Genomic DNA, 58,505 nt, shown 5'->3' on the forward strand with positions numbered 1-58,505 from the left:
CATGCAAAATCCTGGCATTTCCCCTTTCCTACAGATCCTCAGTTTAGGTACTGGCGCCCCCTGTGGACATGTTTGCTTGTCATGAAATTGATCTAACCCATCCCGGGCTCTCATTTTGCTTTTGGAGAATCTATTGCGAAGATATTTAAAAGGAATGCAGTTATCGTCTAGATACATAGAGAGGTTAGGATGTGTGCATCATGTACTGAAAGACAATTCTGCATCAGACCATCTGAGGAGACAGAATGGGAATTAGAGGAAATGTTCCTTTTGAAAACAGGAACCACAATTTAAAAATTGTGTAATGCACAAATATAAACAAGTTTTCAAACTGGTTTAACAATCATAGCTTCCCTGAAGATGTAGACCTACAATTCCTAGGGCTCTTTGTGAGGAAGTTGTGACTTCTTAGGGCGGAGTGAGCCTACATTTTAATTCACTAATCAAACCTTTTTATGATAATGACTACGGCTGAGTCATCCCTGACTTATAACTTTGTTATCTGCATGCCTGTAGAATGCAACTTGCAAAGTCAGATTTTCCCCACATTCTAGCTGATAACAATGTTATAATATTTATAATGACAATCACAGTTTTGCTGGGCCTCAGAAATATTTAATTTGCCTGGGAAGAAAGGGATGTCAAAAAAAACTAACCCATAATCTGAAACAGGTAGAAATCACAGAACAGTTTCAGTGTCTATGTGACGCAGGATGGGGAGCTGGGCGAAAACTCTCATCATTGTTGATCACTGAGCAAGCTGGCTGGGGCTCCTGAGAGTTGGAGTCTGACATTTTGGGGGGGGCACAGTCTCCCCTTTCCTGATGTACAAAGGTAAAGGTAAAAAGTAAAGGTGCCCCTGACTGTTAGGTCCAGTCGCGGACGACTCTAGGGTTGCAGCGCTCATCTCGCTTTATTGGCCAAGGGAGCCGGCGTACAGCTCCCGGGTCATGTGGCCAGCATGACTAAGCCACTTCTGGCAAACCAGAGCAGTGCACGGAAACGCCGTTTACCTTCCTGCCAGAGTGGTACCTATTTATCTACTTGCACTTTGACGTGCTTTCGAACTACTAGGTTGGCAGGAGCAGGGACCGAGCAACAGGAGCTCACCCCGTCGCAGGGATTAGAACTGCCGACCTTCTGATCGGCAAGCCCTAGGCTCTGTGGTTTAGACCACAGCACCACCCGCGTCCCTGCTCCTGATGTACACACCCCACCGATATTTCCGGAAGCACTGCAAACAGCTTCCAAAGACAAACAGCGGCACATCAAATCCAGCACAGATCAACTGGCACTAGCTTGGGTCATGAGGATTTGCTCTGAGATATTTTCCCAGAGAATCCAGAGGGAGACAAGAAGCTGGAAGACAATTCAGCAGACACTTGCCTTGCCTCCATTTCCTCCCCACTCAGAATCAGATTAGCTGACTGGCAGCGTTCAGCAGTCATTTTGTAAAGGCTTGGCGTGCCCCCTCTTCATCACATCTCAGGGCAGATAGCTTTGGTTGGAGCAGCACTTCTGACTTCTACTTACCAGCCAGGATGGTCAGCTTCTGGCCTTTTCCAGTGAAGTACATTGCAGAGTTGAGCATATGATAACGGACAGCGCATGTTTTTATGCTGACAATTGCTTAGGAGGTGTTTGTTTGTTTCTTCCTTCCACTTAGGGCTTTACTCAGGCTTCTCTTGTCACTGCAGCCCATATGAGACCCAGCTGACAGCCCTTAATAATAATATTATAATAATATATTATTTATACCCCGCCCATCTGGCTGGGTTTCCTCAGCAACTCTGGGCGGCTCCCAACAGAATATTAAAAACATGACAAAAGATCAAACATTAAAAACTTCCCTAAACAGGGGTGCCACCCTTGTAAAAGTCAGGTTGTTGTTTATTTCCTTGACATCTGATGGAAGGGCGTTCCACCACTACCGAGAAGGCCCTCTGCCTGGTTCCCTGTAACCTCACTTCTTGCAGTGAGGGAAACACCAGAAGGCCCTTGGAGCTGGACCACAGTGTCCAGGCTGAACGATGGGGATGGAGATGCTCCTTCAGGTTTACAGGGCCAAGGCCATTTAGGGCTTTAAAGGTCAGCACCAACGCTTTGAATTGTGCTCAGAAGCTGTCAGCCTCCTCACCTACTCCTTCACCTCATCCTTCAACCCACCATTTTGGTTCAAGGGGACAGACTCCCAAGTGGTACATGAACCTTTTGAGAAACTGAAGCCAAAGCCATTAAGAGGAAACATCTGACTTTTTGTCATCTTTGGGGCACTTACTGTTCTGTACATCTGTGGTGAGAAGTTTCATTAAGAGCCTGGAACCAAGTCTCTGTGACCTGGCAAAGTGTTCTCACTCTGTGTCCGCACATTCACACTAATAAGCTAGCATGGACCTCAAGCGAGCATCTCTCGGTGGGGTTCAGAGGGACTGCAGAAAGGCATGAAGTGGGTCTGTGTAGGGAATCAGGCACTGGCAGCTGAGAAGTCCCATCTATGCAAATAAGAAGCCACTTAAAGCATTTAAAAGAAGGGAAAGGATGCTCTCTAATTCTCTGATGGGTCTGGAGGCAAGGTTGCTGGCCAGAAGAAGGCCTGCAGTGACTGAGAAAGGCCAAAAAGTGGAAGTGTGTGGGGGGGTGAATGGCCACTGGGGACAGACAAAGAAGCAAAGAACATTCAGTGGTCAAGGAGGGGAAGCTCTCGGGCTGCTGAGGAGTCAAGTCCCTGTCGTCCTGATGGGAAGTCATACAGGAAACTGAGGTTGTGGTTGACCATCCCTCCTAGAAAGGCTGGCCTAGTATGGTTAGCTCTTCTTCAGAGCAGAAGAAGTGGCTCAGGAGGAATGGTGGCATTTGCATGAGCAACAGCTCAGGAGCAGGGAGATAGGTCTCTTTTTACAATAACAAAAGACAACAATAAATTGTAATAATAATGGTACCTCTGCTTGTTTCTCACCTTTGGTCCTCTTTCTGTGAGAACTGACTACATGGCAGGCATGGGGAATGTGAGCTCTCAGGGCCTTCTATCTGGCCTGGGGAGAGTCCCCTTCCTCAGCCACACCCCTCAGTGGCCCTGCTTTACACCTTCCTTGCATGTTCTTGCCTGACTGATAATGCCTCTTGCTTGTCTGAATGGATGCCAGAGAGGAGTATGCATGCAGAAACTAGCCTATTGTTCAAATGAACAATTCAAATTATTTATTTATTTATTTATTTATACCTCGCACATCTGGCTGGGTTTCCCCAGCCACTCTGGGTGGCTTCCAACAAAATATTAAAATACAATAGTCTATTAAGCATTAAAAGCTTCCCTAAACAGGGCTGCCTTCAGATGTCTTCTAAAAGCCTGGTAGCTGTTTTTCTCTTTGACATCTGGTGGGAGGGCGTTCCACAGGGTGGGTGCCACTACCGAGAAAGCCCTCTGCTCAGCCCACCACTGGAATCTGGTCCACAGAGGGTTGCCAAAAGATAATGCGGCCCTCAAGCTGAAAAGGGTTCTCCACCCTTGTTGTATAGTTTGTGAAACTGGAGTCACTGTTGGCGTTGTTGGAGCTTGGTAAATATACTGCAACCCTCCAGTAAGACTATCAGAATGGCAAACAAAGCCATTCTAAGTGTAGGTTTTATACCAGGCATAGGCAAACTCGGCCCTCCAGGTGTTTTGGGACTACAACTCCCGTCATCCCTAGCTAACAGGACCAGTGGTCAGGGATGATGGGAGTTGTAGTCCCAAAACATCTGGAGGGCCGAGTTTGCCTATGCCTGTTTTATACCACCCTTTCTCCCCATTTTATTTTATTCTTTGGTAGATTTGCAAAAAGAAAAACGCAAAGAGGCAAGGTTAGACGTGGGCTCAAAAAGCATTTTTTTAAAAATCAAGACTCCTTGTGCTCTGCTCTGCTCCCCCTTTCTTCCTGCCCAGGGTGGTCCTCTGCCTGCCCCTCAGAGCTGGTGCATCACGCAGGGCTGGGCTTTGGTGGCAACAGTCTCCTCCTATTCACCCTTTCTCCAGCAGCTGCTATGAGCTGCCCAAGGGAGGAGGCTGGCAGCAGCGGCCATGGAGAGGAGGCCATGGGATGCTCCCTCACTGCTGCTGCTGCTGCCACCGCTCCTCAGGACAAGTGCCGGCTCACCCTCCTCCCTGAGCTCAGGGGCGGGGAGAAATTGGGACATTCTGAGATCAAATCAGAAACCTGGATGCCTTTCGTAATTCTGAGACTGTCCCTGTAAAATTGGGGCACTTGGAGGGTATGCTTTCTGTCTGTTGCCTCCCCTCGTTGGTTCAGGTAACTTATTACAAGTGTTGCCGCCTTACTCTCAACAGGTGTGCACTTTGTTGTTTAGTCTTAAGCTGAGAGTCGTGTTTCTGTGTTGCATCTGTGACATTCTCAGATAGCTAACCTTTCAGGATATAAGCGGCTAGGCCCCCGCAAGTGAAGTTGCCAGACTGAGAACCTTCTCCAGTGCCAGGGTTGTGGGTGAGAAGCCTTCGCCAAGGAGGGATGAAACCACCACTAGCGGAGAAGAGACATCAGAAGAACTCATCAAGCAAGATCAACACTTTCAAATAATCCCATCCTGGGCAGACAAAAAGACAAGCCACAAAGGGAATTCTGATAAAGGAGCTGTCCTCAAAATGCCACTAGCGCTCGCAGTTGGCATCTCCTGGCCTGTTATTTTTCCTGTGCCAAGTATGCAGGCTGTTAAAAGCAGATTGCTAGAGGGGACATCCTGGGTCCTGACTTGAAGGTAATGAGAGGATCCATTGACAATATCCCAGCCTTTTAACTGAGAGAATCTCCTTCCTGAGCTCATTGACATCGACAGGGCTCTCAATGGGGAGAGCTGTCTGGTACCAGTCTTCTACCTGGCAAATAGATCCCCTGTTCTCAAGACGAGGCACAAACAGAGATTGTGTGGGTGAGCTACTCCTTTCAGCTCTTCTGCTGTAACATGAAATGGGCAAAGAAAGCCGTTTGTTTTGCTGCACTGGTCCAAGACAGGAGGAAATACAAAATATATGATTTGTTGTTGTTGTTGTTTTAGCGGCAGAGTATAAATCCATAAAACATAAATATGAAGTGACGTACTGGACCAACTTCTGTTGTGGTAAGGGTACAGCAAGTTCTGAGTTATATTGGATTGTTCATTGAGGAGAACAGGGGGTTCTGGGTGGTGGTCAACAAAGTTATTGGAATTCATGGCCCTAACTTAGTCATGTTCATTGTGTTCAATGGGTCTACTCTGATTAAAACTTAGTTGAATACCACACTGTGTAGTTCAAAGGCTTGCATATTCTCTATGTCAGTGTTTCTCAAACTTGGGTCTCCAGCTGTTTTAGGAACAAAACTCTCATCATAGGAGCCAACCCCGGGGGCCGAGGTGCCTTCAGTCCCCTCAATAAAACATTTGAGGGGGGCCCCAGTTGATGGGCATTGCCGTTCAAATAGTGTGCATGTGCTGTGTCTTGTGATTGATAATGCTAGGGCTTACCTGGGATCCCCCAATGTTTTATTCAAGTTGGCACACCTGATTCCCATCATCGTTAGCTAGCAGGACCAGTGGTCAGGGATGATGGGAGTTGTAGTCTAACAACAGCTGGTAACCCAAGTTTGAGTAACTCTGCTCTATGCAATGTACATTTCCTTCTCCCTCAAGTGCCATCTCACAGCAGTCGGTCTATCAGGATGCAGTAGAGTGAGAGAAGGGGAACGGGCATTATCACCTGCTCTACTGAGTCCCCCACCCCTAGTCTGCACCCCGATTGACTGCGGCTCTCCAGGGTTTCAGATAGGGGCCTTTGACAGCCCTTCTTGGAGATGCCGAAGGTGGAGCCAGCCATCTTCTGCATGTAAAGCGTGTACATGCACAGAAGCCAATAGATTCACATGAATGAATTTTGTAGGCCCAAAAAAGAAACCGCAAACCTCCCACAGGCTCATAAAGCAATCAGAAGCCAAAGATTAAAAGGGGGGGGGGAGAAAAGTATCTGTTCTCTGCTCACTGAAGATGTCCCACCACCACCCAGACCGGAGACTCCTCTTGGGTTTGACATGGTTCCAAATTCCAGCTTCTTCCCCAGGCTATTGGCAGGGTCCCCCTAGCTGCGGCCGAGGGCACTGCGCTATCTGCCGAGGCCTGGGCTCAGGTATGCCTCCAATTCCCTGGAGTGACAGGAATGCCCTTTGTGGAAGGCAAGATTAGAGGCAGCACACGGCTGCACAGCCTCGGCCCAGGTGACAGGAGAAGCGAGCCCCGCGCTCTGTTGAAAAACAAGACGGAGGCGAGAGAGAGAGAAAAGTGACAGCCTTGGAAGGAGTCCAATGGAAGGGAGGGGGGGTTGAGGAAGAGTCTTCTGCACAAAGGGCCAGCCTGTCTTCACACCTGCTCGGACATCCAGGGAGCACGGAGGCCCAAGGCGTACAGTTGTGGGGGGGGGGGGACACGCACACACACTGACAGATAGAAGCAGGGGGGAAATAATTCTCACTGAAAGAAGCATGTCATTGGGAGATAGCTCCGTGAGACACTTCAAATAAAGGGAAGCAGCCGTGGTGACAGGATACATTCTTTGCCTCAAATGTGCTGCAGGGCTGTGAGTGCCAGAGAGACATCGGGGAGGGGCCGGGGGGCGACGGCATGCGAGGGGATGGAGAGCAGAGAGAGAGAGAGAGAGAAGGCTATTTGAGTCGCATCAAAGGCGACTCCCAGTGACACGCAGTTGAAAGCCCTTGTGCAACGATAGCCGGCCTGAAAGCCGGCTCGGCACGGGACGCTTTGTTCTTTGATTGGCCCAGTCACTTCGCTCTCCGCTTTCCCAACACTGGGCAAAAACAAGTAGGCTGAGAGCTGGGCATGCTTCCTTCTCATGAAGGCAGGCCAGGGCATCTGGAGGCGTGAGGCCAGCGCTACGTTCCCCTTCTTAAGTTCCATCAGTCCAGCCTTTCAAGCACAAGTCCAACAAACCCGCCTTTTGTTTTTCTTCTCACAACGACCCTGTGAAGTAGGCCGAGGGAGATAGCGAGTGACCCAACGTCACCCAGTGGGGTGGGGATTCGAAAATGGGTCCCCCCCGGTCCAGGACTCCAAGCACAACACCACACTCAGCACATGCAGTGCAACTCAGCAGGGCAAGACCTAGTTTTGTGTATGTGTGTGTACTTTTAAAGTGTAGCAGAGTGGATGGGATGGGGAGCTGAATTCTCCATCACCACCCTTTGAAGATAAGTTATTTCTATTCACGGGGTCCTACCAGGGGGACCATGCCTGTAAAGATTAATGTGGGGAAGGAAAGGATTCACTCCCCTCTCCTACAAGGTTAATGGTATATTTAACTTTTCTCCTTCCCTTACCACCCCCACCCCTGCTTTTTAGAGATTCAGCAGTGGCCAAGTCATCATATCAACTGCAGCACAATCCTATACTTGGAAGTGAGTCCTGTTATGTCTGATGAGATTTACATGCAGTAGGTGCGCACACATCAGAAGTGGGAAAGCTTTCTCCATCCAAAATGTCCACATTCCCTCAGGGGGTCACATGCCAGTTGTGGGCTGGGCCAGAACCAAAAGTGGGTGGAGACCACCCTCTCCACCCCCATCCCTTCCCTTTCCCCCACACCTCCCCTCCTTCAGTCTATTCACACATAAGCACATCCCATTCTTCTCTCTCTCTCTCTCTCTCTCTCTCTCTCTCTCTCTCTCTCTCTCACACACACACACACACACACACACACCTTCAAATTGCATTGAGGAAAGGCCTGTACATTGCAGCCCTTGTTTATAAAAATGGAGATTCCCAGTTCAGGCTCCTCTTCATGATGCTTGGATGCATTTGGGAATTTATGTAGCTGAATGTGCCTATCGGCTATTTGGCAAGGAAGGGAGAATGGCAGGGACTAAATCCAGCCAAACCAGCATGGCCAATTGTTGGGAATGATGGGCTTTCTTATTCCACAACAGCTGAAGGACCTTCTAATTGGGGCTACGTATGTGCAGATCCAGCTAATGGAATGGGTTTAGGAATCACATGCCCAAGGACTATTTCCACGAATAATTCCCATTAGAGTTAAGGAAGCCACTTCCATACATGTTTGGATCCTCAGTATATACTTTCCAAAGGAATATTCAGCATTGTGGGCCCACGCCTGTGGAGTCATGGAATCATAAAACTGTAGAGTTGGAAGGGACCCTGAGGATCATGTAGTCCAACCCCCTCCAATGCGGGATTATGTAGCTGTCCCATATGGGGCTCTAACCTGCAACTTTGGCGTTATCAGCACCATGCTCACTCTAACTGAGCTATCCAGGCATAACTCCCACCCAGCTGAGATTAGACAGGCAGCCCCTTTGCTGAGTTTCATACAGATGGCATAGGCTTTCTTATTCCAGCAGGTGTTTTAAGGTGGTTTCAGGTTTCTGTTTGATTTTTGGGTTATTTTTTCTTGTTTTGTCCTTTGTATACCACTTGGAAATGCTAATGATTAAGCAGTATATCATACAGTCAAACCTTGGTTCCCAAATGCCTCCATTTTGGAATGTTTCGGCTCCTGAATGTCGAAAACCCAGAGATAATTGCTATGCGGCTTCTGTTTTGAGTTTCACTATTGCAATGAGACTTCCGCTTTCAGTTTTCGGTTGTTGAACGTTTTGGAAGTCGAACAGTCTTCTGGAACGGATTATGTTTGACAGCCAAGGTTTGACTGTACCATAAATAAATAAGCATGTGAACCCAGTCACCCTTCAAAATTCACACTTCTGCAAATTTTACAGTGCAGTTCTCCAACAAAAATTGTTTCATTGCTGAAGAAATTGCATCAAGCTGTACTGCATATATTAGTGAAAATAATATAAAATGCATTGTCTTAGGGAGAGTTGCTTATAAAATGTTTATATCAGGCAAAAATGCATGTATATTAGGAAAATATTGCACTAAAAGGATGACTAATTTTCATGAGGGCTTTTTTTGTAAAATTGTAAATTGATGTGGAAATGTAGAGAACGCAACTTAAGACTGGGGTGGGGGGGAAGGAACTGAGCGAAACTGAAAATGACAGGGGGCATTTCCAACCCTACCTGGGTATGCCAGGGTTTGACCTTCTTCATGCGATGCTCTACATCTGAGCTGCAGTCCTTCCCCAAAGTAGCCCTCAGTGTAAATGAGTATGAAGGGGGGGGGGAGCGAGTATTTCCCTAACTCACACAATATCACATGTTTCTGTTCAGCATGGTGAACCCACATTAGTGATGGCAAATGTGAAATTAAATGCAAGGGTGCCCTAGAGGCTTTTGCATCCTCACACAGAGACCTCTGGGGGTGTCCTCATTTTTGGCATTGGGAAAGTTCTTCACGCTGGGGTGGGTGGACGGTCGTGGGCCAAAGTACAGAGTGATGATGGAGGGGAGACAGTACTGTTCTTATGCTGGTGAAGCCTGACATCACAAGGGAGCCTAATCCAAAGTGCAAGCAGTGGCGTAGCGTGGGGGGTGCCAGGGGTGCCGGCCGCACCGGGCGCAACATTTGGGGGGGGGCGCGTTTGGCCGGCCCTCCTCGAGGAAGCAGGAACCCCACTGTCCTCGGACCTCCTCCGAAGGCTGGCGGTGGGGCGGAGAGACCTTCTCCCCGCGCCAGCCTTCGGATGGCTGTCCTGAAGACTTGTGGTGGGAGCAGTGGCGTAGCGTGGGGGTGCAGGGGGGCCTGCTGCATCTGGCGCAACATCTGGGGGGCCCCGGAAGAGACTCGAGTGCTAAAATCCACGGGTTAGGGGGTGCAAATTACTTGCCTTGCCCCGGGTGCTGAGAACCCACGCTACGCCACTGAGTGCAAGACTCTGCAAGCTGTCATAAACCACAAGTATCTGTCCTGGATGCTTTCCCAAATTAACCAAAGACTGCACTGGTTGGACAAGGCTTGTCTATGTCTTATGGTAGATTATGCACACTGTGACCACATAGATACCATCATCATACATATACACAATTTTTTGGTTTTTTTAATGGATCTCTCAAGGAACCCAGGCTGAAAATTCTCCATGAAATCTGAACTAACACCTAGCAAAACTTCTTTTCCCAGAGTGTTTTGGTTTTTTTAGGTAGTGGTGGTGGGAACATAAGAACTTTTCTCAGGATTTCCTGTTTGGAAGTGGCGACAAGGGTGAGCTGGGTTCAGTTTGCAGTGCTGTCATTCTGAAGCTTGTCTCTAGATTTCAAACAATTTCTTTTTAAAAACCACTAAAATGCTAGGAGAGTCGCCAGTAATCCATGCTATGGTGCTGTAAAGTGTAATGTTTATTTTTTATTTTTTAAAAAAAGAAAGCTGATGCATTTAAAGCCATTCAACTCCTGGCCCAGACAGGAATATTCCAGACTAATTTGCTGATAATTTCGTTTTCTTTGAAAAAATCTATGTCCCCTTCTCCTCATGGTGTTATAGAATGAAATCAGTACAGACTAGCACCATTCTACCCAATTTCTCTGTACCACCGGCCTTACAACATTCACTGGTGTTCGTAGACCACCGGGTGACACAGCAAAAAGAAAGTGAAGCCACAATGAACACAACATATCTCTTTGTCTTCTGGTGGGGTCTATGGAAGCAAACAAAATAGATGGCTGCCTCACTAACCTCAGCACTGGTGGTCAACACAGAAGAAGGCATATAGAGGGTCCCCTTGAGACTGGTGAGTGTGTGTATTCTGCCACATGTATCAGACAGTACATTAGTGCTGGATTTATACTGGACTATCCACACCTCATTCCAAATTATTAGCTGTTCTGCAATGTTTCCCCAGTGTCGCTGCATTACTGCCATGTGCAGGCAAAAGCTTGCACTACAGTGCAACCAGTGCCAGATTTATGTATAAGCTAAACAAGCTATAGCTTAGGGCCCCACTCTCTTGGGGTCCCCCCAAAAAATTAAATGAAAAAAACAACTGGATGTACATTTCCAAAATATAAGATAAAAAACAAATAAAGCCTACATACAGCAACAGTGTTTTGTTTTGTGTAGGCTCCTATGATGTAAGTAATGGGCCATGCTTGCTAGCCTGCTCCCTAAAATATCACTGGTTTGCTATTATTATTTCATGTTAGAGCAAGTTTCTAGAGACTAGATTATGAGTCTTTGTAAACTGTGTTTCTAAAGGAACTTTTGTTATTGCCAAATGCCAATGTGTTTGCATTATTAAGTTTGTTATGAATAAAAAATCATTTTAAGTTAGAGTTTAATAATTATTTCACTATTAATATATTTCTTAATTGTATTTCACTATTAATATACTTCTTCTTAATTGTATTTCAGTTCAACAATTACTTTGATAAAATACATATTTTGTTATGTGCAAATGGCTTTAGATACCTATTAGCTCCATAAATTACCATATAGCATATATTCAACACAAAAAAGGAACAATTTGTTGTTGACAGAGGACAGCTGGACCTATAAAGGGCCCCATTACCTTCAGTAGCTTAGGGCCTCATCAAACCTAAATCCGGCCCTGAGTGCAACGAAAGCAGAGCAGAAAGTAACACAGAACATTTGTGGCATGAAAAGCTACAGGATTTCAGCAGGAAGTTACAGGACATGCGCTGATTGGCACTGAAACAGTATGTTCGTCCTGAAGCATCTCAAGGCGTGAACCGTTTTGAAAGCAGAATCACACGTAACCACCCCAATATCATAAGCACAAATTCTTGTGAGTCACATAATTCAAAAAAGGGTGTCTGCAGGGTCCCATCATCTCCTGAGTTGCACTAAGTGGGAGATGCAACCGTGTGTGGTGCTCAGTTGGTGCTGAGCCCATCAACACATTCCTAGAATGGCTTAAAAGGAATCTTCATGTTGCACCAGTGCCCTTCATGTTTCCCTGCCACCCTTTGAGGATCACTTTTGTTGTAAGGATGCTAGGAATCTCTTCCAAGCAAAGTCCCAGAAACCACTTTATCTTCATCTAAATACTTTAGAGCTGCTTTGTGGATCATCCCCCAGAGATGCTGTTTATGAGATCACCTAATACACTTATTTTTTCTTGCTCATTAAAACGCCTTTGAAGTGAAGATGATGGAGGGAAGCTGCTTGCGACACTGCCTCCCCTTCAACAGGACAAACATTCAAGAACATCTGTCCATGAGCCTGGTCGGCTAAGAAAGCCAAAATAATTTAGTCAATTGCACCCCCACGTGGTAAATCACAGTGTCTGCACCAGCAAAAGACAGACTGTTCTCAAAAAGTGCATTCCACTTCAACTGTGCAAACCCGTTCTCAGTCAATCTTGTTTACTTACTTCTGGAATCCCAGTTGTTTCCGGATCCTTCTCTGAGACTGCAAACTTATTAAGGAAACAGATAGGTATTTTGGGCTTTCTTGAAAAGATTTCACCTTGCATTTCTCATGACTAGTGCTATAAACATGAATTAAATGCATAAAAACCATAATAAAGGAGGACTCCAGGCTTTAGAAGTTGGCCCTCTGACCCACTACAATAGACTCCTAGCATGCTGTTATGCTGAAAAGTACACGCTATGCACCATGTGAAGCGCTAAGAGCCAGTGAAGCTAGCCTTCCCTCTGCCACATAATAAAAGCTGTTTTATCTAACTTCTAATACCCACATGCTCCCATAGCCATAGCAATGCTTCTTTTTTCAGTGACCTTGAAGACCTGCTTAATGAGAATCTGAGTGGTTTAGCTATGAAACTTTGACACTGTTCTGGGCAGATCTGGCGATCTCTGGCATCTTGGTATCATTGTTGTCGTTGTCATCACCTCTTCATTCTTCACTCTGCTGGATGCCCCTCTACTTTGTGTGGGAGCATTTTTGCACTTCTCAAATTAGGGGGCAAGGGGCAAAAGAGACCCATCCCTCTTACCTTTTGAAATGTCCCCTAGCTGTTATTTTAAGATGCCTATGGTGGGCATGATTTGGCTAACTTGGGAGGAAAGAACAGGACAGGGCTTGCGAGCTTCCCTTAGCTGCCCTGCTTCCCCTATAACATGGCCACTACTTATGGAGCGATAGGAGGAATCTCAAAATCCTATAAAGGGGCGTATTTTCAGAGCACACAGTGGCATTCTCCTCTGGCTTAATGTGTGAAAGGAATGTGTTATCAGACAGACTGAACTGGGAAAATAGGCTTCTGATGCCATCATAATATACAAGGGTGCTATTTCTAGGACACTGAGGTTTACTTGTCTTAATTGTTCCCACCACCCTCAATCTATATACCAAAAGAGTAGTGTATGAAGAGGAAGTTCCTTTTGTTGCCAGGCTTTCTCTCTTGGAAGCATCAAGGGGAGTTGAACGTTGGTTCTGTTCCACCTGCTTCTCTCTCCTTGCTCCTGAATATTGTCTCCACAATGGCCTTGCTATTAGGTCACACAGATCCAGGTCAGACGTGCAATAATGCAATGCCTGCACATGAGAGACGTGTGCTGTCAGGCTCATTGCTTGACTTTGCCAAAATGCATTCTAGATGGATGGCGTCCTTTGGGTGATATTGTTCCCCCAGGGGACAATGGCAACAATGAAGCCTGGTTTAAGTCAATCCCAGAAGAATGCCCTGTTCTCCTGAACATGGAGTCAATTCACCAAGATGATCCAAGACTAACAATGATTCCCCTCCACACCCCAAAGCTTTGTTCCATGCAAACATCAAAAGCCTTGTTGTTCCATTCCTTTGAACTCTGCAAATTTGAGCTCTATCAAACCAAAGGAGAAACAAATTCCAAAATGAAAAGTCTCTCTCCAGTGAGGATGACCTGCCCAGGAATACCGAAAGCTATGGGTGATATCTGGAAGACTCCCTGCTTACTGCAGTTGGAAGAAGGGTCATGCTTACAATTGCCAAGAAGGATCCAGCTTCTTAGCAATACAATGTATGGGTCCTAAACCAACTTTTGGGTGGGGAGCTGACATAGGTTACAGCATCATATACAGTATTACTGTTATAACCAGCCTCAAAGGTTTCCTTCCGAGGGTGGAACTATGTGTTGCTAAGTAATTGTGGGCTTCCCATATCCATGTTTACCTCATAACGCTAATTCTAAACCAGGTTGGAATTTGCAGGGGGAAATCAGTGGGCAAGAAAGGGTTGCTTAACCCTCTTCCTCCCTGATGATTCTCTCCCTCTCTCTTTCCTTATGGCTTTCCGCTATTAGGAGACCAGGTATAAGTCCTCTAGGGTAGCGAGGTTATTGAAATGGCCTGGGAGTGCAGAGTTGCAGGGGAGAACTGGTGATTGATCCTATTGGCTTATTGAGAACACACGTTGGCTCAGTCCATCCAGAAATCAGCATATTGAAACTTTGCCATCTAACACTGACAGCCTTATGGAAGAAAATTGGGAGAAAGAAGGAATCAGGTGAAGCTAACATTGGACCCATGGCCCAGATGGCTTTGTTTGGTGTAAGGATATGGTTTTTCATGTAGCCATACATATTATAAATGTTGTGAACTGAAAAGCGGGATATAAATCTATGTGGTAATAAACAAACACACAGGGGGGAAATGAACAACCCATAACTCCTGAATGTGTGCACTGGGACTGCTTTCCATGTTGAAGCCACTTTCTTCTTTCCAGAGAATCACAGTTATTATGCAGCGACACATCATGAGACCTGAGCCTTACCTATATCATCTTTTGATTTGGGAACGGGCCTCTCTGACCATCTTTCCTGACTCTCGGGCATGGTCCAAGTCTTATCCAAGGGAGCCACCCCACTAAAAATGGGGTGGAAATAAATAAATGCAATTTAACCTCCAGTAGAACTTTCTGCAGATGAGAGATGGGTAGAGACAAAGGTTCCCAGGGGATGAACATGACAACAGAAAGATGAAGGCTCTTAGCTTGGCTCCCAGAGAGATTCTCTGATGAGCTAAGGCGGAGATGATATCAAAGCAAGGGTCTCCCCTCCACAGCTTTGGAGATTAAGTGATTAATGGCTTTTATTGTCATTTGCAAGATCCTAGGAAGAGGAATACTTGGCCGGATTAGGCAGGTGGAGTCTCTCTCCCCTGCCCCTTTCATTGTGCTCTCCTGACAGAGACAGTAGGACCTCAAAGAGGAGAAGCTGCAGCGATGACAGACAGGACGTGTCCCAGAAGAGTAGGCCTCCTTCATCAACCTCTTTGCTTCATCAACTCTTCCTTAAGTTTGCAGGCTCCAAGCTGCGCATGCCTCCATAAGGAAAAAACGCAGTGGGTCCTTAGCTGCACATCTGGGGTCATTGAGGGCACCAAAGTGGTTAAGAGTTCGCTCACTGTGATGGTAGGCTGCTATAACATTGAGAGCAGTTGTGCAAACATGGCCTCTTCTTACTCAACTTGCAAAATCTGCATCTCACTGAAGAAGAGGAAGAATACAGCCTTGCGGTAATGGCAGCAAAGTGGTCTCCATGAAATCTGAGTGCTTTAGTTCTTGCCTGCCAGTAGGATCCTAATAGTGTGATCCTAGGCGTGTTCAATCCTAGCCATTTGTTTGGGGTCGCAGCCCAATCTGTCCAGGACTGGGCAAGCCTCAGGCTTGGGGGGGGGGTCTACTTCATTTTTTGCTAGAACCCTGAGATATGGCAACCAATGCCTGGTGTGAAAGAAATACATTTAGAGTTAAGTAATTATCAGCCCAGGAAATTGGTTTGGGTACCAGAACAAAATGGAGCTCAAGGTCCTTCCTTACAAAACCCCACTACCATAAGCTTCCTTCATTTCAGCAGTGTAATTTAGGAGAACCTTTTGTTGTTACTGCTATTGTAAAGCAGCCGGGAGATAAAAAAATCTTTGCTGATCTACCGCAAATGATGCAGTCGGCCCTGATCTAACTTCTGCCCACCACTGACTTAGTCTATCCACAATGCAGATACTTGGTATAAAAGAAAGGGTAATTCCACCAACTTTATGGTTAATCATACTGTCCATTCTTTTGTGTTATGACTAGAGCATCCCCTGCAAAATGGTGAAATGGCTGTTTGCTCCCTCGGTCATCCAGAGGCACTATTTATATGCCATATGTATGTGATTCTGCCTCGGGAGCACCCAATTTAAAGCCAAAAAGAGTTCTGATTCTGTCTCCTAGCTCAATCTATACACAAGTGAGGTTGTGATGGGCTAAAGCCCAAATAGTGCTATGTGGCTCCTGCACAACAGGATCAGGCTGACTCTAGTCTTGCATGATCCACTTTAAAAACAAAAACTAGACTCCTCATTGCCCACCAATGTATTCTAAATACAAGGGTTCTCTTAACAGTTAAGGCAGAACTAATCTGGGTTATGTGAAGGCCGTAGCTCAGCAGTAGCAGAACATCTGGTTTGCACCCGGAAGTTCCAAGGTTCCAACCCCAGAATCTGAATGACCCTGTTCTGAAGCCCCAGGGAACTGCTGCCAGTCAGTGTAGTCGATACTAAGTTAGATGGGCCAGACTGCTTCCTGTGTTAGGCCTATAAGTATAGGCTGTTGCTTATGGGCATATCAAATGACGCGACGGAGCACAGTGTGGTCCAGCATTTGTTTCAAAAGGAAAGCAAAATACCCAAGCCAATCTGCTGCTGGTGGTCTGGAGTCTGGAGCCGCAGAAGAGATCAGGAAGGACTAAGGCACAACTCCTTTCAGGTGCTTATTTGATTAAATCCACTGCACAAAGAGCATAGCTTGGCAAAGCCAGGTGTTGTCATCAGTGCTTTTTTTCTGGGGGGGACGCAGGGGTACACATACCCCTAAACATTTTGTGAATCTAAGTTTGGCCTCATTGAGAGGAAGTATTTCAATATGAGTAGGAAAATGAGAGTACCCCTAAACATTTTTTTAGGGGGGAAAGCACTGGTTGCCATTTGGCAAGCAGTCCTCTGTGCTTCACTAGCTGTACCAAACACTATACCTGGGAGCACAGGAAGTCTTCAGGATGAGGAACATGTGGTTAGATTCTGGAGATATATATATATATATATATATATATATATATATATATATATATATATATTCCATGTTTATGCAGCACATCCTCAAATCTGAGATGGGAGGGGGTTAGAGATCACAAATGCTAGGTGGCTGAGCAGGAGAGCCGATGCACCCACCTCCATTTTTTGTTCGAAGCCCTCAGGAGTCCTTGGGCTAGGAGAATCAGGAAGACCCTTCCCATGGTGAAATCAGGTTGGTTTGGGTTGGTGCAGAAGGAGGAGGCTGGCTATCTGTGTTTTGTTTCCTTTGGTTGGAAATCCAGTTGGTAGTTAGTGCCTCTGAGAGTCTGTTATGTGCCGGTGCTCAGGGCCCAGCCCTCCCCCCACGACGAGGAGGTACAGTTTGTGAAATACACTGAGCTTGCGGTTGACCAGAGTCTGAGGCCGGAATTCATGCACTGCTCTGTATCCTGATGTGGTAAGAAAGCTCAGGCCCATATGCAGGAGGCTGAGGTGGGGGAATAACCAAGGCTGTGAGAGGCAGCAAAGAGGCTGAGAAAGGCCTCTGCCAAGGAACCCGAGGGGAGGCTTTTGCTCTGAGGGCCTCCGAAGCTCCGGAAGGAGCGACCTGACCCTAACGGAACTGTGATAAAAATGAACGTGAGACTGGAACCAGAAAGATTAATGTCCAAATTGTCAACAAAGGAGAGTGTGGTGGTGGGGTGTGTGGGTGTGTGGAGGGGATGTCACAAAATGAAGGAAACAAAGGAGTGGTGGGACTCAAACAGACACTTGGAGAAGGATGTGAACCGTCCAACGGAGACCACAGATCTAACTCCACAGTATCCCTGGGCTCCGTCAGTTGCCTGAAGGAAGAGAGTGGAACAATCTCGAATCTCCTCAGGGAGATTTGCTTCACCCGCCCTCCTTGCCTGCTAAATATCTGCTTCTGCGCGTTTTTGATCTCCTGGCTACCAGATCAATCTCACTCAAGTCTCTCCACGGGTTTTCTCATCCATAATCCCACCAAACGCTGGTGTTTCAGTGATACATCTCAGCAACTGCCGCCGCCACCCCCCACTGCTCTCGTTCTGAGCTTTGTGATAGCCTCTCTTGCCAATTTTCTGATTGTACCTCTTCCATGATACCGGCTGAGAAGTTTTCCACCCACATAAGACCATGCAGACCTCAGCAGCCTCTCTTCTAATTAAGAAAAGATTGAATAAGAATGCTGCTCCCATGATGTCATGGTCTATTATTTACATGTATTCGTCACCGATTAGCCTAGTCCCATACAGCAGTGATCAAATAATACAATAAATATCAAATCAGATAAAACAGCAGCAGCATAGGCACGCACAAGCAAGCAAGCAAGCAAGCAAACAAAGAAAGGAAAACAATGTAGGTGAGAGAGGCCAAGGACAGTAAGGGCAAAGGAGACGGGGAAACACAAATCGCAGAAGTGGGAGGCCTCCAGGCAAACAAAGGGCACTACGCAGTGTTACAGCAGCATAAAAATAAAGCATGTGTTCAAAGCCTGCAGGAAATTAGGCCAAAAGTGAGGTGCTTTTCAATCTTCACAGAAATGAGTATGAAATAAGAAGAGGAGAGCTGTTTCAACTCGTAAGGCAGGCCTAAAGTCATGGCAACCTTCACTAACTTGGCATAGCTCAGCCTTCACTAACTTGCTACCCTCCAGATGTTTTGAGACTACAACTCCCATCAGCCATGGGGCCTGGAGGGTGTTAGGTTGGCAAAATCTTCAGCAATTGCATTATTCAAGTGTTCACACAACCAGTGGAAGCATCAATTGCCAGTGGGCTTTCACACTGAACAGCGTTTGTGTCTAATACATCGGTTACATATAGCCTTTTTGTTGTTGTTGTTCCATGTTCCAAATCTGCATCCTATATCCACACTTGCTGAGTGATTCTAGAATAAGCAGCAGTCCTTGGATAACAGTTAGGTTTCATCCTCCTCCCTTTTTAAAAAAAGTAGGAGCACTCCTGCACTTTTTCCCATCTGCATGTACTTGCCTGGAAGATTATTTTGTCTCTAAACTCTCCCTCCTCCTAGTTCAGGGCACATAAGTACAGTTCTAGTACCAGCTTAGTCTGATAATCCAGTGGAGCATCAAGGAGAGACCAGATTTACAACTGGCTGCCATGCTAAGTGTCATCAAATTTCCTTGGCCAGCTGTTATCTAGAAACTGCCTTTTCCAGAGCTGAAGTTGGTGTGACATTTACAAACAGGGCTCCGTTATTTCCAATGTCTGATATTCAGAGAAACACTGCTTCTGACCATGGAGGCCCCACTGAATTGTCCAATTCCCTTTCGAAGCCGCCTAAGCCATTGGCCGTCACCACCACGGCAAGGAGTTCTGCAAGTTGAGAATGGGGCAGGTGAACAAACACTTTCCATTCTCAGCCAATCCATTTTAGTGAGCCGCCCACGTTTGTTGCAGTAGTTTGAATTACTTGCACGCTCACACTTTTACTCCAGTGAACCAGACAACTGGTTCTCGTGGAACAGACAACTCTGTGCAGCTCTGCCTTTCCCACCGACTGTCTTAGACGGCCATCTAGTGGCTGCCAGGCCTCACGGCAAAAGCTAGCCTTCTTATGAGAGTGAAATCGCAGAAACAGGACAGTGAGGCAGAATTTACTTAATACAAAGCATCTGCCCATAAGGCATTTTCAGGGGGGCGGGGAGGAAGGAGGAAGCAGGGTATTCATTAGGATCGATTCCATACATTTTTAAAAGGCAGATCAGATGATTCCTCTCCCCAGATTCAGCCCGTACATGTGAGGTGGCCAAGAGAACACCTGTATCCCATTCCCACCTGATATGCTTGTGCCGCTTCCAATGTGTCTCAAAGTCCATGCAAGGGACGTAGCCTTGGAATGCAGCCTACATGCATAAAATCCAACTGAAACAGGACCAAACTGCAGAGCCAATTACTGGATTTAATAGGAAGCTGACATACCAAGCATGGGCATAACCAGTATTTTTTGGGGGGAGCAGGCCTTTTGTTGGGGGGGAGCAGAACCTCAGTTAGCTATGTATTTGTTATTGATTTTTATTGATAGGGGGACAGCTGCCCCATCCTGCCCCCCTTGACTACGCCCATGATACCAAAGCAGACCATTGATCTACCTTCTTCAGTACAGTGGTACCTCGCAAGACGAATGCCTCGCAAGACGGAAAACCCGCAAGACGAAAGGGTTTTCTGTTTTGGAGGCACTTCGCAAGACGAATTTCCCTATGGGCTTGCTTCGCAAGAAGAAAGCCCATAGGGAAATCTCCGGGGACCTCTTTTAAATGCTGGTGGTGGGGAGCAAAGCCTTTCCCCCCCTCCGGCCTTCAGAAGAGGTCCAGGAAGGCCGGCGGGGCCCAAAAGGCTTTGCTCCCCACCGCCAGCATTTTAAAAGCAGTCCGGGATAGCAGGGAAGCGCTTCCCGCTATCGCAGACGGCTTTTGAAGGCAGGCGGGGGGGAGCAAAGACTTTCGCCCCCCGCCCGCCTTCAGAAGAGGTCCTGGACCTCTTCTGAAGGCGGACAGGTGGCGAAAGTCTTTGCTCCCCCCTGCCTGCCTTCCCGGGAGAGCGGAGAAAGGCAGCGCGTTTCTCCGCTGTCCCGGACGGCTTTTGAAGGCAGGCGGTGGGGAGCAAAGACTTTCGCCCCCCGCCCGCCTTCAGAAGAGGTCCAGGACCTCTTCTGAAGGCGGGCGGGGGGCAAAAGTCTTTGTCCCCCCTGCCTGCCTTCCCAGGGGCTTTTACATCGCCCCGGACAGCGGAGAAGTCCTCCGCTGTCCCGGGCGATTTTAAAATGCCGCCCGCCAGCATTTTAAGATTGGCCCGGACAGCGGAGAAGTCCTCCGCTGTCCCGGGGTTTTTTAAAATGCTGGGGGTGGGAAGAAAAGCCCTTGGTCCCCCCCCCCCAGCCTTCAGAAGAGGTTGGGGGACAGACTGTCCCCAGACCTGGTCTGAAGGCGGTTTCCATAGGAACGCATTAATTGATTTTCAATGCATTCCTATGGGAAACCGTGCATCGCAAGACGAAAAACTCGCAAGAAGAAAAAACTTGCGGAACGAATTAATTTCGTCTTGCGAGGCACCACTGTATTGCCTACCCTGACTGGCACCAGCTCTTCCGGGTTTCACGGCAGAATTCTTTCCCAGCCCTAGCTGGACATGGCAGGGGGTTTACTTGGGGGCTTCTGTGTGCAAAGCAGATGCTCTACCATCGAGCTGCAGGCCTTGCGTTGACCCTGCAAGCAATTGCCCTGCACACAACCATCTTTTACGCATATACGCTGTATTGTAATGCCACAGCCCCACATGGGCAGCAAGACACATTGGGAGTAGGGCAGACACACCAACCTGGTGGGAAATGGCAGGCACACTTTGGGGCGAGATATCATCCTTAAAGAATAGAGAATTTATTGTAACATGAGATTTCGTAGGCTGGAGCCTAGTTCGCCGGATGCAACAAACAAAGCATCAGCAACTGTTCTGATAATTATCCAGATGTGAGGATCTGTGTGATACCTAAGTAGACAGTACTGACCAGTGGCAACTTCCTATGTTCCTGAAGCCCTCCATGCCATAACATTTTGTTGCAGCTCCCCCTTGTGAAGTCATTACAAGGGATGGGTGGATCTGTCAGTGTCTCTTTCTCCAGATCAGTTCTCCACAGCTCCATATCAGTTTGTGATTTTTTTTTTAATATAAAAAAGTCTTCCCAAAAATTCAGCAACATCTGAGTGTGAATTCGTAATCCTCTTCACATTTATATACGGTTTTGATTCAAGATGCACTTTTGAAAAGCAATTTTCACTGAATAGTGCATCTGTGTACGTTATCACTCCACTAATATGTGCATCTTTATGCACACTTTGTCCAATCTACGCAATACATGGCCGGAAGGCCACACTGCAACATTCAGAGCAGTGCGAATGTCTAAGGGGTGGTGTTGCCTTTTGGCTCTTGTATTGTTTTGGAAGGTAGGTTCACTTCTCGATGCAATCTGAACCAAATTTCTCTCCATCCCTAGTTATCACTATAGAGGTGGTGAAATGCAGTGACAGTGATGTAGTAAGTGTTCTACAGAACCCTGAAGGGTTTAGAACGTAGGCTGGAAACACAAGTCAGAGCCCCCAAGTCAGAGCCCCGAGTGTGACACAGCAGCTAAAAAAGCCAATGCAATTCTGGGCTGCATCAATAGGAGTATAGCATCTAGATCAAGGGAAGTAATAGTGCCACTGTATTCTGCTCTGGTCAGACCTCACCTGGAGTACTGTGTCCAGTTCTGGGCACCACAATTCAAGAAGGACACTGACAAACTGGAACGTGTCCAGAGGAGGGCAACCAAAATGGTCAAAGGCCTGGAAACGATGCCTTATGAGGAACGGCTAAGGGAGCTGGGCCTGTTTAGCCTGGAGAAGAGGAGGTTAAGGGGTGATATGATAGCCATGTTCAAATATATAAAAGGATGTCACATAGAGGAGGGAGAAAGGTTGTTTTCTGCTGCTCCAGAGAAGCGGACACGGAGCAATGGATCCAAACTACAAGAAAGAAGATTCCACCTAAACATTAGGAAGAACTTCCTGACAGTAAGAGCTGTTCGACAGTGGAATTTGCTGCCAAGGAGTGTGGTGGAGTCTCCTACTTTGGAGGTCTTTAAGCAGAGGCTTGACAACCATATGTCAGGAGTGCTCTGATGGTCTTTCCTGCTTGGCAGGGGGTTGGACTCGATGGCCCTTGTGGTCTCTTCCAACTCTAGGACTCTATGATTCTAAAGGAAAGAGTTCACTGAAGGTGTAATGGCAATGGGGGAGGTGAAGGCTATCTGCAAGAGGCTGGTGGTGCTTTTGAAAGTGTATTTAACACACCCTGGCTAGGATTCTTCTTTCCTTCACAATGAGGCTCTGTAAGAACACACTGTGTAGAAACATTTACTGTATTTGGGAATTGGGGGTGTCGGAGTATGTGTCTTTTAACATGAAACATTGTAAATTTCATTTTGGCTCCATCAGCCAGAAGTCCCAGCAAGACACCCAGGATAATTAATGTCTTCTAGTGCTTTGTTTCTCCTGTTATTGGGTTGGTTTCTTTTCCTTCCATGAAGATAGTTCCTAGAGAATACGTTTTTGTTTGTTTATTTAAATACTGATAAACCGCACTTCCATAAAAATTAGCATGCAGACTAAAAACGCAGATATTTTAAGACATATTTGTAGTTTGTAGTTAGTTTGTTTTTAGTTGTTAGCTTATTAATGTTGTTAATATTTTTTGTGGATTATGAGTGCTTTGTGAATTTTATAACATGACTTTTCTTGTGGTTGTGCTGTTTAAACTCTTTTTAAAGTTTTTTTTAAAAAAAACAGTGTATTTTTAGAAGGTGGTTGTTTTATTAAAGATTTGTCATTGTTTTACTGATGATTTGTTAATTATTTTATGTGATTTATGTTGTAATTGATGATCTACTGTGTTGTTATTTATTTTATGTAAGCTGCTTTGTGACTCACGTGAATGAAAAATGGCATAGAAATACAATAAAGGAAAGGAAAGGAAATCTCTTAGGGGTGGGGGAGAAATTTGAGTCAGTTCACATTTAAAGCCAATTTCACTAAATCCACACTTTCTGAAATGATCCCCACTTCTCCAAAGTTTGTGATGCAGTCCTCCAGTCATGTTATGTGTACAGAAATGCACAGGCTAGGGTAAAAAAATGCTTTAGTGAAAGTAGCATACAAAAATGCATTATAAGTGGAATGTGGCCTTCGATTCTGATAATGCCTCTTGCTTGCCTTGATGCAGGAGATGGAAGGGTGAAAGAGAGAGTGTAGAGATTAGCCTACCGTACAAAAGTAAAATTTACATTCTGTGCTCCCCCACTTTTGCCTCTGGCCCCGCTAACCACTGGCATGTGGTGCCAGCAAGGTTGCCCAAGGAACCTTTGCACTGAAAAAATGTGTCCCAACCTTGGATTAGTAGTATATATCTGGCAGGTCAAGGCTGAAGGTCTTTTTAAAAGGAGGAAAGGCTCAAAGTGGGTTTAGATGAATTAAAAAGATGAGGGTTGGTTGACAAGAAGACAAAAAAGTGGGAGTCCCTTGAGCAAGAGGAGTAGGGGAACAAGGAAATACAGGGCGGGCCATAGCTCAGTGTAGGACGCCTGCTTTGCATGCAGAATGTCCTGGGTTCAATCCTGCCATCTCCAGCTAAAAGGATCTCAGATGGTAGGTGATGCCTGAGACCATGGAAAACCAGACCATTTAGACAATACTGTGGTGGGTGGACAAAATGTTTGACCTGCTATAATGCAGCTTCCCATTAGCTGGGAAGGAAAGAATGTGTGAAATGGAGATTCGTAGAACATTTAGGTTGCTTCTCATTGTAACCATTCCACTTTGGCGTTCTTGTTACAACTGAGGAATATGTGGATAAGAGACAGGTGCCCTCCCTGTACATCCATGACTGAAATAAACCCTCCTGGATCCAGGTTTCACCTTGAAAGTCCCCATGTCCAATGGGGCTTGCTCCCAAGGTACATGTGCATAGAACTGCAGAGTTGGTTCACTGGCTGAGAAAATGCAGAAAGACCCTTCGGCTTCTTTCACCACAGATGCCTGACTGTGGTGACAAGGGACAAGTGGGTGCTTGTAGTTTTAGGGCTCTCTGAAATCAGAGCAGGACTAGGAGCAGGGTTCAGATGCTAAGCTTTGAATTTCTTTACTGTTGTGGACTTCCTAGGCCTGGGGCACACACAAACATATTCATCTCTGATGAAAATTAGGACATCATATGCCTTATTATTAATAATACCCTGCCCAAAAAACATTTTAAAAACAGGGCTGCCTTCAAATGTCTCCTAAAGGTTGTATAGTTACTTATGTCCTTGGCTCAGGCGTTGCATAACTCCATACCCTCCTACATTTCTCCAATGAAAATAGGGATGTCCTAGGAAAAGCGGGAAATTCCAGGATCAAATCAGATACCAGGATGGATTCTGTAAATCCGGGACTGTCCCTGGAGAAGAGGGACACTTGGGGCTGTCTGCTGGGGTTGCCAGTGTGGCACAGAAGCCTTCCCTGGTGCCTTTCAGGAGGGTCTCCTCCTCTGAAATTCGGCTTGAAAGAAGCATTCTATTGTAGTCAACAGAATAGGTTGTGCGGTGTGCTTGGCTGTTGTGATGTGTGTGCTCACAACAGTGTCTCCAGTTTGTGAATGTGCCCACAGGCCGAGAAAGGTTGACAACTGCTGGCCTAGCCTAGTAACTCTTTGTTTACGTGAATGTTACTTATTCTGCTCAAATGGTGATGATTCTGACTTCTGATTGCCTCCTGAATTTTTTACATGATCAGGATACATGACCGATCCCACCATCTCCCTCTCTCTGCATTTAAATGCAGGGCTCTTTAGAAAAGTAATTTGGTTAAAGCATGTTTATTCTATCATTCAAATTCTCAAACTGAGACCATGGCTCTGTATATATTGCCTACAGCCCAGCTAATGTTAGTTGTGGAATAGGTTGCACTGAAATCTAGGAGGCAGCCCCACTATGGTTAATTTAAAGCCAGTTGCTTGCAGTGAAAGTGGGGCTTGCCGAACTTTAACTGTAGAACTACTAGGCTACTTTTCTGTGAAAATTCAGAATGAATTTGCTTTTGTCATATTATGAATATTCACCTTCAACCTAGATGTGGGCATTTCTTTATAATTTTATTGGAATACATTATTTTACCCAGACACTCCAAGCTCTTTCTTCTGGGCAGTTCTGGACCTTTAGTCGTCTTTAAAAAGAAAGCAAAGAATATATGTGCCATTTTGTGTGTGTTGTACTTCTAGTTAACATTCCTAATGCACAGGAAATAAGCAAAATTAGCCATTAAAGAAGTTGTGAATTATGCAACCATTTTCTAAAATGACTTTAAAGAAAGTTATCTTTTAAAATGATATAAAAGAAACAATCCTGAAATGGGGTATGTGTTCTTTTTAGTTGTACACATGTTTTAATGGAAACGTTTTTGACATGATTAGCACCAGTTAAAAGCATCTCTGAAAAAACTGTCTTCCCGTGTTTTCTTAGTGATTTGTATCTATCTACCCTGTCATATAGAGCAGTGATTGACAATATGATACCGTCCAGAAGTTGTTCAGTTACAACTCCCATTATCCCGGATTGTTGGTCATGTATGCTCATGGCACCTGTAGTCCAACAACATCTGGAGGGGACCATATTGGCACCCCCTGACACAGAGCTTCAGGCTTACAGAATAGAGGGCAAATACTTCTGGTGGAAATGGTTGAAAATGCGTACAGATACTTAGGAGATAGGTGATCATTCATACATTTTCCAGTATTAGACTTCACAACATAATATGGTCTGTTTTGCTGCTGCTGCTGCTGCTACAGCAAGCTGGCCATGTGGGTATCCTGGATGACATTCTGAGGAAATGGTTTATTCAAGGTATGTGCCTTAAAGCAACACTACAGCAATATGCCTGCCTTCAGCCTTTTTAAGGAACAGTTCTTCTCAGTGTTTTAGACACTCTCCCCACTCCATAGAAGTGAATACAATGTTCATTGCAGTGCTTTGATCTGAAGGTTGAAATAACTATTGCAATGGCTCCATCCATCACAATGGTGCTCTGCCATCATCATCATCATCATATTTTGGATTCTGCACCACCTTAACATTTTTTTTAAAAAGTGGAAACCATTCAGAGATCCTTTCTTTCTTTCTGTCTATCTATCAATAAATGTTCTTCCTCCACACAGATATGTGGGCAACACAGGGGTATCCCACTGAGCTCTGCTGGCACATATTTGGTGCTCTCGTTCAAGGCTCTGATGCACATTGGAGCTTGGTCTTCAGGAATAAGTGGAGGTGGGTGGGTGAACTCAAGGGAATGCAATCTTGCTTCGATGATCTGTTTCCTAAAAGTTTCACTTGGACAGACTTTTGTAATGGGATGAAGGCCTCCCGGGAAGCTACACATGCATGCAGCTGCTTAGGAGCATATCCTAAGCATGTGGAGAAGAGGCTACATGATGCTCCTGGCTTCTTTGCACATGGCTGTCACTATGCACATAAGGGTAAGGATTATGGGCTGGAATAATGAGGGTAATTCTTACTATTCCACCTACCCAAAGTGCCTTCCTATGGCCCCAATTGTTTGCTGCTTGAGCCACACAAAATGGCCCTCGGGGAATGGTTCTGAGTGGTTTCTGCTGTCCTTGGCAGGGAGGCTGGCGTGTCTGCCTCTCTCTGAACAGACAGTGGCAGGGATCCAGAGAGCCTTCACTTCAGAGCCATTGTAAGGTTTCCTGTCTGACATTCTGACAGAAGCAGTGGGTCCCCAACCGCTGCTAACTCTTCGGCTTCCGGCTGGGGCTCCTGCCTGAACCCCCCCTGTGCTATCAGCTCCACACCAGATGCTTCTCAGGATACTGTGGTAAAACTGTGCAAGGCGAGAGCGGCAATTTGGGGTTTTTTCCTATGTCAGCCTTGAAGACAAATTGGATGGCGGGTTGGGGGGAGAGAGAGGGAAAAAAGATGTCCTGCCTTGTCACTGCCCATTATTCACTCTTGTTTTTCTATTGTATGTGCAGGAAAGAAGCAACGAGTCCCCCAGGCGGCTTTATGTCAAGGGCTGAAATTTGGGAGAAATCTGATCAAGTTGGCTAAGAGGGGGCTAGATGTTTTCCCAACTTGGTATGACCATATTGGAACATTTGTGTGTCCCCCTAGTGGTAAAACTGAAGCCACTACACCTTGTGAATCTCAACATTTTTGAAGAACAAGCTAAAACCTCTGTAATGAGACCCCCCAAAAAGAGAGCAATTTTTAAGCCCCCCAGCATAATGACTGGATTAGATCCTTTTCCTTAAGCAATGAATAAGAAGCTGCAGCTTGGGTCTTCCCTCTCCCCTTCTTGGATCTGTTCTGTGGACTTTTCGTCTAGCCTAGAATCGAACCTTTCTGGGTGAATGTCTTCTTGTCTAAATAAAAAAAAAGGATTGTTTGCTTATAAGTTGGCATATATGTCTTTGGCATATGTTTGCATGAGCACCTCCTATGCCCTTTTGCTTTCCTTAGGTTCTTCTTCCTAACTAGATGATGGACTATTACCGATATGTCCCTGCTTCCTCACTGCCATACCTGTTTGGATTAAGTCAGAGGTGGCTGGCAAGGGGCACTTCCCGATGCCATTGCACTCTGACAACAATCAGCCCCAGCCTGCACAGCCAAGGGTCAGGGCTGACAGGGAGCTGTAGGCTGTGTACAAGTTGCTAGCTTAAAACACAGCCGGGTTGCTCTTCTACTCAATTCGGATCAAAGCTGGTTTGGGGGGGGAAACATATCAATGCACCAAACTTCATAAGAAACAACAGGATAGGTACAGAATAGAAACGGATCACGGTAAATGTGGTGTATACACCCAGAGGTGGGAGCACACTGGATGTGGAATCAATGGGAGTATGTGCACACAGCAGCACCTCTTGCTGCCGTCTCTGCTCATTTCCTTCCTTTCTGAGGCCTGTGTCTTACTGCAATGGGAAGACCAGGTACTTCATCATTTTAATGGTTCCCAGGAAAATGCACACTTTTCCCAACCGCACATGGTTGGGGGAAATGGACACGTGAAATGGTCTTTGGTGTTGGGAGCATGATAAAGAAACTGGCGTTGTCGTGAAAGCCAGACTGTACATGAGAGCTGGATGGAAGAATCAAGCATGATAATCAATCATTATAATTCAATCCATTCCTTTTTGAAACAGGGGAAGGGCCGTGGCTCAGTGATAGAGGACGTGCTTTGTCTGCAGAACGTCCCAGGCTCAATCTCCAGGTAGACCTGGGAATTTCCCTGTCTCAAAACCCTGGACAGCCACTGCCAGAGTGTTTAGACAACACAGAGCTAAGTGGGCCAAATAGTCCATGAGGACCATGTTCCAATTTCTGTACATTAAACAGCTTGTTGAAGATAAACTGGGTGAACAGTGCAGCATTCTGGCCACTAGATGGCACAGAACTACTTCTCTTCACTAGTTTGGCAGCTAGAAAGCGAACCCCCAAAAGTGATGCTGTTTGCATCCATTTCCTTGTAGGTGTCCTGGCTCCCACTGTCAGACACAGTACTTGGACTCTCAGCTTGAGGAAACCCAAAAGCTTTATTCAAGAAGTCAGGACATAGACTGTACATTAGCTCAGAGCACGGATTATGTGATTCACAAGCCTAAAAGTAGGGTTGCCATACATCTGGAATTTCCCAGACATACAGAATACTGCAGTCGGCAGCAGTGCCCGGGCGGAAATTGGAAAATCTGGACATATGGCAGCCCATGCCAGCAGTGCCATTTCCCCATAAAAATAGCTCAAAAATGGTGCTTTTGTCAACGAAAGCTCCACAACTTTGACCCAAAAACTCAACAACTTTTCTGTCCAGATTTTCACTGTATGAAATATGGCAACTGTACAGAGCTCTTAAGGTACACAACTAAGAAGATGCTAAGACTACATCCCAACAGCTGGTATGTTCTTCCTGCTCCGTTTTTAAAGAGTGGGGTGGACCAGTCATTTGCTTAATTCTTTTAGACACCATCAGAGTTTTAAAGCTGTTATCCTATATAACCTCTTACCTGGGGATAAGCTCCATTGAATGGGGATTTCTTCTAAGTAGAGATGTAAAGGATTTCACTAAAACCTAATTAAAATGAGAAACAGTATCCTACTTTTGTTTAGTGTCCTCAGATTCATAGTCGTCCACTTAAGGGGAGGAGATAAGAGACATCAACCAAGAAGAAGGGCCGCTCATTGTTTTGTAACTTCCAAGAGTGGACTATATCACTGATAATTGTATGAGAGGGTATCAGAAAGCAGTACCTTACTTTCTTTGGAGATGGGTTGCTCAGAACCGCTTCCCAGAACCCCTGCACAATGGTGAGGTTTTATTTTTTGTACCCCACACATCTGACTGGGTTTATCCAACAAAGTATAAAGGAACACAACAAAACACCAAACAGTGAAAGCTTCCCAGAACAGGGCTGCCTTCAGATGTCTGCAAAAATTCGTATGATTGTTTATCTCCTTGACATCTGAAAGGTGTTCCACAGAGAGGGTGCCACTACCGAGAAGGCCCTCTGCCTGCTTCCCTGCAGCTTTGCTTCTCACAATGAGGAAACTGCCAGAAGGCCCTAGGAGCTGGACCTCAGTGACGGGGCTGAACGATGAGGGTGGAGACCGAGTGAGGGCCTTTACACTTTAACAAACCACAGCACCCAAAGTTCTTTGGAGAAAAGCCATGACTGTTTAAAGTGGTATCAAAGCGCTCTAAAGATCTGAGGCCTTAGAGATCTGAGGTCCAGGCTGCTCCCAAAGGAGGGAGAGTTGGTCGGTGCAACTGCGGAAAGCTGGGGAGTGATGAAGTGAGCCTGTCAAGTCCGGCATGGGAGGGCTGTGCACATGACGCCTTCTGGCCTTGGAGCGTGAAGAGGCCTGTGAGCACATGCCTTGCTTAATGGGTGGTGGGTGGGTGGCCACGCTGTGCCAAAGGCCAGCAAGCACTGCGAGAGATTACCGCTCCTTTCCCTCAGCTCCCTTGCTAGCATTTGGGCGATTTCCTCGTGCCTTTAATGTCAAGGCAAATTACAGGCCTTTCAAGTCAAAGCCCTCTTGCTGGAGAGCAAAGCTCACTCAAGCCAGACGCTAATCGCTGCCTCCCACAAGGGGCCTAGCTTTAATTGCCCATGACATGCTAATCTGCTGGACAGTCTCAAATGCTCCTTTATCTGTGTGCCGCTCTCCTTTCCCTCCTCCTTTCCCTCGCAGCTCCCCAATCTCCACCTTTTTTCTTCGGCGAGGCAGTTTGCCCCGACCCAGCCTGGGAGTGGCCTTCCCGGCCTAGAGAGGCAACTCGCCTGCGGAGACAGAAGAAGCTCTGTTGCAGTAGCTTCCAGCCTGTGCCTTCTTGCATGTTGCGTGTGCCTTTCCCACCCCCTCGGGAGGCATTAAGGAGAGAAATGAAACTCTTCCCCCGCTTCAGCAAGTGCTTTTGTTGCCTGGGCTTCCTCTTTATGGTTCTGCGAGAGTCAGGAAGCCTGAACTCAGACAGCCCCGAGTGCAGCCAAAGAGATGACAACCCGGCATGCGCAGGGTCCCTGGTGGCCATGCCTCTCCCTTCTCCGGAAGGCGGCTGTGATGGGTTGGGGAGCTGCAGGCTCCACGTCCTGGGGCCTGAGGAGCCGGCAGTACCTGAGGAGGCGCAGGATGTCCCTGCTGGCGAGCAGCAGATGGAGTTCAAGCAGATCCTGAAGCACACTGGAGAGCTCAACAAACAAAGCTCTTCCAGGACCAGGACCCTGATGGACCGACTCAGCTTGGTGGAAGCCAGAGTGGTTTCCATGGCATCGGGCCTACAGAAGTTGCAGGAGGAGAGCCGGCTTAATCTGCACCGCTTAGAGGAGCAGCTCAGCTCCTTGGTGGCCCTGCTGCTGGGGATCCTCTCTGGCTGCAAGCTGCCTTGCAGCGAATCAGTCCTGAAGGCATCCATTCTTGGTGAGTACAGCGGGGGGGTTATCCACTTCCCATTCTGCCTGACTGCAAAGAGAGATATTCTTCTCTCTCTTCACAAACAACGAAGTCCAGGTTGGGGTGAGGTGTGATCTGAAGGCTCATGGTGCAGAAGCCTTGCTGAAGCTAAGCAGATCTGTCTGGCAAGTGCCTGGAGGGGAGATCTCCTGGGAATCCTATGTATGCCCATCGTCCCACCCTGACCCTGAGATCCAGCTCCGAGGCCCTTCTGGTAGTTCCCTCGTTGTGAGAGGTGAGGTTACAGGGAACCAGGCAGAGGGCCTTCTCGGTAGTGGCGCCCTCCCTGTGGAACGCCCTCCCAGCAGATGTCAAACAGCTGTGTGATTTTTAAGACATCAAGGCAGCCCTGTTCAGGGAAGTTTTTAGTGTGTGGTGCTGTATTGCATTTTTACTATTTTTTGTTGGGAGAAAGGCGGGATAGCTCAGTCAGTAGAGCATGAGACTCTTAATCCCAGGGTTGTGGGTTCGAGCCCCACCATTGGAGAAAAGATTCCTGCATTTCAGGGGGTTGGACCAGATGACCCTCGTGGTCCCTTCCAACTCTACAATTCTATGAAGTTCTAAATAAAGCCTTGAAAATAGTTCACAGCAGTCTGCTGGGATACAGCCCCCTACACAGAGCTTGGAGTGCTGAGCAGGGAGGGAAGGAGGCCAGGCCCCGTCAAGGCAGCCCTCTTGCCTTGCTTTGGTCATGCTGCACCTGGAGATGAGGTAGGCAAAAAGAGACAGCATTCCTTGCGCAAATCTTACGATGTTGCTGGACCATGTCGGGTCTTTACTGAGCATTCATTCTGAATGCACATTCTGTTTATGAGGTGGTTATTATGACAATGAACATTTATTATTCATTCATCTTGATTTGCTTCCAGGGTTCAAGTAGGTAGCCATGTTGGTCTGCCATAGTCAAAATAAATTAAAACAATTCTTTAAAAAGAGAGTTAAAAAGGCTCTTCTTAAAAACCATGCACACACACAAAAGCTCATAGCTAAAACTACTCAGTTGGTCTCTAAGGTGCTACATTATAAGTTTTAAATTCTTTTGGAAGGATTCTTTTAAAGACTTTCTTAGATCATATAACTTTTTTGAAGACTTGATTCTTTTAGGTTTAGACTGCTTTGCACCAAAGCAGTCACCTAACCAGCTCCACACTGCTGAATCAAAGCCACCATGAACTCAAGTGGTCTTGTGAATGTGTCTTGTCTCCCACTTCAGTTCAACAAGGACAGGCAAAGCCTTCAAAACCTCAGAGTCCTCATTCCGCCTCTGCCTGGCTTTTTCCTCCACCATTTTTCATTATTTCCTTCCCCCTCCCTTCTTCCGCTTGAGATGTTCCACTCATTTTCACTTTTGATGTCTGACATCTCAACAGTCCGTGTCCCGCCAGGAATTTCCGGACAGATGGATGCTGTATTGATGAGCAATATGTTTGAAGAGTTTGCGGCTGACATTTATGGCTATCAGGCTGACCGATGATGCAATCCTTTCTGTTGGACACAATCCCCCCACTGTTCATCATTTCCTTCAGATAGTGCCCTCTCCCACTCCACATCCTCCCTGATTATACCAGAGCAAGAGAAGAACAAGAGGGACAGCGATGCAAAGACGCTGTTATGGGAGCAGGCGGCACAATGCCTGCCCAAGTTATTCTGCTGCCAGAAGCAGAGTCAAAAAGGCAGAGCTAGCGCGTAGCACCAGATGCTGTGAAATCAGGGCACCTCGTCGCCTGCACACAGGAAACTCTGTGGCTCCTGGATCTATCTAGTGGCAGGGGAGGAGACCTGATGAAATCTTAGGGAAGGCTGCTGATGACAGAAAATATCCACTTCCCAGCCTTAGATGCCTAGGGCTTACATTCGGGTCCTCAGATGTGAAATGCACAAACGTGTTTTCCAATGTTTCCCACTTTAAACTACTGTAGGCCTCCAGGTGTTATTGGACTTGAACTCTCACCATTCCTGGGCATTGGCCAAGGTGGCTGGGACTGATGGAAGTTGAAGTCCAAAAAAGCCACAGGTTCCCCATCCCTGTCTTATATCCAGGTCTTTATTGAGCATGGTTTGTGGGGTAGTTATCTATGACATTTGTGAGCACTGGGCCTGCATTCATCTTGATTTGTTTGTGGGGTGTTTCCTGTTAGGCATTTGTTCGTCCCATATTTTTCAATGCACTTCCCTGCCACTTTTCAAACTGCTAGAAGTCTGGTTCATTTTCTTTCTTTCTTTCTTTCTTTCTTTCTTTCTTTCTTTCTTTCTTTCTTTCTTTCTTTCTTTCTTTCTTGCAGATTTGTTGCCCTAAGGGTGACAGAGCCCTTTAGTTCACCTTAACTGTGCAAACCTCAGGTTCTGGTATGTGCTTGAATCCATCCCACAAAATAATGGGAGTCCCAAGGCACCCTAAGAGAAACAAAAACAAGAATGGCATATGTTGCAGGGGGCCATGCGCCAATGGCACTCACAGAGAAAAATGAATCTGAATGTTCCACTTGGGATGTAGAACCCCCTTGTGTAGAAGCCCCCTTAATGCCTGGGGGGAAGTTATCCAAACACTTAGCAAATCTGTATAATAACACTGCATTGAACTAGCTCAGTCAGAGACTATTGAGAATAGAGTGGGCAGTGGCTTTTCTCAAGAGATTTGCAGTAATCTCACTCACAGACTCCAAATTATCTCCCAGATATAGGGAAAGAGCACAAGATTGAGGAGACACCAGCACTTACAGGTTAGTATAAATCTATTATGTAACTTAGACAACAATCGTATGAAACCTATGAAACCTATGAAACCTATGAAACCTATGAAACCTATGAAACCTATGAAACCTATGAAATCGTATGACTTGGGAGACCAAGTCCCCTCTCTCCATCATGGTCCATAGTCTTGTGACCCTGATGATGTTGGGACTCCATCATCACTAGGGCCACAAAGGGTGTGTGTCAGAGCAGTGTGTGCCCCAAAGGAGTGTGACAGCAAGGCTTATGTCCGAAAGATTTGAATCCTTCCTGGTACCCTAGAAACTGCCAAAACTTTGAATAAATTTACTCCAGCCCAAGAGCTGGTGTAAATTGATCCCATTTATTGAGAGAGAAATACAATTAAAAAAATTAAACTGACCTTTTTAAAGAAAAAAGACAAAGGGATGCCCTCACTTGCACCCTGCTGGGATATGGCAAAATAGCCTTTAGATACAGTGGTGCCCCGCAAGACGAATGCCTCGCAAGACGAAAAACTCGCTAGACGAAAGGGTTTTTCGGTTTTGTGTTGCTTCGCTAGACGAATTTCCCTATGGGCTTGCTTTGCAAGACAAAAACGTCTTACGCTTTTTTTTAAAAGCCGCTTGAAGAGGCGCAGTTGCGACGGACCGTGCTTCGCAAGACGAAAAACATTGCAAGACGAAAAGACTCGCGGAACGAATTATTTTCGTCTTGTGAGGCACCACTGTATTCCTCACTGCCTCCGGTGCCTTTAGTATTTATATAGCCACTAAATAAACATTCCCTGAGAGGCTTACAAACAAATAGAATATATAATAATTAATTTTTAATATTTAACAACAAAGACAGAATATATATATATATATATATATATATATATATATATATTTGCTTTCGTAGATTTTCACGGGTACAGGAATGTAGGTTTTGGTGTCTTCGGGTGTCTTCCCGTGTAAGAGTTGGGGTGTCTAGGCGACGTTTCGACGAGGTCTCACTCGTCATCTTCAGGCTGGTGCTTTCGGCTTCTTGTTACTAGAACAGAGCAGGATCTCAGTGTTTGAGTTCCTATAAATACTGTTGAGGGGGTGTGGTGTATAGCCTCCAACATTCTGGGCAGAGAGGAAGTTCCTAGGTTAATGTGCCTTTTCTTCTTTTGTTCATTAATTACTTGAGGGATATCTTGAGTGATTACTTGAGTGATATTCTGGTTACCACTTAGGAGGGTCATTAGGTGTGGATTAGTTGCTAAAGCTTTCGTGTCTTGACCTCTTGACCTTGTAAAGAGTTTTTCTGAGAAGATGGCTGTACTGCACTTAGTTGTGCTCTGGCTTGGCTTCGTGTATAGGGGCGAGCTGTGGTTTTGTGCCCTGTGCCAGCCAGATCTGTGTAGGGATTGCAGGGGGGTGCAGCATCCGGAGGTGCCACTATGGTTTGGCTACTGGATGGTGTCTGTAATTTATCTGTGGAGAGGGTCTGGGTTTGGGTCTGGTGTGGTTGATTGGAGATGGCGTTCTGTGTGCCTCTGGTTCTGGTGTCGGTTTTTGTGGGGAGGGCTAATTTCCAGATGTCTGGCAGGCGGGACGTGTCGTCACGCTTGTTCATGTTGTGAGGGTGTTTCTCTATCTCGATGGCTTCCATGATTATTCTCTTGTGGTGATGTTCCATGTTAAAGAGCAATTTGGAATCTGCAAAATTAATTTCGTGTCCTGTTTCTTTCATGTGTTGGTAAAGAGAGGAAGTTTTTTCTTCTTTTTTGACGGCATTCTTGTGTTCTGCGATACGTGCATTTATTCGTCTGTTTGTTTGTCCAATGTACGTGGCTGGGCAGACTTTGCAGGGTATTTCATAGACCCCTTGGAAATAGAAGCCAACAACCAACTTCCCTTCCTTGACGTCCTAATCTACAAAAAACCTGATGGCTCCCTAGGACACACTATCTACCGGAAAAAAAACACACACCAACCGCAACTTACATGCACAATCACACCACCACCCTGCACAAATAAACTCCGTAGCCAAGACTCTCATCTCCAGAACCAAACGCCTGGCTGACAAAGACCACTTGACAACTGAGTTACAGAATCTCTCAAATGTGTTAATCGCCAACGGATACCAGCAAAACAGGGTTACGAAGCTAATCCAAAAAGAAACACCCCCCAAAAACCAAGACACAGAAGAAAACAATGGCATGGCCCTCCTTCCTTATATCAAGGGCACTACAGATAAAATTAGCAAAATCCTCCATAAACACAATATCAAAACAGCCTTTTGCACCAACCAAAAAATAGCCAATATCCTCAGAAACCCAAAAGATAAAATCCAGTTAGAAAACCAAGGGGTCTATGAAATACCCTGCAAAGTCTGCCCAGCCACGTACATTGGACAAACAAACAGACGAATAAATGCACGTATCGCAGAACACAAGAATGCCGTCAAAAAAGAAGAAAAAACTTCCTCTCTTTACCAACACATGAAAGAAACAGGACACGAAATTAATTTTGCAGATTCCAAATTGCTCTTTAACATGGAACATCACCACAAGAGAATAATCATGGAAGCCATCGAGATAGAGAAACACCCTCACAACATGAACAAGCGTGACGACACGTCCCGCCTGCCAGACATCTGGAAATTAGCCCTCCCCACAAAAACCGACACCAGAACCAGAGGCACACAGAACGCCATCTCCAATCAACCACACCAGACCCAAACCCAGACCCTCTCCACAGATAAATTACAGACACCATCCAGTAGCCAAACCATAGTGGCACCTCCGGATGCTGCACCCCCCTGCAATCCCTACACAGATCTGGCTGGCACAGGGCACAAAACCACAGCTCGCCCCTATACACGAAGCCAAGCCAGAGCACAACTAAGTGCAGTACAGCCATCTTCTCAGAAAAACTCTTTACAAGGTCAAGAGGTCAAGACACGAAAGCTTTAGCAACTAATCCACACCTAATGACCCTCCTAAGTGGTAACCAGAATATCACTCAAGTAATCACTCAAGATATCCCTCAAGTAATTAATGAACAAAAGAAGAAAAGGCACATTAACCTAGGAACTTCCTCTCTGCCCAGAATGTTGGAGGCTATACACCACACCCCCTCAACAGTATTTATAGGAACTCAAACACTGAGATCCTGCTCTGTTCTAGTAACAAGAAGCCGAAAGCACCAGCCTGAAGATGACGAGTGAGACCTCGTCGAAACGTCGCCTAGACACCCCAACTCTTACACGGGAAGACACCCGAAGACACCAAAACATATATATATATATATATATATATATTCTTTGCAACAGAGGCAGCATAAACATAAACAACTTGCAACCCAAATTAAATTATGCTAGACCACAACAGCTGAAGATTAATTAAATATACAATGTCTCTCATTCCTTAAGATGATGCGTTTTTTATATAACACCATCAATATACATGGTGCTTTAATGCAGAAGGTTACAATTTAAAATGAAGCCAAAACAAGGAGGAGAAAATATGGGCTTTGGGGGAAGCCAGGAAATGGCTTCGCACTTCAAATTGGTCAAGTCACAGGAGGAAAACGATGCCTTACACACATGGATCTCCAGGTGTGCAAATGCAACTCCCCACCTCTGCCTAGAACCCACCTACAGGTATTGTACATTATGTTTGAAGGCAGTCTGAGTGTGTGAAGCCCAATACACATGATTGGGCCGGAACCACATGATAATTTCTTAACTCTTTGGGGAGACCTCCCTTGATTGCTATATCCAATAGCATGTTGAAGCAGGCAGCAGTGCCCCAAGATTGCTCTGGGGGTGCAATCCTGCTCGCCAACCAAACATCTAAGTCTACTCTCATAGATGTATGTCTTGTTCCTGCCTTCATATTGCAGGATACTCTTTGTCCCCTTTTTAGCATATGTGTAACAGTTTCTAGGTGCCATATCACAGAAAGACCCCTGCAAGACAGGTCACATGTCCAGGACCTGTTGTTTCCATTGCCTGGCCCTGTGGTTTATTACAACTTTCTGTGCCTTCCAGATGGACCTATGGTCCAATTCAGTCTAAGGCAGCTTTCTATGTTCCTATGTACTTTCAGTGGAACCCTCTGAAAAATCTGAGCACATTTATCCTCGGGATTGTGCAGAGATCCATAAACAGGGCATCCGAGACAATGGGATATACACCATCCAACCCATTCCCCTCCGTCAACACTTTGAGGTAAGGTAGGTAGGTTTGAGGTATCTTATCTAATGGAGTAAATAAGATATGCATGCAGCCAACTGGATCTCCGTTTGGCCAAAGGTAGCACAATTGCAATAGGCATTCAGCTCCTTGCTCCACTGGTATGTGTTACTGCATGCAAAAGTTGTATCCATACATAAAATTTGCATTGGTTTGCTCCTAAAGTGGGCATTCTCTATTCATCCTCCTCTGCATTGCTATTGCACATGATAATCTGCTGTGCAATCCTGTGTATTCTTACTCAGAAGTAAGTCCCACTCACTCAATGTAGATTGCTTCCCTTATTAAGATCATACAGCTTTTACTTTGCATTAATGAATCTGGAGGAAATATCACCCCTTGCCATCATTGATGCAGATTAGAACCTTCATACACCTGCCCATCAAAATATATTGAAAGGGCGGTACAGTGGTACCTCGGTTCTCAAACTTAATCCATTCCGGAAGACCGTTCACATTCAAAAATGTTCAAGAACTGAAAACTCAATACAGAAGCCTCAATTCCATTGAGAAAATTGAAAAACACACAGCGGAAGCCGTTTGACTTCCGAGGCACGTTTGAAAACAGAAGCATTTACTTCCGGGTTTTCAGCATTTGTCAATGGAGACATTCGAGAACCAATGTACCACTGTAGTAGGTGAGAATTATCCTTGTTAACATTGCACTTATGGCCTCTCTCCCCATGAGCAAAGTGTGTCCCCAAGTTCCTTTTAGACTTGGACTTTGCAAAGTCCCCTATCAAGAAAAAAACCTGGTTAGATATGTTCCCCATGGCAAGAAAGATTAAGTGCAGCCACTGAAAACATAACGCTATGTGTGTGGTTCTTAAAACGGGAACAGCTACTATCCAGTTGAGTAATTAGTAAAATAAATGCATGCCCAGATGGGACACTTCTGCACTAATGCTGCACAGAACAGAGACCACAGAATCAAAAATAATTACCGTATTTTTTGCACCATAACACTCACTTTTTTCCTCCTAGAAAGTAAGGGGAAATGTCTGTGCGTGTTATGGAGGAAATGCCTACGGGTGGCATGCCTACGGATTTTCCTCCTCTAAAAACTATGTGCGTGTTATGGTCGGGTGCATGTTATAGAGCGAAAAATACGGTAAATCTAAACCGCTGAAAATAAAATTTCCAAAATGGTGCATGAACAGGCAGGCGGTGAGTTTCTGCCACTTACCATTAATCATATCTCCATGGTTTTCAAAGGTTATTTAGTGAGAGTAATGAGAATTCACTTCTGGAGCTCCTTAGCCCTGTTCCCCACTGATGAAAATAGTTCCTTAGAGCAGCCAAAGACCATTAAACCTGTTTAAGCACTTGATGTTGCCTGCAGAGTGGAAAATTTCCTAAGAGAGCATGATGTCACAGCCTGATTCCGTGGGCTGGAGCAAGGGCTCTTTTTCAGGCGCTCCAGTGCTTCTGCCGATTAACCTTCGTCTTGTGTATTGCCAGGCTTACTGTGACATGGTCACGGATGGTGGCGGGTGGACCGTGTTCCAGCGCCGGCAGGATGGCTCTGTGGATTTCAACCGCACTTGGCAGGAGTACAGGCAGGGATTTGGGAGCCTGCAAGGGGAGCACTGGCTGGGCAATGAGCACCTCCACAGCTTAACTCGCCTGGGCCAGCATGTCGTGCGCATAGAGTTGGAGGACTGGCATGGCGTCAAGCGCCATGCTGTTTACCGCAAATTCAAAGTGGCCAGCGAGGCCCACAAGTATCGCCTGACAGCCCGGGAGTATCAAGGTAGTGCAGGCAACGCCCTGAGCTACAGCCGCAACTACAACCACGATCACAAGTGCTTCACAACTTGGGACAGCGACAACGACAACTACCCCATGGGCAACTGCGGTGCGTACTATGGGGCCGGCTGGTGGTTCGACTCCTGCCTGGCAGCCAACCTCAATGGGAAGTACCACCACGGACGCTACACAGGGGTGACCAGCGGCATCTACTGGGGAACATGGTACATTCTGGTTGACAAAAGGACCAATCAGAAGTACTCCTTCAAGAAAGCAGAGATGAAAACAAGGCCCGTCGGCTTTTAAGACGATCCTACAACCAGAATGCCTGGTGCATGTGGACTTGCAGCAGGGAGACTTTACAGAGATAAGTTAAAAGAAAATAACCTGCTACTGAGATTTGACTTGGGAAAAACAAGTTCAAAACAGGACAAAGTCCTACTTTGTGGTGGAGAATCTTAATACACTGAAAACAAAGGATAAATAGGAGCAGAGTCACCAAGTTGCCCACAGCTCTTGTAACAATCACAAATGCCAGATTCTACATTCAACTTCAGTCACTGCCCTTCCTTTCCCATCTCATGATCGTGGGCAGTGTTGAGTTATATCTGCCATTCTTCCATACTCCACAGTGAAATTCATGTTTGGGTCAGAACACACCCGCAAGGGAACTTGTTTTGCAAGTGGCTACAAACTTCCTTTTGTAGCTTGGACACACATCAGATTTGCCTCACCCTGTTCCATGGCTTGCTCTTTAGGCTTACGGTGGGCACGTGAGCAAGTTATCTGGAAAGGAATCATATAAAGGGAACAGGCCTTAATAATGTATCCAAAGTATTCTACTTCAGCTCAACCCCTCATTCAGATTTCTACAGAAAGGACTGAAAGCCTTGTTGGACCTTTCCGGTGCTCTATTTCTAAAGAGGTAGCCAGGGCTACTTAGCCAGAAGTTAATGGGGATGCGCTAAATTGCAGGAAATAAGAAGCAGCATTCTGAATTATATAGTGACTTCCAGAAGATTAATATGCTTTTCCTGAGCACTGGCAAGCAGTTAAAAGTTGCTCTTGTATTTTCTGACAAAGGTTGTCAGATCCAGGCCAAGCAAGTACTCAGATAACCTTTGTGCAAAAAGAAACGCCTGTCCTGTAGTTTGGGCTGCAGCAACAGGGAATGCATCCTTACTCCTTTGGGGTGGTATCCTGACCCATATATAGAGCAGGCTAGGGAATGAGTGATGTCCAAGGCCTCCCCATTCTAAAAGAAATGCAGGAGTGTTTGCCTCCAACAGAATGTCTTCAAGACACATTGTGGTTGTTCGGTGTGCTCCAAACCAATTTGGGAATCACTGCTTTAGACATACTTCTAAAGGCCTGAAATAGTGTTAGTGATAGCCCACCAAGTGCCTTTATTAAAAATATTTGCATTTGTAAGTAATCCCGAGCCTAAAATCCAGAGAGGTACAAAGTCAGGGGGGGTGTTAACTAGTAGTAGGAGCAGTTTCCTCGATTACCTGCAAGAGCATGAGAACCAGATTTGCTTCATTCTATTTCCTTGGTTTTTAAGACTCCGGCTTCTAACTCCTCCCACTATTAAATGTCAACAGCTATAGAATTGGCTGGAGTTAAACAAATTAGAGACATCAGGTGGTTCAAATACCATGACTACACCTGTCCCTTTGGGGGCACTTTCATGGTTTAGGATGCCTGAAGCTCACGCTTGATAATTCCTTGGCACAAAACCGGTGTTTCATGAGTAACCAATATGCTGTAATTATAGTCAATCAACAAAGACTTCAGAGCCAGAATGATATAGGGCAGATGGGAGCTGACACTTCAAGACTACCTTGAGTCAAATCAGGCCATCGTATCTTCCTCATTCTGGCAAGAGCATCATACTAATTAGCACTGTGATAATTCAGAACTACAAGAGCACTGTACCTCAGGCACCGAAAGAGTAAAGAAGCTACAAAAACTAAGGTACCCTTATGGCAAAGCAAACGGTAAGGAAGCAGAGATGGACAGCTGTGCACTTAAGAGTTGCCTATCTTGTAATGCAGCCCAGGGTACCCTTTCCTTACCTTAAAAGCTTAATAGTGCCTTGCTTTCAAGCTCCTTATCTCATAAATGTCAGTCGATGGAAGTGGTACATGAATGGAAACTTAAGATCTTAAGATCCTCTATAAACTGGACAAATATTTCAATTTATCCTTACAGTTCAAATGATGGACACATTCACTTACAAGGTCACACAGAGATGGCAAGAAGGGTCTCTCCCTAAACAAGGTTCTTAAGGCAGAAGTCACTTTTAAATGTTAAGCTTTAGGTCAGGGATGAGAAACCTGCAGTCCTACAAATATTGCTGGACTACTACGCCTACAATCCCCAATCATGGAGTTCAACTTTTGGGAGTGCTGCCACAGGATCCTCACCCCTGGTTTAGGTATTTGGCAGTCAGATTGTTTGTGAGCCCTTTCACATTGCCAGCCACAGTTTTAACCCCGAGAGAACTTCACTATGCAGAGTCTTGTAGCTATTATCATGTTAACTCAGTGGCTACTGCTGTAATTCTCATTGTAGGGCAAATGTAGATACTGTGTGAAGAGTCAGTGTACATGAATGAGGCTGACACTTAAAAGTGATTGCTTAATTGCATGGTATGAAGATATGTGGGGAGGGGAATCAACGCTACAAGATAAGCATGTGTTTACCTACATGTATTTTAAAAAATCAGTGGTGGAAGTTACTTTCTCATCTTAAGAAGTTAACATAATATTGACTTCTTGCTTTCCAGTGAGCTTGGCGCCATCTGGTGCGTAAACTAGGTCAAACCAAATCACAAGCTATTTATAGTGTAACAATGGACACTCCCTCAAGGGGGAACTGGCTCTTCACACAAGGCTCATTCCTCTCATAACACACTTTTTGTGAACCAATGCATTACAATGACAAGAAGATCCCCCAGTTTTATCCTGTGTTTTATCTATTTTGTGTGCAGTGGCAAGAGAAATCTTAGGAATTTTTGTCCACCTGCAGCAACTTACATGCTATATTAAAAAATGAAATAAAAACTGAAGCCGTTCAAGGCACAATGAAGGGGGGAAAAACCTCAGAAATAATTTACCTGGGAAATGCACTCTCCTCCCCATCTAAAAAGCGAGAAGGAGCAGGGGAATGTGTGTTAAACTCTCTGGAAAAGGAGTCATATAGTTTGACAAAAATGGTTCTGCCTACAAAACTTCCAAGTGATAGAATTCTACATCAGAAACCGCTAGTTCCCTGCTATTTTGTACTGGTTGATTATTAGGTGATTCAGCATTACATCTTGAAGTATATTCTACAGAGTTTTGACCAGGTCAAACAACACCTAAAAATCACACACATTCATAGGAAGATCCAACTATTGCTACAACCAGCATTAATGCAAGTCAGTTTGTTACTGACCGCAGTAATAATTCTAAAAGCTCTTAACAGCTTAGAGGTTCATAATTCTTACACAAGATGGAGCATGAGATAAAGATAGCCGATCAAACATAATGTGGTGCTCATTACAGGAATCCAAAAGGCACAGGACACTCTAATAATAAGAAGAAAATAGAGGCAGAAGATCCATACATCTTTATTTCAGTTTGATCTTCCCTACATTTTTTTTTTAAAGAAACCAACCGTCTGAGGAAAAGCACAGGCTTCTAAGCAAATGAACCTCACCCACTCCCTTCTCTTTCCCTGGACTCTACCCCAACACTGAATTTCAAAAGAGGCTCAGAAAGTTCAGGGACAAGAATCTCATTTAGTGCGACAAACAGTTAAAAAAAAATCTTTTTGTTCAAGTTACTTATCCGTATCCCCATCTCCAAAATATAAAAGAGTATAAATTCAAAGGTGGAGGACAGAAGGAAAGATTTGCTACCAAACCTTTGAATAAAACAGTTGTATTTATTCTCTGACTGAGACATTCAGTGCCAGTACAGGACCTGTGTGCATGCTTCCCTACTGAAAATTAGGGGGCCTCTCAGCAGACTTTGAAGTCGTGCTACTAACACTTTGAGGACTATGGTTTCAGTTAAGTCCAAGGCATGGTATAAATACACCTCTTCTGTATAGTAGGTGTATCGCAGAGCAAACAGGTCCTAAAAGTGACTAATACCACATTTTGGAGGCGATTTCCAAAAACTTTTTCCTTGCCGCAGTTTTGTAGCCTAGACACACCTCTCCCCCCCCCCCATTCCCCAACTTGGTGTGGCTCAGTATGCTCATTGAACCTTCTTCCACCCCTTTTAGATCTTTCCCAAACTTTTTACTTCTAACTTATAGCGCATCAAGGATGTTGTCGATTTTGGTGATCAGCTCCTGACGCTTGTTAGAATGCATCTTCTCATTCTCTATGTACGTATCCTTCTTAAGCTTGCCAACAACCAGCCGCTCAGCCTCCACAGAAGATTTCAGGACCAGCTCCTTTACTTGGCTGTCAAGTTTCTGAATTTCGCTAACCTTGGAAGAAATTTGGGACAAAACGTTAGGTGACTGGACAACACCATAGCCATACAAAGCAACAGTAACAGGGTGCATTCATTTTATTTTTATGGTCACCCTAGAAGTAGTAGATTTGCAGGGTCTAAGCAAACAATTACAGTCATATTTTTGAAGTCGAACAGAATCCATTCCGGAAGTCCATTCGACTTTCAAAACGTTTGAAAACCAATGCATGGAAGCCGCAGAAACCCCGTTGGACGTTTGGCTTCCAAAAATAGTTTGCAAACAGGAATGGTCACTTCCGGGTTTTTGCAGGGCTCGAGAACTAAGCTGTTCGAAAACCAAGGTACGACTGTATATGACAAACTATACAATGTTATGTTAGAAGCTACACCCATTTAAACTTTACATTTAATGGTTCTGAATATGGACACTCACTGCAACAAACATGTCAGGGCTGGTTCCATGGTCGTAAGAGCACTTGATTATGCTACATTTCATTCATACTTTGTTTTTGAGAAATGAAATGCCTTCTAACCTTCCTTCCATTTTATAGCAAAACATCAGCAGAGGAATATGTAGAGATAACAGCTACCGTGTGTGTGCACAGCCCCTCCATTCAGCCCTCCTCCCAGTTACCAACGGAGCTTTCAGCTAACTGCAGCTGAGTATTAATGAGCAGAATGCATTAATAGCGCTTCAGTTACAAGTTATGCATTGACATCCTGGCAAAAGTGACCATCTTCAAGATAGCTATATTCACCAACAGTTCCAGGGTGATCCACTGAATGGATCTCCTATTGTGGGTGAAAGTTTCACTCAAAGCAGAGTAGAAGCGGTCTGCTAAGAGAATGACATGCGGACCACATTTGTGCCTAAGGATTAATACAACTTAAAATCGGGAAGTCAGGATGCCTTAGGCTTCGCTCACCAATGTTGAGCAGCAGCTTACAAAAAAACATTCCATTTCAAAGCAGTAGGCATGTTAGGTAAGTGGTAGCCAGAAGACTTAATGCAGCCAGAGGGGCTTGATGTATTCCCCACACAGCATTAAAACATTTGGAGCAATCTTGCTACCTTCAGGGCCTACTCACTGAGAGAAGGGCTTGGCTGAATGTGGTGGAGGACCCTGGCCAATGCATCTCAGCAAGCTGGAATAGTCGACAGTCCTGGTTTAGATATTCTATACAGGTAGCGCAATATTTAAAGCCATGGCAGAATGAAAACTGGGGGAAATTCCCCCAAAGCTCTCCAGCCTTATGGAGGAATGCCTGGAAATAAAACTATCAAGGAACCTAGAAATCTCAACTTTAACAGTATTATTCTGGAATCATCATAATACACTGTAAACACAGGCAACAAAAAAGAATTTCTTTAAAGTGTGAGGAAAATATCTGCCTTGGGAATGACAAGAGAAAAGGCAGTTTAGACTAAGGGCAGTACAGTAACAATACACACTAAGGAGGCCAACGGATTCTTACTTTGTCACACAAGTCAGAGCCTTCTGTCTTCAGCTTGGACTGCAATGAAGCTATTTCGTTGGTTAAGGCCTTATGTTCAGTCTCCAGTGATTTTTTGCCACTGTTTAGGTTTGAAATATCCCGTGACTGCTTATACTTATTCACAGCTTCATCAAAATGGCGGTACAGACGTAGCCTCTTATTCACCAGGGTGAGAACTTGCTCTGTGATGCAGGCAACTTTCATCCTAGCTTCTGCTGCTGGGTCCTGCAAAAGCACAATGGCTTAAATACTTGTTACAGTATATAGTGCATTCTAAGTGTCCAGAAAGTGTTTTGTGTGCTCTCTCGGTAGTCCTTGCAACAACCCTATAAGATCTGTCAGCATAACCTCCACCTTGGAAATAAAAGACCGAGGCAGAGAGATTGGCATACCTAAAATCTATCTAGAGAGTCGAAAGGGAGAAGGCAAGATCTAAACCAAAGGAGTTCCTAGTTCACAATTCTGTCGCTTATTCACTACACTGGCTAAATTCATCAGACAGACTTTACCAAAATAGTTGTTTGAAGCAAAGTGGCAAAAACAAGAAACACTGAGGAGTTCCATTTGCTTCAATTAGACTTGTATGGAATAACAAAACAAGGATATCCATTGTGCAAGCCATCTTGACTGAATCAAAATTAATTAAAACATGGATCAAAACGCCATTTTTAAAAACTACTTCATTCCGTGAAAATTAATAGATGAAGAATTTTGGCCAGTTTGGATCTTAGCAGTGCTTTGAAAAAGGTAAGCCCTAACACAACATGCTCATTTATTGACTCAAAGAATTAATGTATTTCAAGTATACTTTGCCTATGCTAAGAAACTACTAAATCTCAGAGCACCACTGATATAAAGATAAGGTAATAGCTTGCTCTCGCAAAATATCCATATTTTACAAAAAGAGTAAGTGCTACCTCACATAAAAACAGCAGCGAATCCAGTACTCCAGCAGTCAGTGCAAGGGCATTTAATACCAAGGAAAGGGCTCTCCCAAAGGAAACCGTGAGACCAACCCTCCTGCCGCATCCTCCCTGTTTCATCGTGCCTCTATTGCAGTACCTTAGTGATAGAGAAGTCCAGCCTCACGTAGAGGATCACTGTAAAGAACAGGATGTAGAAGGCTCCAACTACCAGGAGAGGTTCTTGCAGCATCAGGATCTTGTTAAAATTATAGTGCACCTAGGAAGAGCAGGGCAAGCAGTGAGAAGAGCATAAACTTCCATTAGTCAAGATGACATGCTACCCACCTTACATTCCTATACATAAGAACAATGAGATACTTGGACATTTAAGACGCAGCTCAGAACTCAACAGTGAAGCTCAATCTTTTCACTGATCTATGAACGTGGTCTGTTGCTATTGCAGCCATGTCACTTGCTAGAGAGCAATCTGGGCTGCAAAGATGAGCGTGGTATTTCTCATTATTTATGCTATCTAAGCAAAGGGCTTGTGCTTACCACAATATCCTGGATGTGCTGTTCAACTAGGTTGTTCTTGTGCGCAACTATGACTGGACGGCCAAAGGTGTCCAAATAGGTGTAGTGAAGTTCATCAGGTGCCCGGCTGATGTCATATGGACTATCCACATGGATATTCCTGCAAACAGAGGTGTATACAATACTGTTAGCTGTCCCACGGAAAACTTAACCTGGTTGTTGTTGGGGGGTTTTTTGGGGGGTGAGGGAGAAATTAGCCCTGGATTAGCCCCTGCCCTCTGATGTCCATGGCTTGGGCATGGTCATTTGCAAGTAAAGCTGTACACATGAGCTGCCACTCACACACAGGGGCTGCATGAAAGTGGGATGCCTGGCTGTGATGGTATCCTGATTGAGTGGTGTCCCCATGCACAAGCAGCTGCTCAAACATAAGAGTTCCTTTGCAGACAACCATGCTCCACACACTGTCATTATACAGGGCAGGGGCATGTGGAATTGCAACAGGGACATAAATGCTGCCCGCTCTTGCTTCACCATAAGCGGAATAATACACAAGCAGGCCTTGTGTTTTATGGCTGATAGACAAAGATCGCCTAAGTGGCTTGATCTCAACCATATTATTACTTACTTGGCACCTTCTGGAAGGATTATCTTTACAGTTAGTGAGTCTGTAACTTGCTCATCAAACACGTGGTCAACAAATCTCATCTTCAAGGCATACTGATCACCTGGGAAACAAAAACCAAGAGGATACTATGATTTTTTCAATGTATCAGGATACCAGCTATGAAAGCCCTGTTGGGTAAAACAGTCACAAGTTTAAAGGTGAGCTTAACCCCCCCCCCAATTAAGCTCTACAACTTGTTTTAGCTGCAGGTTGCTTACTTGCAGTAAAGTTAGGCAATATCCACACTATTACTGTGATAACACATTGAATTGTGCAGCCAGCATAAGCTGTGCAGAGCACAAAGCTTAGTACAGCTTAGCTGGATATCCCCCATTGACCACACTGTATATCATTTTGTATGTTTTGGGAAAGGAACAGAAAGGTGTCAGGAGAGTAGGAAGTGGGGGGGGGGGAGAGGTGTGCCTGAGAGCAAACCTGAAGGCGCTTCTAACCATGCATGGCATTTTTCAGGAGATGCCTGCATCATTTAAATTAATATAATCAAGTACTGAGATGCACTTTGACAGTACAGCACCTGGTTTCTGAGCACACATGCACAAATAATAAAAGTAAGAATCTTTGGAATTCCAAATATGCCATTCTGCATAGAACTGCAGACAGTGAATAGCTTTGTACTCCAGTTGCTCACATTATATTCCAGATGCCACTACCGTAACAAGGAAACCTACCAAGATTAAAGAGGTATTCATAGCTAGGCAGGTTATAACCAATGATGTAATGTGTCTTCCAACCACCAAATAGGGGGAAGCGAGGGCGGATCTCCATTTCCACAGAGTCATCCAGGATGAGGAGATGACTGGTGGATATGTTGCCAATTTCATCTCTGTAATACACATCTTGAGCAGCAGCAGGAAGGATAGTCTGCAAAACCAAGATAAGCACTTAATGTCAAATTCACCAGTACCAATAATTGGGGCACTTGCTAGTCACTGTTTTTAAGACTGCATTTTCACTAAAAACAAGCAGTTATCTCCATTCTCACAGCAGTTGCAACCACAGTATAAGCAAATCATATACAGCAGACTGAATTTTAAAAATCACATTGGAAGAGATTCTGGTCATACAGTCCAACCCTCTGCCCTAAAGTATCGCAAACCAATGCTTGCCTGATCTTTCCTTCAAAGTCCTCAGGTTCTAAATGTAGTGCCTACATTTCTAAAGAGTACAATACAATGCTACCTTGGTCAATGAACAGTCCTGTTAATGAACACTTTGAACAACGGACTCCGCAAAACCGGACGTAGGTGTTTCGGTTAGCACACTTTGCCCCAGAAGATGAATGGAAGACGAACACCGGCAGTGGGAGGCCTCATCAGGGAAAGCACACAGCTCAGGTTAAGAACACTTTGGTCAAAGAACAGACCTCCAGAACGGATTAAGTTTGTAACCCAAGGAACCACTGTATGTACCTTTTTTAATTACAGTGGTACCTCGGGTTAAGTACTTAATTCGTTCCGGAGGTCCGTTCTTAACCTGAAACTGTTCTTAACCTGAAGCACCACTTTAGCTAATGGAGCCTCCTGCCGCCGCCGCACGATTTCTGTTCTCAACCTGAAGCAAAGTTATTAACCCGAGGTATTATTTCTGGGTTAGCGGAGTCTGTAACCTGAAGCGTATGTAACCCGAGGTACCACTGTACTGTGCTTCCTAAGTCAATCACTGTAATTATTTTAATATTTAATACCTTTTAGTTTTAAAATGCTGTCTGAGCAATTCTTCCAAAAGTTAGAAAGGGAATCTTCTCACCCACTGCCTCCTTCAGCTTTGTTCCAAAACAGAAGAATGGTGGGGAAGGCAAGCAACCTAAGGCTGCAATCCTAACTATATTTAAACAGACCTAAGTCTTACTGATTTCAATGGGGCTTGTTCCCAGACATGTAGGGTTAGGATTGCACCCTAAGCCTGTACTTCCATATCAGAAACAAGAAGCAACATAAAAAAGGGACAGAAAGAAAGTTTCCAGGCACCATCTCCTCAAAAGCAGATCAGTAGCAATGCTTCCTTGCTGTCCCCTTCCCTACCTACAAAGCCTGGTCCTTTCTGGCAAGGGAGAGAGGAACTCTTTACTTACACCCCCACCCCCCTGAGGCTCCTTTTAAGACAAAGAGAAATATGCAAGGGCAGACCTTGAAAGACTTCACAGAGGATATTCCACTGTCAGGCTGTCTTTGGTAGTCATATCTGGAGAAAGGCCCTTTGAGCACAGCTCCTGTGTGCTTCAAGTCAACAGTCTCTTCTACAGCAATATTGCCCCAGTGAGAAACTTCAATGACACGTGTCATGGTAGTGATAGTCAGGAATGGACTGTTGTTTTCATAGTGCACCTTAAGGTTATCCTAAGGAGAAAAATCAAAATAGAGACTGAAGACTTTCTGTCCTCAAGTGTGTTGTAGAAAAAGCCATTTCATTCACAGCAACGCCTATTAAGAAGACCTACATGCAAATCAGACTCTCGATCATTTTTGTTGAGGTATTACACAATCTGTGTATTGACTGAAATATTGCACAATACTCATTAAGAAATGTTGGCTAGATCTAGCAAGGATCCATCTTGTCCAGCATTCAGCCTCCGACACAAGTAAGCTTCTGAGAAGCTCATAAGCAGGGCATTAAGGAAACAGTATTTTCTTGCCTACCCCCAATATCCACTTAGAATCATGGAACTGTAGTGATGGAAGGGACCATGAGGGTCATCTCATCCAAACCTCTGTAATGCCAGAATATTTTGCCTATCGTGGGGCTTGAACCCATGACCCTGAGATTAAGAGTCTCATGCTTTACTGACTGAGCTATCCCAGTTGGAAGGTGACTATGCTGAGAAACCACATGTGGAATAATGTGAGCAATGTCCATAGACAGTGGCTGCATTACTTTTTCTGAGCCCATTAGAAATCTGCAATAGCGCACACACAAAAAGTGCCTTGTCTGTTTTGAAAGATTAAAGGCTTGGTGCCCTTTGGCTGAATCTTGTAAATACTAGCATGTTTCTGTGCTGGCCAGGGAGGAGGAGAAGCCTCTTGGCAGACCTGCAAAAAAACTGTCTTGTGCCAAAGGCTGGCAGGCAGAGGAACACAGCAATCTCTCTCTCCTTCTCTAGTCCACTCACTGACGTGCATATAACCTCATGTACTCACCTGTGTGGTATTCTTTGTCCACCCACAATGAACAGGTGGAGTTGTTACATACAAGGCAGCTTTAGTTTACTTTAGTTCCTTTTAAGCCCCTTACATTCCTGGCTTTTGGATTTATATTAATCATTTGACACAGCAGAATGGCATGAATGTATTTTAATTCTACATGAGTGACAAATTCCTTTTAAACAGTTTCTCTCCTAGGAACGTTAGCTGGGATTAAGAGTTTACCTCACTGTATGGTGGAACATCCCTGAAGGGTCCATATTCAATCATGTCCTCTGACCGACTAGGATTGCCTAGTTTGGTGTAGCTTTCCACATTCCTTGAGGCCAGTTTAATCCGAGTAGTTTGGGTCTTGGTTGGATACGGAGAGTAAAAATAATGATTGCCCTCAAAAACCACAAACTGTTTCTCTGCTTGGGTGATATGAGTTGGGTACGGCTGCAGGACATGTGTAAAAACCGTTTCAACAGATAAGCGAATCTTTCCACCTGGACCCAAAGGAGATGGCAGTTTTACAGTGAAGAATTTGCCACTGTAAAGGAGAAAAACAGATAGAAAAATCAATCTGGCTCTGCTGGCTTTACAGACACCCATAAGCATGGAAAGAAGCTCAACAAAGATTCTCACTGAAGAATATATCATCTCCACCTTCATTTGTCTGCTGCAGTTTTGGGCCACATAGTAGTTTGAGTGTAGACTAAAGTTCAAATCCCCACTCACTGGATGATCTTGGACTAGTCTGAGTTTCTCAGCCTAATCTATTTCACAAGGTTGTTGTGAGCATAAAAAATGAAATATAAATGTAATAATAAATGCAATGCTGTGGATACCAAAACCATCTTTGTATTCCTAGCTCAGTTATACTAGCCTGGGTTTAATCAAAGTGGCAGTAACGTGGCCCACTGCTGTCAGCAATCAGAACATGGACTCTTGGGAACGTTTGCTATTTCAGAGAACCCTGATCTCAATTGACTAATGTTATAACAGCTAACAGTTGGATTTACCGTATTTTTTGCACCATAACACTCACTTTTTTCCTCCTAGAAAGTAAGGGGAAATGTCTGTGCGTGTTATGGAGCGAATGCCTGCGGGTGGCGGGGGATCTGCTGCAGTCGTGAGCAGAGGATCCATGGTTCCCCTTCCTTCCCTCCTCCATGGTTACAAAGCATGGATCCTCAGGATTTTTGCATTGGGCTACTCCAAACTCACTGTCAGATCACATGTCTGTGGCCACAGCATGAACCACAAAAATCATATATCCACTATTTCGTTTAGAATTTTTTTTTTCTTGTTTTCCTCCTCTAAAAACTACGTGCGTGTTATGGTCTGGTGCGTGTTATAGAGCGAAAAATACGGTAAATGTCAAAAGATATATTGCATTAGCTTTTAAAGTCTGGTCAGTAATGACTGACAACAGATAGGTTGGATGCAAGCTAATAAAACTGAAGCTGAATCCTGAAAAGACAGAGGAGTTGTGTGCCCCATTTTCACACCTTGGAGGTGGGGAGGCAGTCTGCCTTGCACTCCCATGAAAGGAGCAAGTCTGTAGCTGGGGAAGGCATTTTCCTGGATTTAAAGTGTCACTGGAGGATCAGGTGGCTAGGAATGCCTTTTTTCAGTTCCAGCCGGTTCGCCAGCTACAGCCCATTTTGGATACAGATCACTTGGCCACTCCATGATCTGGTAACTTCCAGACTGGATTACAGCAATGCACTCTGTACAGGACTGCCCTTGAAAATGACTTGGAAACTTTGATTGGTCCAAAATGCAGCAGCTAGATTACTGGTTGCAGTTTAGTTCAGATCTTACATAACCTCCTGTGCTAAAACAGCTGCACTGGTTGCCAGTTCATTTCTGGGCCCAGTTCAAGCCACTCACATTAATGTTCAAAGCCCTAAATGACTCAGGCCCCAAATACCTAAAAGACCACCTCCTTCCTTACAGACCCTTGTTGTGGATTTCTTCAAGAAGTACACCAAGGAAAGTTTAAGACAGCTTTATTTGGTCAAATGTAATATTTGGGGGAAGTCAACAGGGTGAATTCCAGCATCCCTAGGAATACCTGAGTTTTTTATAAGATTTCTAAGCTCCTAACACATGCACAATACCCAAGTACCATACATAGCATGGGTCTTATCAGGTAACTAAGCAACTGGAGTCTTATCAGGAGAGACAGTACAAGGCTAAAAAGCTCATCTATCAGGGCCAGCACATTCCTTTTCAGCATATTCAAATACATCCTTTCTTTCTTTCTTTCAACAGCATTCTTTTCACAACTCTGTAACAGCTCTTCCTAGCTCCTCAATACATGCAGGCTATATTTCCCACCCCACTCTCTTAGGTGCTAAGATTGCCAGAGCAGGCACACTTGGTAGTTCTTCTGCATTCAAAAGGTTACGTGGCGGTGGCCTAGGAGAAGGTATTTTCTGTGGCAGCCCCTAAGTTCTGAACTCCCTCCCCACAGAGGTGCATCTGGTACTTTCATTATGGTGAACGCTGAAGACACACCTCTTTGCCCTGGCCTTTGACACTTGAGGTGTACATTGATAGAACCCACCTTATTTCTGTAATTGTAAGTTGTTTTACTAGTATGGTGTTGTAATGTTGTAACCCATTCTGCGGGCAGGTAAATAATGATAATAATTTTTGTTTCCAATAGACAGGTTTAGGCTTCTAAGAAGCAAGCAGATTATAATGCAACTCTGTGAATTACTATGCCTCCCAATTTCAAGTGATAACTGCATGTCATCAGAATTGTCAGATTAGAGTTATTTTTCTTAATTTTTTAATCCAATAATCAAAAAGAAAGCCACTATTAAAATAGTATCTGGTCTTAGATTTTTTATGATTCTGCAGGGCTACAAGCAAACGTCTCTGACCTAGTACAATATTTATTTTTTAAGAAACACTTTGGAAATTACAAAAATATAAAGTCTGAATATGCTAAGTATATGCGTCATACTGACTGGGCGCAAATTCTTCAGTGTATATTTTGTGGCAAACCTGGATATGATATAGTTTCCCTTGGCAAAACTCACCTTTTACCTTTTACCTTTGTCTCCTTCAACTCAAGAGTACTCTCTTCTTCTTCCTCGCCTTTCACCTATAACAAAAGATTAAATTCAAGTTTGGTCATTGTTACCATTTACAGTTTCCATCTGAGACAGCTGAATTCATCACAAGTGCTAATTCCTACTCCCAGGGGTCTGCAAGTCAGCAAAGACACATTTCAATTTGACACACACACACACACACACACACACACACACACCAATAATTAGCCATCCAATCATGAACAAGTTGTTGGCTAACTCCACAAACCCTGAAGCATTATCAAAAAGCAACGTACACAGAGGTCTGTTAAACCCTTGAGACTCTTATACAAGAACACGTAAATGCTGGCTTGGATTACTAGCCAAGCCCATTGTCTGCAGCTGTCATTCACCCCTTCCTTCCTGGAGTCCTGTGGCATTTTGAAGAACCTGGAGAATGGAGGGGTGTTTGCCCTTCTGAAGGGATCCTGCAGAAGGAGCAAGAAACAATGTGCTGCTGTCTCCTGCAAATTTCAAACTATGAGAAAGCATTCCTCCCTTTTCTCTGTGGTGAGTTTGAAGAGGCAAATCCTTTCCCTCTGCATTTGGCTTCTGTGATTCTAAAGCAACAGTGAGGCACTACTGGTGCTTTCTGCAAAAGCCAAAACAACAGAGAAAAAGCACATTTTTCTTCTGCTTACTGGACAGGGAGTACACACACTGCTGGCAAGCAGGTAGGCAAGTTCTGGAACCCTGTTACTGTGTTAGCTTCACAACAAGAGACATACAATAGTGATTTATGGGATGCAAGTTCTGATCAAAGACTTACTGTACTTCTACCAGAAGTCTTTTGTGAGAACTCACTGAATAGCCACAACTAGACAGACAAGTGTTGGATGACCTGATTTGTTGAAAACAGTCCTGATTTTACTTTCCCCAACAGCCTCCTCAATGTTACAAGGACAGATGATGCACCTGACAGCACTTTTCTTCTTAAATTGAGAGTAAACTGGCCAAAATTTTAAAAAGATACATGTGATGCTTTCAGGTCCTTGGGAAAGGGTTCACTAGAAAGTAAAGGCATGGCCAGGATGTAGAATTATTTTACTGATAATTCATATCTTCAGACCCAAATATATATGTACACCTACCCCCAGGTCAAAAATAATAATTACTTCCATTTTTAATCTACAAAGGGCTTCACAGGCCTCTCACTGTAACTCTAAGATGGATCAAAACTACCAGATACTACAACCAGTATCTGATTGTCCAAGGACTATCTTGATTGTCCAAGGACTATCAAGAAATTCATGTATGAGAGTGCAATGCCTATCCATATTCAGCGTTATCCACTATCCCATAGGCTAGCAAGTATTCCCATTTTGCAAAATGATGAAATAGAAGACAACGGCAGTTATCCTATGCATATAGTTACAAGGAAGCAAGTTCCATTATTTAGAATGGGACTGTAAATAACATGAGAAATCATACTTGGGGGTAGCTTTGCCTAACCTGGTGTCCTCCCATTGTTTTTGAGACCACCACCCAGGTTGACTGGGAACCAGCTGAAGGGCACCAGGTTGGGGAAGACCCCTATAGAAACTGTGATTGCATAGGGAGCAGGGCCTAGGTTCCAATGAGCTCACTTTTGGCCATCAGATACAGTGCCAAAGACTCAGTCCACTACCCTTACTGCCTCCACCTACCTTTATTGTACTTACTTACAACCCTTTCTTCCAAAGGCAAAATAAGCTTAGTTCAGCTTTCTAGCTGCTATTACATTCCTTAAAATCAAGTTGCCTTGCGGAATGAATTCTCTGCAGCAAATGGGAACATAGGAAGCTACCTTTTATCAAGTCAGGCCACTGGTCCATCCAGTTCACTGACTGGAAGCCACTATCCGGGATTTCAGACTGGGCTTTCTCCTAGTCCTCTCTAGGAATACTAGGGATTGAACACAGGACTTTCTATATTCAAATCAGATGCTCTACCACTAAGCTACAGTCCTTCCCAAATAGCTGTGACTGCTCACTTTCTAATAACAGAGTGCACTCCACTATGATATCTGCAGCCATTCATGGTTCAGGACAGAGCTTCAACTAACCGTTTTCATTAACACGTTGCCACACAGATAGAAGCAGCTAAAACACACCTTCTAGAAAGGCTTTCTCCTAAGCTCACATTTATGAACACCTCCAATTACTGCAGGCAGGCAGGAAACACAGGCAGCAATAAATAATAATAAGCCACTTAAATGTTCTGATGCCAGCAGCCTGCTGTTCAGCTAGCCACAGGCCTTGCAAACGCATGCGTTATGCGGTTTTATAGACATGCCTTGAGATCCACGCCTCCTTCCCTCTAGGTTGCCACTGGTTGCTCTCCAATTGCAGCACTTACGCTTACGTGTCAGTATATGCCAGGCCATTTACTACAGCGGCAGCTCTGAAGGGAGTCAGCAGCCAGGAAGAGGAGAAATAAAACAAATACGTGGTGAGCACTGCTGCAAAGTGACAACCCTTTCCATGACATTATCTGGGTCAAAAAGCTGGCAAACCCCCAAAGGGCAGCTTACGTGTAACTTTAGAAAAGACCTCTATTTCCACCCCCACGCCAATATGGATCACATATTCTGCTAACACTGTATTCCCAGATCACAATCCACTATGTGTGCTGCCCAGAAGATCCCAGGCTTTTATTTCGGGTGGACAAAAAACTGATAGGGTTTTCTTCGTGGCCCATATATCTCTGCAGCACGGCCTCTACGAAAAGGAGATAGCCACCCCAAATCTGCAGTTTAGCCTCCATCCCTGCTAACTATACGGGGAAAGGAGCCAAACACACCACAGTCAGTACAGTTAAGAAAGACAAACCCCTGAAATGCAATGCTAAAGCGTTGTTGAGGCGAGGGGAGGAGATGTTTTGGAAATTATATCCGCTCAAATGCCAATAACTCGGTACCAATAAGCGAACTTATTAGGGAATGAAAAGCTGCAGGGAATGGAGGCAGATGCCCAGGAAAAACCAAGAGCCGAAGGCAAAGTGGGTTGGAGGGGGGAGATGATTTTCGAAGCCTGGGCGCGGCGAGGGAAGGCGAAAGAAAGGCAGAAGCGTAACTCCTAGAAACACTTGCCCCGCGCGCAGAAGGAAAAGGAGAAGCGCGAGCGGGGAGGCGCCAGGGCTGGCCGAGGGCGCCGTCTCTGCGAGAGGCCGGAGGGAGAGGGCGAGCGAGGCTCACGGGGCTCCGAGACATGAGGCGCGGCGGCGGGAAGGGCTTCGGAAGCGGAAGGCCGCGGAGGCTGCGCGTCCCGCCAGTAGCTCGCTCACCTGCACCCCCAGGTAGGCCAGGTGGCTTTCCAGGCCCGGGTCCAGAGCCAGCAGGAAGGAGGCGGCCGACCCGGAGCCCCCTGCGGGGTTGGCCAGGCTCAGCTCGGTCGTCACTTTGGCCAGGTGAGTGCCGAGGTCCACGGTCCTCTTCACTTCTTCGTTGACCAGCTCCGGGGCAGCCAGGGCGCCCCCCAAGCAGAGGAGAAGGAGGAGGGAGACGCGAGCGGCGCGGCTCTCCATGGCTGGCCACGCCGAGAGACTGAGCAGCCGAGCGAACCGGATAGACTCCCCTCCCTCGCGGCAAGGTTCATTCATCAGGCGGGCACAAGATGGCGCCCTCCACGCCGAGAGAAAGACAAGATGGCGGCGCCCAGAGGCCGTCGGCCCTCCAAGATGGCAGCGCGGACGACGGAGAGGGAGCGGGGGGCCCTCCCGTCACGTGACCGAGGGTGCGAAGGGAGGAGCCTCCTCAGCTGTAAAAGAAAACGTCAGGCTGAAAGCTGCCGGAATGCGTCAGATTGCAGCAGCCGTAGTAATGGATACCACTGGGTCAGATGTTCGAATAATTTTTTTTAAAAAAATAGGCAGTAAACTGCTCTTGGAGAAGTAAGCTGCTTATCCAGGGAGACCTTTATTCTCCAATGTAACCTTTCCAAAATTCTAACATACGGTTTTCAAATTACGAAGTCTCTAGTTAAAGCAGAGGGCAAAACAGCCAATGGGATTAGTGTGAGAAAAGCAATACTG

At 45.3% G+C, this 58,505-nt stretch overlaps 2 protein-coding genes across 3 annotated transcripts; one reads left to right on the forward strand and one right to left on the reverse strand.

The window, feature by feature from the left end:
• The first annotated feature begins 30,560 nt into the window (after positions 1 to 30,560).
• Positions 30,561 to 44,029, forward strand: LOC308581594 (fibroleukin-like). Of its 2 annotated transcripts, XM_081184241.1 has the most exons (4): positions 30,561 to 31,443; positions 34,155 to 34,199; positions 38,273 to 38,394; positions 39,879 to 44,029. In XM_081184241.1, exons 1-4 carry the CDS (start codon positions 30,666 to 30,668, stop codon positions 40,470 to 40,472), a joined length of 1,539 nt encoding a protein of 512 aa, XP_081040367.1. In that variant the 5' UTR covers positions 30,561 to 30,665; the 3' UTR covers positions 40,473 to 44,029. The 2 variants fall into 2 exon arrangements, with proteins under 2 accessions (XP_081040367.1, XP_081040368.1); XM_081184242.1 differs by lacking the exon at positions 34,155 to 34,199 and having other exon boundaries at positions 30,562 to 31,443.
• RPN1 (ribophorin I) lies at positions 43,759 to 58,105 on the reverse strand. Its single transcript, XM_081184170.1, has 10 exons — positions 57,759 to 58,105; positions 54,441 to 54,505; positions 51,628 to 51,934; positions 50,392 to 50,601; positions 48,934 to 49,126; positions 48,206 to 48,305; positions 47,599 to 47,737; positions 47,201 to 47,320; positions 46,118 to 46,363; positions 43,759 to 44,654 (listed from the first exon to the last, which is right to left on the reverse strand). The coding sequence occupies exons 1-10, from the start codon at positions 58,071 to 58,073 to the stop codon at positions 44,472 to 44,474; spliced, it is 1,878 nt and encodes a 625-aa protein (XP_081040296.1). The 5' UTR covers positions 58,074 to 58,105; the 3' UTR covers positions 43,759 to 44,471.
• Between the last annotated feature and the right edge of the window lie 400 nt (positions 58,106 to 58,505).

Source organism: Podarcis bocagei (genome assembly GCF_964188305.1).
Source record: "Podarcis bocagei genome assembly, chromosome: 2".
NCBI classification, from domain to species: Eukaryota; Metazoa; Chordata; class Lepidosauria; order Squamata; family Lacertidae; genus Podarcis; species Podarcis bocagei.

What these genes read in the sequence shown, in the direction of transcription:
- LOC308581594 (XM_081184241.1), top strand. Translation starts at nt 30,666, where the DNA reads ATGCTCCTTTATCTGTGTGCCGCTCTCCTTTCCCTCCTCCTTTCCCTC. An exon ending in CCTGAAGGCATCCATTCTTG is followed by an intron (nt 31,444 to 34,154) that starts GTGAGTACAGCG and finishes ATTATCTCCCAG; the next exon opens with ATATAGGGAAAGAGCACAAG. An exon ending in GGAGACACCAGCACTTACAG is followed by an intron (nt 34,200 to 38,272) that starts GTTAGTATAAAT and finishes ATGTACTTTCAG; the next exon opens with TGGAACCCTCTGAAAAATCT.
- RPN1 (XM_081184170.1), bottom strand. Translation starts at nt 58,073, where the DNA reads ATGAATGAACCTTGCCGCGAGGGAGGGGAGTCTATCCGGTTCGCTCGG. An exon ending in CCTCTGTGAAGTCTTTCAAG is followed by an intron (nt 49,127 to 50,391) that starts GTCTGCCCTTGC and finishes TTGGTTTTGCAG; the next exon opens with ACTATCCTTCCTGCTGCTGC. An exon ending in ATCCTTCCAGAAGGTGCCAA is followed by an intron (nt 47,738 to 48,205) that starts GTAAGTAATAAT and finishes CTCTGTTTGCAG; the next exon opens with GAATATCCATGTGGATAGTC.